Genomic DNA, 72,089 nt, shown 5'->3' on the forward strand with positions numbered 1-72,089 from the left:
GTATATTTGGTAGTAAAAAAATTAGCTAATTTAAATTGTCTACAATTTAATAATTTTGTAACAAAATATTAACTTTTAGCTATGAAATTTATAGCGTAGTTAAAATTTTCGTAGCTAAAAGTTATATTTAGTGAGAAAAATTTTAACTCTACTATTTAATAGTTTCGTAGCAAAATGTTAACATTTTGTTACGAAATTTTCTACGTAGAAAAAAAACTCGTAGCGAAAAGATTGTTTTGTTGTAGTGAGGGTTATTGGGGGTGAGATCAATAGGACTGCAACCAAGGGATAGTAGTGTACGGAGACGCGTTTTAGCTTTAAAGATCCTAGTTAATGATTTGGTAAGGTTTGTAATAATGAGAATTTATTATGTTATGGATATTTGAGCATCTTATTATTTTGTATGGCCATCGAGCTTGGAGTTATGAGATATTGAGAATGTAATTAAATATTATTTAAATTTTCACTACTAGAAGTGAAATGATTTGAGTTCAGTTTTATTCTATATCATCTTTGTAATGACTTTCTTTCGAGTATTCGGAAGCGGGCCATACATTTAGTGACGGTATATTATGTCCCTAAATAAATTTCATTTTATTTTTTTTTTAATTATTTGGTGACGAAATATTTCGTCTGAATAAATTTATTTTTTATTTTAAATTTTTTAATTGTTTAATGACAAATTACCCGTCACTAAATAAATTTAATTTTAATTTTAATTTTTAATTATTTAGCAACGAAACATTTTGTCGCTAAATAAATTTTATTTTTTAAATTATTTAGCGATAAAAAATTTCGTCTCTAAATAAATTTAATTTTATTTAAAAAATTTTAACTATTTAGCGACAGAATATTTTTTCACTAAATAAATTTAATTTAATTTTTTTAAATTATTTAGCGACGGTATATTCCATCATTAAATAAATTTCATTTTTTTAATTATTTAGCGATTGAATGTTTCGTCACTAAATATATTTATTTTTTATTTTTTAATTATTTTCCCATGGAATCCCCGTCGCTAAGTAAATTTAATTTTAATTTTTTTTAAATTATTTAGCGACGGTATATCCAGTTGCTAAATAAATTTTATTTTAATTTTATATTTTTTAATTATTTAGCGATAGAATGTTCCGTCGCTAAATAAATTTATTTTTTTAATTTTTTTATTATTTAGAGATTGAATATTCTGTCGTTAAATTTAAAAATTTAATAAAAAATTTTAAAAATATTTAGTGACGGAATATTTCGTAACTAAATTAAAAAAAATTAAAAATTTGGTGAGGGAATATTCCGTCCCAAATCCGTCGCTAAAATTTAACGATGAAAATTCCGTAACCGAGCCATCTCTAATTAGCGACGAAAAAATTCCGTCACTAAATAATGGATTTTTTTGTAGTGTTAGCTCCCTATCTCTCTGACGTCTTCTTAGCTCTCTCTCTTATTCTTTCTCTATCTCTTTTTGCTGTTACTTGATTCTGAGGATGAGAAAAAAGATGACTCTTCACAATCAACCATGTGTAGACTCTGAGCAACTCTGACTTTGGCCTTTTCCTTCTCGTTCTTCATTTTCAAATCCTTATATTATGCTCTTAGTTGTTTCAATTGTTTAAGTAAGAGTTTTGTAACTTTGCCAAGTAGAAAGAAAGAGCCAAGAAATTGCACTTGGAGAGAGAGTGGGAGAGAGAGAGAGCGAGAGTTAAGGGGATGTTGAAAAGAGAGAAGAGATGTCGAAGGAGATGCAACCAAAGACAAAGAGAGAGTTGAAGAGATGTTGGAAGGAGAAAGGGAGCTAAGGAGATGTTGAAAAACTGCCACAACAATGTATGTTTATATACTTCCTGAACAAGTGTATAAATGAGTGATTTTGTATGATTTAAAGACACATTTGGAATCATAAAATGTTTAAGGTTAAAAAAAAAACATAAAATTGAACAATTTATAGAAGAATGAATTATTTATGACAATTCATCGTCACGGAGAGATTGCTACTGCAAGATGAAAGAACCCAAATATTCATAAATCCACCCACTTGATCACATTTACTAGTGAGTCATATTGTGCTCAACGATATTAAACCACTTTATAGTATAATAACAGGCTATTAGAAATATGAAAAAAATAATAATAAAGCACATTTGTTTAAAGAAGCAATTGTGAATGTATAAAGAAGCAATTCAAGAGTAGAAGAATTGAGATTTCATGTTTTTTAGGCCTAGAAATAATTCCTGGTCTCAGTGGGACCACAAATCACGGTCCCCTTTTGCTTAATAAATTTAGCTCCTGGGGCTCAACCCAATAGAGCTTGTGTAGTAGATAAAATCAGACAAAATCTAATAAAATGTTTGTATATTTTCATTTAGTGCTTCATCTACATTTTAAGTCTGATAATCACTTTCATTTTCTGTACCTCGTATTATATATGGCCCATTTGATAGCCCTACCACATCCATTACCATCTGTTCATACGGATTAAACCGATCTCTAAAATTGTCTTCTCTATAATATTCATTTTCAACAACCGATAGAGGTATTCCGGTCACTTCTTCACCATGATGCGTCCAGTAATAATAACCCTTCATGAATCCATATTTTCAAATATCTATTTTCACTTCATTGACTTATTTGAACATCAGACACTCGCATTTCATACAAGAACACTTTAACTTTTCTTCTAGTCTTATGAAATTTTCTTGGGTAGACGCAAATTGAATAAACTCATTGACACCATCACAAAATTCTCACATGATCCCGCCCTTTCTTGGGTTACACCCCTTATCAATCCACTTACGATATGACAAGATTTCTATTTTAAATGCAATAATATATATGACCAAAAAAACTATTTTGAAAATACACAAAGTCATCTTTGAGTACTACAGACCATAGTCATTGACAAATTTATATTTGAGTAATTAAAAAAAATAAAATAAACTAACTTAGGAAAAAAAATAATATTATATAACCGTGTCGCCGCTAAATCGCTTTCCATTTGTAGGATCTTTTATTATACGTACATTTTAATTTTTAGATTTTCAATAATATTAATTTTTGCATTAAATAAGTTTATTTTTTAAGGCGTGCTAAGAAAAAGTCAAATAGTTTATAATTTACCAAAATCTAATTCATTTTTAAATCATTGTAACAAAAATAATTTTTAATTTATTTTAACTATTGAAGGAAAATAAATATAATTTTTTATTACCCTTTTAGACATACACTTCTTTAAATTTTTTACTGAGTAAATAAAATTTTTAATCAAAAAATATAACATTGTATTTGTATTTCTAATTTTAAAATTGTATTTACTAAATAACTAACTTGACAACAATATTTATAACATTATAATATGAAAATTTTAATTTATTTATAAATAATTACAAAATCCAAATAGTCTATAATCTAGTTAAATCTAATTAATTTTTAAATCGTTGTAAGAAAAATAATTTCTAATTTATTTTTTTAACTATTGAAATGTATAAATTTTATTTTTTATTGCACTTTCAGACATACATAGTTTTAAATTTTTTCCTAAATAAATAATATTTTTATTTAATTTTATAACATTATGCTTATATTTCTATTTTTAAAACTTGTATTTAATAAATAACTAACTCACCAACAATATTTATAACATTATATTTGTACTTCTAATTTTAAAATACAAATGAGAACTAATGAAATACAAATATTAATTTTTTTTATTTAAAATCATTATAATATATTTAATAATAATTTTGTTTTTTTACAAATAAATTGTATATTCATTTTATTTTTTAATATATAATCAATATTTCATTAACAAAAAAAATTGACATAATAATTTTTTATTTCTAGTTTATACTTTTTCTAATGATTCCTTGTTTAAATCATTAATAATATATACACAATACACAATAATAGATATAGAATATACAACTATATAAATAGAAATAAACAATAATATACATACAATAAAAATAAATTACAGAGATATTAAAATTAACAGTTAATCATTAAAAAGTAACTAATAGAGATATTAATCAAGTAACAACTAATTATTATAAATTAATAATTAAAATTAATAGTTAACAATGATACGTTGTGGTCATTTTATTTGTTTAATATATCAGTTAAAATAAAACAATCTATAGTTAACATAGACATTTTTCATCTAAAAAATATTCAAATATGCATTTAAAAGTTAAAATAACAAAATACTAAAAATATAATACACAGAGAAAGAAAAAAAAAAGAAAAAGAAAATACATTACAGATCTTGATGATGCTCGTATCTTCCAAATGAAAACTAGATTGCAACAAAAAAATTGGACAGAACTTTGAGAGTGAGACAGGGAGTGTGGAGGAAAGGAGAGCATGGGGAAGAAAGGGAGTGCAAAGGGGGGAGGGGGCGCAGGCACGGGGAGTGTGGGGGGAATTCAAACAACGACAAACAGCTTCAAATATTTTTTAAAAAAATCTTAAAAAATAAATAACATATATACTCAATAATAAACATAAAATAATATATATAAATAATAAACAAACCCTGAATTTGGAGTATCTTACCTTCACGCAATTCACATGATTCAATAAGCAATCGATATTTCATGATTAAGGGTGTAGTACTCTTTGTAGTTGCGGTTCTTATATATCGTATTAACAATCGAAATATAGTTGAAAGAAAAAAACTCTATTTGATAGGACTTTTTCTTATTCTTATGAATTCCATTAGACCCATAAATGATACATTGGAAGACTGCTTTCAGTTTTTCAATATCAATAGATTAATTGTTTCGCTCCTATATATCTTCCAAAATGAAAAAAGATTTCTGATAGTTGTTTTCTGATTTCGAAAAAGAGTACTTGGGTTCTCCTAATAACTAAAAATTGTAGCATGCTTGAATCTAAATGAAGTTTGCGATGGTGGAAGAATTGGATCGAAAAAAGTGGGATTCTAATTGTAAGATATCTAATGAAGTCGTCATTGGAATTGAGATCTTATTCAAAGCGAAGAATTAATTCATATATAAGTAATATATAAATAATATACTAAATAAAAAATAATAAACCAAAAATACTATATAAATTATATATTTATACTAAATAAACAAATATATATATAAATAATATCTTTAGACTCCAACTTAATGTTATACTAGAGAAAAAAAAAATGATTCACGATTTATATGTTAGAGAAATAAATTTGTAAGTAAATAATTTTAAATATTTGATAAAAAATATTTTCAAAGTCTAACAAATTTTGTAAGTAAATCTAAGTTTATTTGTACTAATAATTTTTGTACAGATAAACAATGATTGAGTGCATTCCATGATATCTGAATATACAAATATATATCTGTGTCTTGTATCCAGATATGTTTTATTATTTGTGTTTTGTATCTGGATATGTTTTATTTGTATTTGTCTTATATATGAATAGGTTTATTTTTGGGTCTTGTATTCGAATATGATATTCTTTGTTTGTCTTGTATTCAAATATAGACCTGAATATTCAGTCGCTAATTCAAATGGATATTAATTTTATTTTATTCCTAATTTAAATGGAAGTTTCATAAATTATTATATTAGCGGCAGAAAATTCTATCCCTATTTTGATTTTAATTTATAATTTCATGCTTTATTAATTTTGCAACTTAACTATGAAATATTTCGTCAATAATTTTGAATTTAATTTGAATTTTTATAAATTTTACATTTAAGAATGAAAATTTTTGTTGTCAAATGAGATTTTAATTTTAATTTAAATATTTTTTGAATTTAATTCCGTCACTAAAAGATTTAAATTTTTATTTAAATTTTCTTCTATTTTAGTGACAATTGTTACGTCATTGAAAATTTTTAAATTTAGTTAATTTTTTGTTACTAAAAACTATTTATATTATAGTGACATAATCATTTTATCGCTAAAACTTAAAATTTAATTTTTAAATTTGTTAATATTAGCGATGGAATTATTTCGTCACTAAAAGATATTAATTTTAATTTATTTTTTTTATTTAACGACGGAATTATTCTTTCGCTAAAAACTTTTAATGAAGTTTTAATTTTATTTTCTTTTAGCAACGGAATTATTCTGTAACTAAAATATTTTAAATTAACTTTTAATTTTATTTTCTTTTAGCAACGGAATTATTCTGTAACTAAAATATTTTAATTTTAATTTAAAACTTTTTTGTCACTCTTTCTTCGCTAAGAAATTTTAAATTAAGTTTCCATCGCTAAATTAAAAAATTTAATAAGAAGTTCAAATTAAAAATTATATTTTAAAATTAAAATTATGAAAATTATTTAGTGACGGGAGTATCCGTCGCTAAATTTTTAAAATATTAAAAATTATTTAGTGATGGGTCTTATTGTCGCTAATTCCATCGCTAAATTAATAAAATATTAAAAAAATTAGCGACGAAATAAATTGTCGCTGAGTTGTTGCTAATTAGTAATAGAAAAATTTCGCTGCTAAATTTCGTCGTTGAAAGGTATTTTTCTTAGAATGACCTATCTCCATCTACTAACAACATCCACATGTTATATAATGCTTAACACATCATCCTCTCATTAATATCCCCATACTGAATGAGGTAATAGTTTCTATGCTAGTCAATACACGAATAATTGGAGTCCCCATACAAAGAATCTAAGAATTATAAATTGTAAGCACCCCCGCCCGGATATCCCAGTCGCCCAGACTATCCGAACGGGAGCACTTACGGAAGGGGAAAAATAATGAGACACAAGACCAGCACCACCCTGGCATGCATACACAAAAATAAGAGCAACGGAAGCGAAGCGAAACACATGCATGCACTACTGGTGCCCCGCTAGCACAGCGGTCACAAGATCAATAAATGAAAACAGACTCCTGTGCTAACATACACGAGACACAAGAAATGACCTGGCACAGTACAAAAATAAGATAATAGACCCTACACAACCATCAGAGTTGACAGAGATTGATGGGACTGCCTGTACACCATACCGACTTTGTTGCTAGACGTTGACTCCCTTGCTCGGACCCACGCTGGCACTACCTGGAATGATGGAAAGCAAAGTGAGTTGAGAGACTCAGCAAGTATAAGGAAAAGAAAGGCTGAGGGCTAAATATAACCGGAAAACTCTCCCCAAAATAAACCCCCAGATACACACAAGTCATGAGACGCTACAACACAATAGTAAAGCATAATAAAAGCACATACCGGTCATTGGGGCCCACATAAGACACACGGCACCCAAGTCCCATACCAACATTCCGCTGCCCTGAAAGGCAACAAATATGTCCACAAACCTGCGCGCGCGATCCCGGGCTGGTACTCCCATCGCCCGTCCCCGTCGGTACTCCCGACAACCGAGTCATAGGCTCCCTCGGAACGGTACTCCCGTCCGAAAACTAATAACTACCAATAGCCATGCAATGCACATAAAAATGCAATGGCGTAGTGAGCATCAACGTGATACACTGGCGCCCATACATCCAGGCATCAGGCCATACTCCGCCCACATAGTAAACCACACGCCATGCATATGCCCACGTTGGATGCAACCTAACCAAGCTAAAATGTCCGTGTCCAAGCATACTCAATAAATGGATCACCCAACATGCATCCCGTACCCATGTGCATATCAAATCATGAACAATAATATAATACATCTATTCATGCAGTAAATCACATACCGGCAGAGCTAGTCAGCAGTGCCCGGCACCGGTCAACGGCAGTGACTAGGAGTGTCTGCCTGACGGTCCACTTCAGGGCCGTACAATAGTCTACCCCAACGTCGCTAAACAGTCGACCACTGCCCCACTGCTCAATAACTCTAACCAAATCATAAGTAAATCCAAGAAAAACCGTAAATAAAACCTGCACGACTAGGAACCTAGTTCCCCAAACTGGGTTCAGCATCATTCCGAAAGGAATGGGGGCGGTACAAACCCCCGTAGGCACTCAACAAATAAAATTATAGAAGCCTCAGATTTAATTTAAATTAAAACAAATGAATAATAATTCAACAAACAAGGCTAGGTGCTGAATTAAAGTAAGGGAGATGATAAAATACAGGAAATCGCGGGATCTTTCACGGGAATTAAAGATCGTGAGAAGAGGGTTAGGAGCTTGCCTTTACACGACCGTTCCTTGCTTTTCTTGCACACCCGCTGCGAAGTAAAACGTTCGCTGGCAATAAATAAAATCGCGGCTTTAATTAAATAAACCTACCGTGTAATATAATTAATTTAGCAGTCTAAAATCCCACGTATGCGCACCACAATTAAAATCTCAATGAGTCTCATATTTATTTTAAATTAAATCACGCTAATAAAATCATCGAAGCCAGCTTAATAGATTAAATTTAAATCAAACGACTCAAAATTTCATAATTAATAAACGGGCCGAAGTAGACGAATGGATGGTATAAAATACGAGAAATCACAGGGTTTCTCACGGGAATTAATGAATACGAGAAAAGAATTAAGAACTTGCTTGAAATCAGCTAATTTCGACCTCACTCGAGCTCCCGATGCAAATTAAATCATTTTCTAGCAAATAACACAACCGGGACTCAAATTAATTAATTTTAATCGTGAAAAATTTATAATTTAAACATAACATGCTTCTACAAATTTTTACCCACGTACCTGATCACTTTCCTTGTAGAAAAATCCCAAAATTCCTTTATTTTCCCCTTATTTTCTTCTTTTCTTCTCTTTTTCTTCTTCTTCTTCCCTTCTTCTCCCGCGCACTGCTCATGCGCGCCTTCTTCTTCTTCTTCTTCTTCTTCTTCTTCTTCTTCTTCTTCTTCTTCCTTCCTTCCTTCTTTCTTCTTCTTCCTTTCTTCCCCGCGGCCGCTGCTTCCCTCTTCTCCCCTGCATCTTCTTCCTCGCCCGAACCAACAGCCACCGTTGCCTTCCATCGGCTGCTACTGCTTCGCTGCCATGGCCGAGCAAAGCTCGGCCAGCCTCCCATGGTCGCCACCTCCTCCTCTCTCCCTCGTTCGATCTCTCTCAAGCCCTCATCTCTCTCTCGCGCGCGCGACTTCTCTTTCCCCCAACCTTTCTCTGTTTCTCGGCCACTGCTCTCAATGTGAGAAAAATATCAGATTTGATGCTTGTTCTCCAAGCGCACTACACAACCACACGTTTTAACAAATTAATTGATTTAACTAATTTAATTTCATTTATTATTATAATTATTTATTGACTCTATTATTATTATTATTATTATCTTAATACCTTAAATTCCCAAACACAGAAATTGATATTTATTATCATTTTCAAAATTTTGGGATATTACATAAATAGTTTAAGGAATTCTATTATTAGAGAATCCTGTCACGTAGTTTCAATACCTTGAGAATAAGATTCTCATATAGAATATCTAGGAACTCATTCATATAATTGATTGGAGAAAATATCAATAAAGAAAACTTTGCCTTTTATTGATTTATATAAGGATAAAATGAATGCATAAATAATAAGCCCGCTAGATATCATTCAAATTTAGCATTATGACACACAATACTAACATCTATACCTTGAGCTATGCTACCTCTAGTGTCTCCTATTTAACATGCCGCATCGAGTGATAGGAAGAACCAGATCAACTTACCCTAATGGGCCTACGCAAACTTCCCAGGACTTTTTTATCCACATTCAACTCAAAAGGTAGCCAACTAGTATCGTTTCCTTCCTTGCTATCCTTGATATATATACTAGCTTCTCTAGAGTTTCTTCTTAGACCTAACCTTAGGTTCTCGATGTATTATATTCTTCCCCCCTTGAGCACATGACATCTTCGTTATGTGACCTTACAACTAGTCACAGATCTTCTCCCATTTGGGGGCTACCATGTTAGAAGCCTGTCAGGAGTTGCTCCTTGTTTAGGCTTTCACACGCCGACGCCACTCCCTGCCCTTATCGGACCTCATTCTCCAAGAGTTAGGTCTAATACCACCTGTAACATCCCACATCGAGTGATAGGAATTACCAGATCAGCTTGTCCTGATGGGTCTAGGTGAACTTCCCAAGGGTCATCCATCCTTGAGTTACGTACCCTAGCTAAAGCACGCTTAATCCAAGAGTTCTTTATCCACATTCAACCCCAAAGATATCCAGCTGGTGTTGTTTCTTTCCTTACTATCCTTGATATATATACTAGCTTCTCTAGAGTCCCTTCTTAGACCTAACCTTAGGCTCTCGGGGTATTACATCCTATCTTTCCAACTTCTCTTGCTCTTTCGGTTGCGTCTCCTCTATCTTTCTTCGGTCTCCCCTCTCTTTGTATCTTTGTTAACCAAGATATAGACAAGAGAAAATGGGATATGAAAAGCATTTCAGATAAAAATATTTTTTATTGTATTTATTAAATTTATTCATCGATCCTTAGAAGAAGTCACGTGACTTCTTATCTGAGTTTTTTTAGATAAATTTAGGCTGCGTTCTCTTGGTTGTTTTTAAGTCATTTTTAGTTTTTGATTTTCTAAAATAATGAAAACGTGTTCTCTTTGTTATTTTCAAAAATGCATTTTTGAAAACAAAAAAAAAAGTGTAAAGAAAATTCAAAACAACAAAAAATTATTTTGAGTGTTTTTATCCAAAACAAATTCTAAACTCAAAACACATTTATTTATTTATTCATATTTTATTATTGTAATGGAAAAAAATATTACACAATCCATTAACTTTAAAATGTATATATATTTTTAATAATATATTAACATTAAAAAATTTTAATTTACTGAATAATCAAATTTATTAAATAAAATATCATTAAAAAATTATTTTCAAAATTTTAAAGAGAGCATTTTCTAATTTTCTGTTTTGAGAAATAGTTTTTCAAAATGATAAAGAGAACACGTTTTCAATTTTCTAAAAATTGAATATCAAAATAAAAAACTAAAAATGAATTCAAAACTCAAAACTAAAAATTTAAAAGTAAAAAGAACACAACTTTATCTTTTCTCTTTAGATAAATTTATCTTGTTCTTTACAAATAAGAAAAAATGACGCATATGTTGTCAAATGCATTTCAAAAATTTTAATAAATAGTTTGATAAAAATATTAAAATGCTTCTCAATCTTATATTAACCATTCTATATTTTGATCCAAAAAGTATTACAATCTTATCTTAATATAATTTTATCTTATGCATTTTAATAAACGCTACTTAAATAAATAAAGTATCAATTTAAAATTGTTAAGAAAAATTTGTTTTTTAGGAAAAATACGTTAGCATTCCACTACAGTCTATAGCACCTAAAAAAATACTTTTAATATGCATGATTGTATGTGTTTAACCAATGATTACAAAAATAACATTTATCAATAATAATAATAATAATAATGTATAAATCTAAATCGTCAAAATTATTATGTTACTCATGTGCCGTAATATAACCCAATTTGTGAGAAGGGGCGTCCGCGTTCATGGGAGTGGTGTGGCCATGTCGAGCGATGCGGGCAACATTTCATTATCTGTCTAAATTGTTTGGTCATAAAGAGGAGCGTGATCGTGACGTGGGGGAAACCATTGTACCTGGACACCGAAGGGAAACAAAACAATCCTTCAATGAACTGAAGATCATACCCCCGTTTTTGAAGTGGCTAACGTGGATACCAGAAATTCTGCGGTAGCACTATTTTGAATTTCTTTCAGTTTAATAAATTAATTTTCATTGAATGTGTGGAGGACATTTAAAATGTGGGTCTCCTCAAATGATTTGATAGCATATGAAAGGTACATTATTGTTGTATTTGTCAAAATTATATTTTTGTTTCTAATTTTTTTATTTTTTTCATGTAAAACTTAAAATTTTTTATAATTTTAAATATATTCTTAAACTGTATAAAATTATTTATTTAAATATTTATCTAATGAGTGATACGTACGCGTGGTGATGTAATAGTTTTTCAGCATCTTCTTAGATCCCCTCTCACACTCTCTTTTGTATTTCCTTAGTTTCCTCTTTTTCGTTAGTGTCTCTTCAGCTTCCTCTCTCTTTCTCTCCAGTTGTGTCTTTTTTGTCTCCAACGTCTCTTGTGTCTCCTTTAGCTACATCTCATCTCTCTCTCAAGCATCTCCTCAACTCTTTCTACTTTTTTAAATTTATGTCACCTTAGATCCATCAACGTCTCCAGTCTCTTTTCTCCCAATCTAACTATATTTCCCCAACTTTATTTCTCTTTTCAATTGCATCACCCTAGATTCGATGGCGTCTCTAATATCCCTTTCTTTATCCGACTACATCTCCTTCCATCCCTATCTCTCCGACATTTCTTTAGCTCTCTCTCCCCCTTTCTCTGTCTATTTTCGCTGTTATTTGATTCTGAGGATGAGGAAAAATATAACTCTTCACAATAAACTATGTGCAAAGTTTGAGCAGCTCTGGCTTTGGCTTTTTCCTTCATTTTCAAATCCTTATCTTATGCTCTTAGTTGTTCCAATTGCCTAAGTAAGAGCTTTGAAACTTTGTCAAGTAGAAAGAGAGAGCCAAGAAAATGTCGTTGGAGAGAGAGAGAGAGTTAAGGGGATGTTGAAAAGAGAGAAAAGATGCCGAAGGAGATGCAACCAAAGACAAAGAGAGAGTTGAGGAGATGTTGGGAAGAGAGAGGGAGCTGAGGAGATGTTGGAAAACTGTCATGACAACATACATGCATATTACTTCTTGAACAAGTGTATAAATGAGTGATTTTGTATGTACTACAAAAAATAGGTTTTTTTGCGGCGATTTTTTAGCGGCGGTTTTGAAAACCGTCGCTAAAATACAAAAAAAAAATTAATAATTAAAAAATAAAAAAAATTAATTTTCGGCGGTTCAAAACTGCCACTAAATTCATTAAATAAAAAAATTAAAATTAAAAAATAAAAAATTAATTAATTTTTGCTATATTATTAATAAAAAATTAAATTAATAAAAAGTAAAAAAATTATAAATTAAAAAATTAAATCTGAACATATATTATGCATAAATTAAATAAAAATTAAATTAAATAATTAAAAATACAAAAAAAATGAAAAACGACTCCAACACGTTAAAATATAAAAAAATTAAATAATTAAAATAAAAATAAAAAATTAAAATGACTCCAACTGAATTCATAAAATTAAATTAATAATAATTAAAAAATTAATAATTAAAAAGTTAAAATAATCTGAATATATATTATACATTAATTAAAAAATAAAAAATAAATCTGAATATATTATATTCAAAAAGAATTTATTTATTTGTATTATTTTTTAACTTTATTAATTCTATTTCTTATTTTATTGCAATAATTTTTTAATTAAAATAGTACAAAAAACGTATATGTTTTTTTTAATTAAATTAATTATATATTATGATATATTTATATTATTTTTATGTAATATATAAATATAATATTTATTATTTATCATATATCATATATTTATTTATTACATATAAACATATATATATAATGTATATTATAATTATATTGTATAATATAATATAAATATATATGGCTTGTTTACTATAAATATTATTTGCGCGAGTATATGTTGAAAAAGCTTGCTGGATCGAGTGGTTACGCGCGCGCAGGAGCATCCTGGCCACCCGGGTTCGAAACTCAGGAGCAACAGAGTTCAGAATTAATTCGCGCACCCAGTGGGTGCACCAGCGTGCGCTTGCAGGGGCCCGCGCGCTGGCGCCAGCGCGCGCACGGTTGTAGCAGCGCACGCGGCTGCGCCCGCGCGCTGGTGCGGTCAGCCAAAATTAAATTTGTTTTCTAGTTTTAAAATAGCGACGATTTTAAAACCGTCGCTAAAATATTTGTATTTTTTATTTAATTAAAATATGATTTAGCGGCGGTTTTAAAATCACCGCTAAAATCAAAATATTTTATAAAAAAAATAAAAAATATTAAAATTTAAAACCGCTGCTAAGTTTAACAAAACCGTCGCGAAATTATGCATTTAGCGGCGGTTTTAAAATCGCCGCAAAAAATTTCATTTTGCGGCGGTTATTCCAGCGGTTGCTAAAAACCGCCGCTAAATGACAAAAAAACCGCTGCTAAAACCCAATTTTTTTGTAGTGATGGTTTAAACACATTTGAATCACAAAATGTTTAAGGTTTAAAAAAAAAACGTAAAATTGAACAATTTATAGAATAATGAATTATTTATGACAATTCCTCGTCGTGGAGGGATTGCTACTGCAAGATGCAAGAACCCAAATATTCATAAGTCCACCCACTTGATCACATTTACTAGTGAGTCATATTGTGCTCAACGACATTAAACCACTTTATAGTGTAATAGCGGACTATTAGAAATATGAAAAAATAATAATAAAGCACATTTGTTTAAAGAAGCAATTGTGGGTGCATAAAGAAGCAATTCAAGAGTAGGAGAATTGAGATTTCATATTTTTTAGGCCCACAAATAATTCCTGGTCTCAGTGGGGACCAGAAAATCACGGTCCCCTTATGCTTAATAAATTTAGCCCCTGGGGCTCAACCCAACCACGAAAGGCCTAGCTCATTGGATCTTTAATGTAGCGAGACCGCCCGTTACATGGCCCATTTGGTGGGGAGAGCCCATCGCCCATCCCATTCCAGGCCCAATTCTACCCACTGCAATAACCCGAATAACACACAATATCCGCAGATGTTCAATACAGACAAATAATAATGAAAACATTATTCATAATATATATGTGAATACATTGCATATGAATTTGGAGTTTATGTAAATACATAATTTACTGTATTTATTAGATGTCAATAGAAATATATATTGTCTGAGAGGGTGAATTTGGTGGAAATATTGTCTCCATTTTCAGGTTTTGTATTCCTGCCAATTGTATTTGACAGGCACAAGATTAAGAGGCAAGGAGTACTTGTGGCCAGCCTCGTCTTCAAGGTTGTTAAACTTCTGATTTTACGAGTACGATTTTATGATTTTTTGTACCGAAAATCCTTATGATCTTATAATTTTAAATTTGAATCGCACGTGATTTTACAATTTTACATGTCGAAGACCCTCTTTTAATTTTACGATTTTAACAACCTTGCTTGTCTTCCAAGCTAATGTCTCGCGGCTTCACCCCTCTCGGCAGCTCCCAGTCAAAACAGTGCAATAGATTTGCCAGTGTCAACTCTATTGTCGCCACAGCCATTCTTGAGCCCGAGCAACTCCTCCACCTAAAATCAAATGGAAGTAACTCAAAACTTTGGCCTTTGAAATTGATGGACCATGGACCAAACTAGTCCTATTGGACTCGGGCCAACGGTAAGCCCATACCTTGATACTGGGCCCGGTTCCAAGGGCCCATCCCATTAGAGATGGCAAATGGATAAGAAGGCCGGTCTCTCGCTTGGCCCACCCATTTGGTGGGTCGGCTCGAATTTGGAGGCAGGCCGAGCCGGGCAATGGGAATTAGGGCCCGACATGGTCGTGTGGCCCTTAATATATGGGCCAAGGCGGGCCGACTCGACCCTTGGGCCTAGCTGTCTGGGCTGGGCCATTGATTTTTAATTTTTTAAACATATTTTTTTAAATATATTTTTTTAATTTTTTTCTCAAATATAACAATTTTTTAAAAAATATGTGTATAAGTAATTATAACCGATTGTTGATTTTATATTTTTCAATGTCCCTCTCCTTGAAGGGTGTCCAACTCCTTCATATACTAAATTTACTTGCAAAAAACTACCCTCGAGGGCAACCACGAAGGTACTATAATGTTTAAGTTAGTATGATTTTAATAACAAACATATATTAAGATGTAAATGAATAATAGGTTATTAAATGACATTAAAAAAATAAACTGATATTTAAGTGTTGTCCAACCTCTTTGAATTCTTCAAAAGGTATAAGTACCTGCAAAGAATTGCCCTCAGGATTGCTCTCGAGGGCACTCCAATGCTTAAGTTAATATGGTTTGAAAAAAAAATAATAAAATCTAAAATACGAGAAAATAATTGACTATTAAAATACATAAAAAAGCTCAAGTCAACAGTTGTGGGGCGTATTCCCTTTAAGAGGAAATATCACTATGCTGTGGATACCACTGCATTGTCATTATGTTCTGATTCGCTAGATTCATCGTACAAATCTATCCCTTGTTCGTCAAATTTAACATCCAACCAATCCTTAAAGCATAAACACATTTCTAGTGTCGTATGTTGCAACCTTGATATCTTTGGGTTGAGCACCCTATTTCCTGTAGAAAAAGCTGACTTCGATGACACTATGGACACTAGGGGGATCAGTAGATCTCAGGCCATGGCGGCCGACACTAGATAAGTGTGTTGATTTTGATGCCATTATGCCAAAATATCAAATGTATTAATTTGGTCATTAGAAAATGAAGATCTCCTATTTAAATAGAATTCAAGTTCATTAAACCCATTAGATGTTTGTGGATTGCCCTTCGGTTTTTTTGACTTGAGGTATGTAGACCACCATCATTTTAAAAATCCCTTAGATTTTTTTTTGTGAAGAAAAATTTTCACTACTTGGTTTATTATCAAAACGAGACTCATATAAATTATACATTTCAAAAATTAAATTTTGAACTTTTATTTTTATTTCTTGTGTGTCAACCTCCATAGTCTTTTCGTAAAACTCCAAAAAATATTCAACACCTTCTCACTTTTGTGTGGGATATAATACAATTGCCATAAGATATAATAGTGGTATATTAGTTCAATATTTTTTAAATTTTTTTTATGGAGGCTATAAATTGTCCATATATATTTGAATCCTTATGTTTTGTAAAACAACTAACAACAAAAAATATTTCACGAATAAAAATGTGTGGTGAGATATTTACAACCAGAGAATATTTTTGTTGCACTATAAAATGTTTCTAATATATATATAATAACATCTAGTTGTTCCCAATCACTATCCCTTAGTTGATATGCTTCTACTATTTTCCTATTCCAAAATAATTCAAATTGTTGTCTATATGTTTTTTGTAACAACAAATAAGTTGAATTCCACCTAGTTTGAACATATGTTAGAAATCTTCTATATGATAAGTCAAATCCATTAACAAGTTGTTTCTACTCTCGGGAACGAGATTCACTACTTCAAATTAAAGTCAAAACACCCCTTATTTCAGCTAATACCTCATTATATATTTGTAGACCATCCTGTAAACATAAGTTTAAAATATGACATGCACATCTACTGTGAAACAATTGTCTATCTAAAATTTTGGAAGTTCACATTTTAGTCGTTCAATGATAGAGCTATTGTTACTCGCATTATTAAAAAAGATTGCCATTATTTTATCACTAATATTGTAATTATAACTGGTATCTCAAATTTTATTTGCAATTAAATTACCTCTGTATTAATTGTTCTACTAATTCTATGAATCCAATTATTCTTTTTTGAATTGTCCATTCTTCATCAATCCAATATATAGTGACGTGCATATAGTGGTTATTTGTCATAACATTGACCAAATATTTGACGTTAATGACACTATTCCATTAAATACATTAAATGTATTTCTCAATTGTTCTAAATATTTTAGATATAACCTCACCGCTTCATTTTTTATAGTTTTTCATGAAAAACCCATAACTGCAGGTTGTTCTGCATTTTTACAATACCATTTAAAAATTGCATCCTCCCCAAATAAAAAAGAAGATTCAGTTTTAATTATTAGTTTTGCTAAGCTAGATTTATCAAGTTCTTTATTATATCGAAAAATCAAACCCTTACCTTGTTGCAATTGTGTCTGTGTTGTATCTAGGCCGTCATTATCATGTTTCAAGGCATTTTTCATCAAATGTCTAGTGCCACCCCCAGGTTGGCATGAGTAGTCTTTTTTGTAAAATTTACATAGAGCTCTTTGACCTTTCCCAACTATATTAATGATCTCGAACACTTGCCAGACATTACTAGTTCTTTGTCACTTGAAGTTGTGTTGTGAGCTGGACGACTTCTTATTTGGTTCTTTTAAGTAGGTCTAACCCTTATTTGGTGAGGGTTGCTTAGTTGGTAGAGGTGGAAGGTTACCAAACATTTGCATATCAAGATCTTGTGATTCAGGAGGTTGTGTTTCTGATTCAGTAAATGATAGGTGTGACCATCCCCATTGACTGCCACTCCAATCGTTAAAAAAATCATAGGGGAGTGGTCCTATTGGGGATAGAATAGAAGACCGTTGGGGGTTTGCAGAAGATGTACTGGCTCGAGGGGGCTTCATGGAAGAAGCACTGCGAGGATTATTTCTGCGAGTAGTGAGGGAGTGACGAAGGGAAGACATGGTTGTAAATGTAGAGTAATGAAATCAATCAAAGATATTGAGACACTAGAAAGTATAGTAATTAGCAAGATAGTAACAGAGCAGGACAACTTATAAAATAGTATATCAGCAAGATAGTAAGATAATGAAATCAATTTTTGTGATTGAACAACTTTAACAATCGCTTATATATAGACACAACCATTTGAATGTTCCCACGAGTTGCAATGAAATTTCAAATTTTGAATTTCAAAGTGATCAGAATCATGGGAGCTTAGAAAAATATTGAAAATTTGATGCCATGGTTATAATATCCCGAAATTTGAAAATGATTAATAATTATTAATTCTTGTGTTTGTGGAGATTAGCAAATATTTGTGGGTTTAAATGAAATATTGATTTAATTTTTATTTCGGTGATTATTGAGTATTTATTATTTCAAGGAAATAATTATTTGTTGTGGAGTTTAAAGGAAATATTAAATTATTTAGAAAGTTAAGGAAAAAAATAAATTATGTTGTTTTGAGGAAATAGGAAATTGAGAGAAATTAATTAAATTATTTGGGGATATATATGCAATTAATGAAAGAATAAAATAAATTAATTTTGGGAAATTTTCGAAAACTTTGGGCGTTAGTGGAATAAGAGGAAATGCAAGTTGGGCGTGTGGATAATTAATAGAAGTTGTGAACGTTTAAATGCAATTTACGGAAGTAGCTATTTTTTATTTTAAATCTAATAAGTTGTGTAGAAATGTAAAGAAAAAGTGGCTGGATCAAGTGGTTGGTGCGCGCGAGGATTAAGAGGCGGTCGCGGGATCGAGCGGAGGCAGGGGCACGCGATTGGGGGAGGGGGAAATTTAATTTTTGCAGCAAGGGGCGCCCAAAACGACACCGTTTTGGGGCGCCAGTGCCAGCCCACTGCGCAGCCAGGTGGCGCACGCTGGCGCGCCCAGCAGCTGCCTCTTCCACGCCTCTGCCTTGCATGCAATTTAAGGCCAATTTGGCCAAGTATTTGACCGATTTTTCTTGGGTATTGGCTGGTAATTTTGCTGCTATAAATGCTTCTAATTGAAACTAAAATGGGGTTAAAACAGTGAGCGAACATAGGGCTTCCGGAAGAAGAAGAAGGCGCTTTGAGGCTGAAAATTAGGAGAAATTTTTGTGGTTTAATTAGCTGGGTAAGTAAGTTATTATGTATTAATAATTTCGTATGGTTAGATTTTAGTTATAAGTGTGATTTTGTTAATTTGGGTGATTATGCTGTGTTGGGTGTATTAATTTGGTGTGCAAGTATATATATATATATATATACTGGAGTACTGTGTGCGTGAGAGTGTATATTGTTTTGATTGTGAGAATTGCGTTACAGTGAGTGTGCCAATTATATATCTATGTGTGCGTAAATACAGTATATGGGGCGTGAATGTCCCTGTGTGTGAGTGCAATGAAATTAAGGTGATAGAAAAGAAAAGGAATGCCTGGCGGTGTATACATATTAGTGAGTTGTTGTTATATATTAATTAATTATATACATTAAGGATGTTATTGGAGTAATATAATTTAAATTAAATATAGGGCTCATCGGGGTTTTATTTACGGTGTGCCTATATGGGATTTTAGATGGTTAAATTATTTAAATTACACGGTTAGATTTAATTAGTGTGAGCCACGGGTTTTATTAATAGTTATTAAACGTTTTACTTCGCAGCAGGAGTGCAAGGAAGAGAAGAAACGGTCGTGTAAAGGTAAGCTCCTAACCCTCTCCTCGTGTTCTTTAATTCCCGTAAGAAACCCCGTGATTTCATGTATTTTATCACCTCCCTTACTTTAATTCGGCACCTACCCTTATTTGTTGAATTATTATTCATTTGTTCTAATTTAAATTAAATCCGAGACTTTTAGAATTTTATTCATTGAGTGCCTACGGGGGTTTGTATCGCCCCTACTCCTTTTGGGAATGATGCTGAACTAGCCTAGAAACTAGATTCCTAGACGTGCGGGTTTATTTACGATTTTATCGGATTTATTTATAGTTTTTCTTGGATTTATTTATGGTTCGATTAGAGCTATCGAGTAGTAGGGCAGGGGTCGGTTGTTGGTGATATTGGGGTAGACTATTGTACGGCCCTGAAGTGGACCGTCGGGTGGACACGCATAGTCATTAGCCGTTGACCGGTGCCGGGCACTGCTGACTAGCTCTACCAGTATGTGATTTACTACACGTTTAGATTTATTATATTACTATTCATGATTTGATATGCACATGGGCGCGAGTTGCATGTTGGGGTATTCATTTATTGAGTATGCTTGGACACGGACATTCTAGTTTGGTTAGGTTGCATTTGGCACGGGCATATGCATCGCGTGTGGTTTATTATGTGGGCGGAGCATAGCCTGATGCCTAGATGTATGGGCGTCGGTGTATCATGTTGATGCTCACTACGCCATTACATTTTTATATGCATTGCATGGCTACTGGTAGTATATAGTTCTCGGATGGGAGTACCGTTCCGATGGAGCCTCTGGTTCAGTTGTCGGGAGTACCGACAGGGATACGGACGTCGGGAGTACCGACCTGGGATGGCGCGCATAGATTTGCTAGAGGTATTTATTACTGTCCAGGGCAGCGACAGGTTGGTTTGGGACTTGGGTGCCAGGTGTCTTATGTGGGCCCCAATGACCGGTATGTGCTTTTATTATGTTATGCTATTGTGTTGTAGTGTCTCATGGCTTGTGTGTACTTGGAGGTTTATTCTGGGGAGAGTTTTCTAGTTTTGTGCAGCCTTCAGCCTTTCTTCTCTTATGCTTGCTGAGTCTTTCGACTCATTTTGTTTTTCCATCATTCCAAGTAGTGGCAGCGTGGGCCATGGCAAGGGAGTTAGCTTTTGGTGGCAGAGTCGGTATGGTGTACAGGCAGTCTCGTCAATCCCTATCAACTCTGATTGTTGAGTAGGGTTTACTCTATCATTTTTACTGTGCCAAGTCGTTTCTCGAGTCTCGTGTATGTTGGCACAGGAGTCGGTGTTTATTTATTTATTATGTGACCGCTGTGATAGCGGGGTACCCGTAGTGCATACATGTGTTTAGCTTCGCTTCCGCTGTTCTCATTTTTGTGTAAGCATGCTATGATGGTTTTTGGTCTTGTGTCTCATTCTTTCTCCTTCCGTAAGCTCTCCCGTTCGAATAGTCCGAGTGGTTGGGATATTCGGGCGAAGATACTTACAATGGTTCCCTGAATCCTTGCCATTTTCCCTGGCATCAATAATCATGGGGGCTTAGAAAACTTTTGACAATTGATCACATGCTATTAAAATTGAAACATTGAATTTCAAAGAGAATCACTACAAAACCCATAATTCCCTGCGTAGAACAATTCTACATTTTACATAAATGAATAAGAGCTAAAAAGAATAGAGAAGATGAATTTTGAATTGCATCTAAAGTCCAGATTGCTTTTTACATGGCAAGGGCTTGGAAAGATTACACAAACTAGGTCGATTATCACAGAGTTGGAAAAGCCTTGCTGCAACAAATGGCCTTAAAGGGGTAAGTACACCCTATTAATAGTGCTTGTTGATGCTATCTTCCATCTGTGATAGTCACTTTGCAGTGCTTGCTTGTCATGACCCAACTTTGGAGCCTATTCCTGGCACTGAATGAGTATTTCCATCTGGTAAGGTAGGCAATAGCAATGCAAGGTTCCCCTCAAGACCATTACCAAACTCTTCTATGTATGGTCTATAATAAACACCGCCACCAACAGTCATCAACAAACCACCGCCATGGGGGTTAACATACACACTCATGGCCCTTAAATCCAACAAAATCCAATTAATGCAAAAAGTTATTGAAAAATAATGATCAACTTCTATGGCATATGAAAAATTTAAGCCACATTCCTAAATTTTAAGGATGAAAAATATCTCATTTTCTATTTCATCTATAGTGTAACACCTCACATCGCCGGGCGTGTCACTATAAGGGTATTTTCGAGAATCTTTTTTTTTTCCAAGTTCATTATCACGCGCGGTACTTCATGAACAACCTTCACATGCACACACAGGATCCCGAAAACCCCAATCTTGCCCGTTTAACTTAACAAAATCAATAATCGTAACAACTAAACGAGACATATCATAATGCAACGGATACATTAGCATTAAACACCGTGATTCTTACATAATATTTCCATAACAAAATACGTAATACAGATAACCCAAATGATAACAACGTTATCGTACAACTATTCATACGCAAGCTGGAATACATACTAAAACCCCAAAAGGTTACAATGACTATCAATCTAAGCACCATTGACCTTCAATCGGCCCATTTCCTTGCCCTCGCAACAGTCCCTGGCTGGAACATTGAACGTTCTAGGGGCATAACCCAGGTTAGATGACAAAACATCTAAGTGACGGCATGAAACAGTTTACAAAATGCATGAAAGACATACGAGCATGGCATACACAGATAAAACGACACATGTAAACACGTCTATCTTGAGAAATCTCCCTGACATATTCAACCTCCCGTGGAAAACACCTTCCACACACCGTTAGGGTTGATCTTACCGCGACATACTTAATCTCTCGAGTGCCCTACCGTGTCACTCGTTTACCAGGATTAACCTTGTCTCATTCTCAAGAAGACCCCATCTTGTCCCATACGGACCCAATAACGACACGAAAATCAATACCTCGATATATGAAAATCACACGCCATGCACCGACTCTTTTGCAAGTAAAAAAAAAACAGTTGATGCAATATACCATATGATCAATATGCAAATGATGCCATATATACATGAATAAAACTCATAAGCATAGCATCCCGAGTTCTGGTCTCGAGTGCCCTACCGTGTCACTTGTTCACCTAAACTCACTACACTCACACCAAGACATATCCAAAACAAAGGTAAAACTAGAGTCAAACTACTCACCTTAAAAGAAACTCAGAACACCTCAAATCTTGTGTCAAATCTCGATTTTCATGCAACTCCTCAAGTATTTTGACCAAACCACCTCCTTACACGGCCTCACGCGCTGCCCAAGTGCTCTGCGCGTGTGATGCTTCGCGTATGCTTAAAAAGCCCTCTATCCACTAAACCCGAAGCATTCTTGTCTAGCACGAACTTCTCACAATTTTGAATGAGAAACTTTTGGCCATGAACCCCTATTTATAGGTTTTGGAAACTTAGCCACCAAGAAACACATATTCTGCAATCATTTCAAATCTTCCAAAATCTTTTCCAATCATTCCAAATCTTCTAAGATCTTTTGCAATCATTGTAAATTTTCCAAGATATTATATAATCATTACCAAATCTTCTAAGATATTCTGTAATCATTCTAAATTTTCTATAATCATTTCTAAATCTTTTAAGATTTTTGCAATCATTGTAAATCTTCCAAGATATTATATAATCATTACCAAATTTTCTAAGATATTCTGCAATCATTCTAAATCTTCTAAGATTTTATATAATTATTGTTATTCGAATCAAATCTTATTCAAATCAAATCTTTATCCAAATCAAATCATATCCAACAAAATCTTATCCAATCAAATCTTATCCAAATCTTATCTTATCTAATCAAATCTTATCCAAATTTTATCCTTAAAGTCATCATGAGCCTTCATCACATTTCTAACGTCATCATGAGACTTTATCCTTATCTCTAAAGTCATTACGAGACTTTTCTTGAATCTTCCAAATGCCCCTAGTAAAAAGGTTTCAAGAATTACACTTTGACCCGAACTTTTGGGTAATTGCACTTAGACCCTTTTCAACATGGTCCCAGACTAATTTTTAATTGTATTTTAGTCCCTGAAGAATGGGTTAATTACATTAATAGCCCTAATTTTTAGGTAAATTACATTTTTACCCTAGCCTCAAAAGTTACGATTTTGCCCCTAGCTCAAAAATTGAACTTTTGTCTCCTAACATCCACAATCTCTTAAAATATCCTATTTCCTCAAGTATCTGAATCCAAAAATCTCAAGTATTACATCCCTTATGATCATTCAGTTTTCTCAACCTGGTAGATAGGTGTACCGAAAACTGTTCCCGATCCAACTTATTTTGATGCTTAAAATCATAACTCGTATTACTCGTCATTACCATATTATTTTTCTTAAAAATCTAGGGTCCAGGGTACTCCCCTCCGATCGTTTCGGTCACTTTAAGACTGTGATAGTGTGTGCTATAACCCTATTCTTTTGATAATTCCTTTTATACCCTTCATAAAATACCATTTATAGTCTCAAGAGATTCCTAGTTATTACATATAGTCCTAAAGTCATGGGACCATTCGGGCATAAGAGATATGATTATGACTTTATGGTACCAATAATATCAGCAAATGAGTGCGAGTATCCGAGCTAGAGCCGTTATTTTTTTTCCTCTTGTGCAATAGCAAACTCAACTAATTGATATACTTTTCAATTCTTACGGTAATTATTTTGCTCCGTGTTATAGTTTATGGGTTCTAATCAAAATATTTTCTTTTTCTTTTTTTTATTGAAGGATTTGCAAGCTTATATATAGTAAATTAAAAGAATTCATAAAGCTTTATCAATTAAAAATCTAATAAAAAATAAATAATGTCTTAAGGTAATAAAATTTTAATAAATAAAATAAAAATTGAGATTAGGCTCAGTTTTACCATTTAGATAATATTTTATTTTATTTTTTATTTTTTCATTGAAAGAAATTCTTATTAAATCATATTCAAGCGATTAAATGATAAAAATAAATGTATAGGGCTTGAAAAAACTTTAAGGAGTTTTTAAAGTTTTATAAGTTTATAAATGATTTAAATGACTTTAAAAGAATAAATAAAATGGGTTTTGAAAAAGCATATTGATTTACATTACTAGCTAATTTAATAAGTTACATTAAAATTAATAAAATGAAATTTTCTTTAATTTTATCATTTTAATTATCAAATAAATTTATTGTTCTCAAATATTATAATAAATTGAAAAGAATTTTAGTTTTGTAATTAAAATGTATTGTTTACACTGGTCTGGTTTGGACCCAAAAAATCAGTAGCTCCAAAGTCTACGTACATCCATGGCGATGACCAGTTTGTTGATGCCGACCGACCCCATCCTGCCATATGCTTGAACGAACCACAACGCTTGGATCTGAACCAATGGAGGGGATCCCAAATCTCCGTAGCAAGCTTGCTTAATTAGGCCTCATCATCCGCTGGAATACTAGATTCAGCCTCCAAAGATCGATCTAACACTTTTGTGACAAATCTGGGTTTCGTTAACTCCCAAATGCATGCAGATCAAGCGCCATGTATAGATACATATATATAGATAGACAGATAAATAGATAGCTTGTATGCGAAAACGAGAAACCCTAATATGAACCTTGTTGAATATTGATTCAAAGTTGTTGATTTAGTGGGTTGATTGGATCAAAATTCTGTTTACTGATTTAGTGGGTTGATTGGGTCAAATTCTGTTTACTGATTTAGTGGGTTAAGATAATTTCGTTTTTTTAAATTTAAGTCTAGTAATAAATCCTATTTTTTTGTTATTCAGTTGACATGTATTGCCTATTTAAAGGCATGATGATATGAATAAAAATAATGAGATTATAGCCTTTCACATTCATGTCTTTTTTCAACTTTTTTTCATTAACTTCATAGCTACCAATGTCTTTAAAATTCCAACAGTGGTATCAGAGCATTCAATGATCTTAAGAGGCCTGTGAGAGAGAACCCATCAACGCCTTCTTTATTTCTATGGCTTCCACCAACACATCATCTCTTTCACCACCAGTTTTTGATGGAGAAAATTATCAAGTATGGGCTGTCAAAATGAAAGCTCATTTGAGAGGTCTCAGTTTATGGCAGTGGGTCGAAAGTGAAAGGGAGATACCTCCGCTTGGCAACAATCCTACGCTCAATCAAATTAGAGCTCATAAAGAAGCAGAAGCTAAAGCACCGAGAGCTTTATCTCAAATACACGCTGTTGTCTCTGAATCAATTTTCTTAATAATCATGGCGTGTGAAACGGCTAAGGAAGCATGAGATGTATTGAAAGAGCTATATCAAGGGAATGCTAGAACGAAGAGAATACAAGTGTTGAATCTCAAAAGAAAATTTGAGATCCTTAGAATGAATGAAAATGATACAATCCAAGAGTTCTCTGAAAAACTAATGATGGTGGTAAATAAAATCAGACTTATGGGAGAAGAGCTACCTGACAGCAGGATCGTAGAGAAAGTCTTGATAAGTCTACCTGAGAGGTTTGAGGCAAAAATCTCCTCCCTTGAAGATTCAAGGGATATTAGCCAAATTACATTAGCAGAATTAATCGGAGCATTGCAAGCTCAGGAGCAAAGAAGGATTATGAGAAATTAAGAAAGTGAAAAGACGGTGGAAGGAGCTTATCTTGCCAAGAGTTCATCGTCAAAGAAGAAAGAAAAAATTTCAGAATGTGACCATTGCAAAAAACTTGGTCATGAAGAGAAAGATTGTTGGCACAAGAGGAAGCCTCAATGCTTCCAGTGTAAAAGATTTGGACATTTGAAAAAGGATTGCAGATTTAACTTGAAAGAACAAGCAAGTACAGTGAAGGCGATTGAAGGGGCAATTGAAGAGGAAACGCTTTTTTAGTTGGTGAGAAGTGCATCAAGAAGAATTTTTTGGAGAGAAATGCTCCATGAAATTGAATTGTTTTTTTTTTTTTAACATTTGAAGGAAGTATTGATTGTGATGAAAAGTGCATCAAGAAGTGAAGAGAAGTGCTTCACAATTGGAAAGAAATTTGGAGAGAAATGCTCCATAAAAAGTTGAAGTTTTGCAACTTTGAATCAAGAGTAATGTTGAATATTGATTCAAAGTTGCTGATTTCGTGAGTTAATTGGGTCAAAATTCTGTTTACTGATTTAGTTGGTTAAGATAATTTCGTTTTTTTAAATTTAAGTCTAGCAATAAATCCTATTTTTTTGTTATTCAGTTGACATGTATTACCTATTTAAAGGTATGATGATATGAATAAAAATAATGAGATTACAGCCTTTCACATTTATATTTTTTTTTAATTTTTTTCATTAACTTCATAGCTAACAATGTCTCTAAAATTCCAACAAACTTAAGTATTACCATACTATTTCAACATATCAGATTGGAAAGGGTATTAATCTATATATGCTCTTCAATCATCATATATATGGGTCGAAACATCTCAGTCACAAGTGAAGAACATTATATAACAATATGACTGCAAATCTTCTCTGTTTGTGTGTGCGTGTGTGCATATATATATATATATATATATATATTAGATTTAAGCCTATTTCAATGGCGCCTAAAACCTACTTAATTAAATCTGTATCCTGAAACCCCTTGAAGTAGTACTGGGTTTCCCTGGACTCGGCAACAAGGGCTTCACGAGCAGAAACTATTCCATGAGCAGGCAAGAAAGCAAAGAAGGAACAAGAATCGATCCAGTCCTTGAGCAGCTCCTCCTTCCCCCATCTCTCCGGCACCGACACGCTTCCTCCCACTTCTCTCCGGTGCCTTTCCAGCTTCTCACGCCCCGAACCCCCCGGTTCGAATTCGGCATCGGATGCCTCCTGGCAATGGGGTTTCGGGGCCTGCCTCTCTGGACCCGCAGCCGAGATGGGGTGGCCGGAGCTTGCATGTTTCCGGTTGCTGTGGTCTGCGTCTGCCTCCATGTAGTTAAGCTGGAAGAGAAATGGGAGTAGCTAGGCTGTGGAACACTCTCTCTTTCTCACTCTATATGATGCGCACGCACGCGCGCACACACACACATGTATATATGCATGTGATCGATGTGAGTACGGAAAGGGGCTCATAAATGTGGTAGCCATTTGCACACGTATAGGAATGTGGGGTTTGTATGGCGGGTGAAATGTTACGTGTTCTGGTTCTGTTTTTTGGATCTCAGAACCAGAGAGAGAGAGAGAGACGTACGTAAGAAACAAGATGAGATGTGGATGTGAAACGTGACTTGAAAAGCGGGATCTTTATATGTTCGCAAATATTGATAGTTTTTATATTTAAATAATTTTTAAATATAATAATACATTAATAATAAAAAAATACACTTAAATCCCTATATTAAAAAAAAATACATTATTCATTATGATGGATCTATTTTAATGCAGTTTAACAGTGTTTTAATTTCATTAACAACCTCAACTTTATTTTAATTAAAAAAAAATTATATCATCGCAAATGTCCAACTTTAATATTAAAACCCTATACAATCACAATCACCTTACAACACAAGGATTCTAAATTGCAATTACGAATCCTCTTCTATCTAGTGTAATTAGAATATAATTTTAGGTATAATTTTTTATTTAAAATTTGATTGAAAATAGAATTAATATTATTAATAGAATTAAAATATTAATAAATAATATTAAAATAACATCTACTATAATAACTAACGAGATGATTACTGAAAATACAAAAACTTATTTAATCAATTTTAAAATATAACAATTAATTGATTTGACTCTAATCAAAATATAATAATTTATTTAACACATCACCCAAAAATTTAATATTAAAGCAAAATCAAAATAATGTACTTATGATAATAAAATTATATTTATGACTTACCATTTTCAGTTTTTGATCATTGTCCATATATCATATCAATTTATATATAAAAGAAATGACATAACAAAAAATAATTAACAAAATAAGACCAACCTTGCACTCTTATCATTTTATTGCGAACATAATTATGATTTATAATTACAAAAGAGTAAATTTTACAGTCCTCAAGAATACCAGTATTTGAGGGTACTTTTTACAACATAAAAGATGTATTATACAACACGAAAACTTAATATATAATACAAAATATGTATTATATAAAAACTTCAAGCATTATAAATACACAAAATATGTTATACAAAAGATCCTCGACGGCAAATTGATAGAATTATCCTAACAAAAGTATTTTCAAGTATTAACACATAATAATTATTTGTGATCTCATTGACTTCAGCTCTACCCAGTTCAGTAAAAGAGAAACACTAAAATGGAATCATTGTCGCTGATCATTCATTCCATCAATCTGTCTTGAACAGGGTAATCTCAAGATGCTACAAAACTTGATTGTTGGCAATCCAATAGAAAATAGACATCAGCCCAAATGCATAAACTTCACTCATTCGTTCTTAACAGCCCGGTATATGTGACGAACAAACAACAAAGAAGCCCAGAAAGAAATTGTACCAAGGATCAGGAAGAATGCATAGCACAAGCAAGCATTGTACCCAAAGAAGAAGGATAGCTGCAGAAGACCCCTCATGTTTGATTTGGCATAGAAGTAGATGGAATAGCCAAACATGAATATGGCGATGGCGCCCCCACGCAAAATTGATCTGCAGGAAGGAGGCAAGTAATCGATAAGCGTCAGAAAGAAAGAACAAAAAGATAGTGCGAAACCTCACTTTGCAAGAGTTGTATTAATGTAGAGCTTTGCCCTTACTTTACAAGGGGGCTGGTTCCACAACACAAACTAGAAAGCCCTATACATCTTCGGCAACCAGTCCTTTTTGTCCACGTAGTCTGAGATTTCAGATCATTCTAGAGGCCAAATTTAGGATCTTGCCAGTGATCGTTATAGGTAAACGAAACTACGGATTTTTCACAAGCTATCCCATAAATAGCAAGAGCCTAGGAAGTGGTTAGAAGTATAAAAAGGGTGTCCTTAGTGAATAGGTTGCGAGGATTGGAGGGTTGCTTTGCAAAAAGCTTGTTGTCACCAAGGCTAGCCCTCAAAAGTATCTGAAATGAAAAGAAAGCACCAGCATACGTGCAGGCATATGCACGTTATGCCTACTGAGATATAGAAAATACCTCCACCACCATTCATGATCTTCCAGAGTCAACTGAATGTATGTCAAACCAACGCTCAAAATTGCAACGAGTATGAGTAGGATCACGAACATCACAAGCAGAACCCTGGAATGAGTGAAGATCTTGTAGCCCCACATGCTTGCATACAGGTTGTGCAGCTCGAGGACAATTGCACTGAAGGGTAAAAAACCCCCAAGAAACATTTGACAAGGTGTTTTCCTGTACCAAGTTGATGGTGGAATCTCCCTTGCAAATCCCTTTGCTGCAGCAGGTGCATGCAGTTCAGGTTGAAAACGGTGCCCAATTACGCCGCCTAAGGCAAGTAAGGGGATGTTAACAACCGTGAATACAAGAAAAATCACCACTATAGTCCCAAATGGAAATGCCGCGGTGGCCCTATAAATTATTGCAATTGTGTTGAGGATAGACACCACTAGAAACAATGGACCCAGGTAGAGAATCCCAGCTAGAAGGACACTTCTTTCCTGGAAGTAAAGTAGTCATTGTTAGTAATAAGTTCAATATATTGAAGGGCATAAAAGAATATTAAGGATATAGTCCAAAAGTACCCATCCAGTTTCTGTAAACTGACAGCAAAATGATGCTGAGATGTAGCCAGAAATTGTAGACGTAAGAGTATATATCACCACAAGAGAAGTCAATAGAGCTCCACGGCTGTAGGGATAGAGGACGCCAAGAAATGCCATAGCAAATAAAATGACAACCCTGAGTGGAAAAGAACAAAAAATAAATGATTACAGAAAACTACTAGCTAAATCATCAATCCAACCATCCTAAATAGCTCCTGGCTGGAGGTGGATGTATAATGAGGCACAACTGTAACTTGCAGGATTCAATCCCGCTGGGGATAGAAGTTTGTTGTGGCTAGTTACTCCCTAAAAGCCAGAGCCCAGAGGCCATATGGAGAATGATTATTGTTGTCTGTTTCACATGAAATACAGAATAATTGAAAATGGGGAGAATAGCAAGAAAATGGGTAAAAATTTAAACGGCTGTTCTTTTTTATGATAATTGTGCCTGAGTGTGATAAGAGTTTCCAGGATGCAAAGCATTCCTTTCTGTGAACACCACCACTCATAAATCCTAAATATTACTTCCTCATTTCTTCAAGGAAGAGTAAAAATCACTTTAACTGTAACAAGAAGGTTAGTCCATCAGCTTCAGCAAAAACACCTCCGCAGACATGTCCCCTCAGAGATTGAACTATTATGACACGAAGTAAAGGACAGTAATTGAATTGCAGCTGGCAAATAGGTATGATCAAAGTGAAATTCCTTGGAATAGCTTACAGTGTCAACAACTGGGTTCCAGTGCCCAGAATAGCACAAAATAAGGGCATTTGTGGAGGACATCTGAATACGTCATTGTGAATGTACTTCCAGCCAACCTCCTTATCTTCTTCGTCTCCATTAATAAACCTGCAGTACAGATGAAAGTACTGCCGTGAAGTATAGAACTGCATTAGAGTCCACAGGAATAATGATATAAAACAAATAGTATTATGATGAAAGAACAGCAGGAAAAATCATAACACATTAACACTGTATTACTTCTTTAAATCATTATTGATATGCCGAATAAAAAGCACCATGAGCAATCCCATTAATAGCACAATGATCACAACTGAGTTAATGAATGAAAACCAATGTATCCGCCGGTGTGTTGGCAGTAAGGAAGCCCTTGAATATCTGTACATTCTGTTCTCAAACGGCATGGAGGTTGCATTCCAGAAGACAGAATAAGTGAACTTAACACTAGTCTCCATGTCTTCAGTTATATCAACAACATGACTTGGATCGCTAAAAGCACTTATTTCTATAATTTGGTCACCATCATAGAGAGCATTGAACTGAACATGAGTAAAAAGATAGTATTTGGGACCCTTTTCATGGAATGCCCAGCTTTCATCTTCAGCCTTCCCAATGAAACCCCATAAGGGAAGATCATCGCAGTACATCTGGAAATAATACTCATTAATGATAGCATGCCTGAATTTAGCAATATTATCTCTTTCAAGTTTCTTGTGGCACAAAATCTCCCCAACTTTTTCCTCCCTGAATTTCAAGTCATATAAAGCATTGGTTAAGCGGTCACCACTTAAAACTTCCCCAAGCGATTCCTTCTTTCTGACCAAGTAATCTACAAAATAAAAAAGAATATTTAGACCAGCCAATTTGAATTGATTATGAGATTAAGAAATTATCATAATTGATGGTGTGAATTAAATTGAAATGACAAAAGCTCTGATTAAGTGACTTCATTAAATAACTGGTCACATAGGGCACATCATGAATAAAAAACTAAAGAGGAAAACCTTTGATTTACTTTGCCAGATTCTCTTTATCTTTAGAGCCAAAAACTAACCACTTCAGGGTATTGGAAAGAAGTTAATATAAATTGACAAGGATCAACATTCAATTGCTTGAAACATTGAGACGGGGCTCGTCAATAGCACCAGAACTTTGTTATGTGCGTACTTACTTGATGACTAATAGACCTCTAATATAATCGAATGACACAGCACTCAAGTCTCTTCTTCAGATAATTATTAGATAACGAAAAAGTTCCTGTGAACCTAAAAGCTAACCTGAGCAGCAGAAAGGCAAGTCAAAGTATTCGTAGGTTTCACTGCAAGAAAATGACAATTAAGCATCATCAAGATTAAAAGAGAAACAATAATATCTAAAAAACAGTATTTAGACAGACATGATTTTGAAATCTTGTTATCTTGAAGTCAACCTTCCATAATTATACTTATCTTCAGAATTACTCAATATTGAAATTTCACATTCCATCCACAAAAGTGAAAATGACTTTTTGTGTTCATATCATATGTGTAGCCTGTACAGTATCAACATGTGGAAGTATGAGTATAACAAAGACGAGAATGTTAAAGTGGATCTGTAGCCATTCAAGAAAAGATAAAAATTAGAAATGAAGGAAAGTGGCAAAAAAGATGCACCAAACATGGTTAAAATAGTTTGGTCATGCGGGAGGAAGACCAACATAGGCTTCTGTGAGAAGAGTGTATGGAATAGAATAAGTTTTTAACAAAAGAGGTAGAGGAAAATCTAGAAAAACTTGGTGGGAGATTCTGCACCATGATTTAAGTTATAAAAACCTTACAAAAGATATGACCATTGATGGAAATACGCAGGGGTGTCAAACGGTGTGAGTAGGTTGGAGAACTGAACAAAATGTTCAATCCTAGGTCCAATTTTATGGTGCGATTGAAATTGGTTCAATTCTAGGTCTACGTCTTTGGGTCTATAAACCTGACCAAAATTGATTGTGTATAAAAAAATAAATTGAAATATTATATACGAACCAATAAAAGATAGGTGTGATTTTGGCTTTCAGATAGAAGTATTCATTAAGGTTTTGTTTTTATTTGCTAAAGCGAGGTGCATTTTTTTTCTTGTTCATGGCGTGATATTCACTTCAATCTTTGGGTTTTTCTTGGCATTTGTTTCTCTTGTGTTGTTTTGTTGGTTTTACATAGTATGTGGGTTGGTTTGGAGTTGAGTTGTGGTTTTAATTTTGTATTTATGAATTGTTTTTTTATCTTTGCTTCTTATTCAATAAAATTAATCATTTATTTTGAAAAAAAAAAAACATATTAAGCTGTTATCCCACTATATAAAGCCGGCAACATGAATTCTAGATTTCCATTCATTTCTATCCATTGTCTTATTTGCTATAAGGCCCATATATTTAATTTCAAATCTAAGTGTTTCCCACCAATTTTTTTGCTCCTCATAGGAGCCTCTATTGATCTTCTTCTTACATGACCAAATCATTTTAATTGTGTCGCCTACATCTTATCTTCAATAACAACCACTTTGACCTTATTATGAATAACATCATTCCAATTTTATCTTTTCTTATATGGTCGCACATTCATCTTAGCATCCTCATCTCTGTTGTGCTATCATTTTCCACATTTTGGTGCTTTACTACCTAACATTTTGTGCCATACAAAGAAGTAGGTCTTATAGCTATCTTATAATATTTTCCTTTAGCTTTAATGGATACTAGAAGAATTTTTCCATTTTAACCAACCCACCTAAATTTTATGAGTAACATCCTCATTAATATCTCCATGTTTTTGGATGATGGATTTAAGATATCTAAATTGATCTTTTTCTTGATATGATTTCATCTTTCAATTTTATCATACCACCAACCCCACTTATGCTCTTATTAAACTTAGGCATGGCCCATTTTTGTTTCAATCAATTAGTTTTTTTCTGTACGTATCTTGGAACTGAGACAAATCCTGAACCAACTTGACTTCTATTTGGTTGGGTAGGGTTCGATTGGTTCAGTTTTACTTTGTGATTGGATTGGTTCTGGGTTTAATTTTACGAACTTGATCAAAATAGGTTTAGATCCAGGTTAAAATCAAACTCAAACCAACCTGACCCATGGACACCCCTAGAAATAAGTGACAAGCTAGAATTCATGTAGTTGACCTCACCTAGTGGGATTAAGTTTTGCTATATTGTTGTTGTATTATATATGCATATTCCATTATTGCATAGATGTAAACTATCTAGAAAGATCAAGTAGAAGGGAAAATCGTTCTTCTAAAATAATAAATAATAGAAACATTGATCCTCCTAGCATGATTAAGCATGATTAGGGCTTATGATTATTGTTGTGCCAGAATCATTGATCGAATCTGATAAAACTAAGTCCCAATAAAGATTGTGCAGATTTAATCCATAAGCAAAAACCAAAGAAAACAATAATACTATTCCTTTTCCTCAAACAACATAATCAAGTCCTGTCTCTCTTCCATTTGTTCAAACATATGCTCCCTTAGAAATTTTCACGTCTTTAAAACATTTACAATCTCAACCATGCTACATATTTTCATCATTCAATCTGCCTTATCAAACCATCCTAAATAACTTTGCCATTTTGTAATCTCATTTGGGGGGATCACTGCTTCATGCATACGCAGTCATTTCTTGCTATAGTATCTTCTTGTATAGACAGTTAGACACCCATCCAGATGAAGACATAATTTAGATTTTCTGGTTCTTCTACATGTTTAGAATTGGAGGCCTAATATCCTACAGAAAGAAGCTAGGTTGGTCTTAACAATAAAATTATTCTTTACTAAAAAAGAACAATGCACAATTCCAAAAGCACTTCAATCATTATCCTATTAAGCATACGGAACCAAAGAAACTTCTTCCTAAAACTCACTTTACCTATGATCTTCAATTTTCCCATCCTAAGGATTAGCACTCAAAATCATCCAAAGGCACAAGGGAATGAATGAACTACTGATTATTTCTCTCCAATTACAAGCTATTGCAGTAAAGAACGAGAAGACTGATTCCTCTGCATCAAAGGGTCATAATCTAGTGCAGCCATTCTGTGATCAAGCACCGTCTTTTGTGGTTCCATGACGTATGAAATTCAGATGACTAAAAGATAAGCTACAGATGCAACTCAAGAACCCCCCGCCCCTTGTTTTGAATAGATGAGTATAATTAGGTTTAATGCAAACCGAAACTACGAAAACAGCAATTTCAAGAAACCTATTATTTCACTTGCATAAGCTTGAAGAGGAAATAGTCTAATGATCCAATCAATAGAGAGAACAAAAACAAGACTCAGGACAAGCAGCTGTGCAATCGTAATATCAGGCCATAGACTAACTTTAGTACATGTTCTGCTCCAAACCAAAATAAAATTATGCAATTAAAGCGAACCAGAACAAGATAAGCATTGAGAATACAGTCTAAGCTTTTGATGCACACAAATAAAGGAGGAATCAGAAATGGGTTTCGAAGAAAGCACCTGGGATTGTTCAAAGGACCCACTTTGTTGACGAATAAGGGGACGCGATCCCCCACATTGTAGCGATGATCGTTCCGAGAAGCGGCGGCGGAGGGGGGAACCGATGATAAGGCGGCTGCTACAAGTACCCAGAAAAGAACGATTCGAGTCATAATTGATGCCGGAGGGAGAGAAGGCGGCGTAGGAGGAAGATCAAACGGCGGTGAAGGGTGGGTTGGCCGCCGGATTCAAATTTCCACGAATGGCTTTGGATGTTGCTGGCGATCCAAACTCGGGCTAGTCAACTCGCAGAGTAGAACTCCTTGGGCGGTCAGAGTCAGACCATGTGCAAATATATATTTCCATATAATAACAAATATTTTTAATAAAGTATTTTTCTTTCCATAAAAATCATCTGTTTAACATCTTTTTTCGATGCATACAAGATAAATTTATTATAATTTTTTAATATTAAAAATATATTATAATTATAATAAAAAATTAATTTGTTGCCCGGATCGAGCAACAGATCAATTGCTTGCCCGACATGAACAATCAGGGACAGAGGTAGACATGGATGGAACCGATGGAAGGTAAGACCCAAACCCAATTGCTCCACCTCCCGCTAGTTAAAAAATTAAAACTATAGTAATAATTATTTAATTATTACTGTGTTATAACGATATTTTACTCTCTACGTTGTAATATATAAGGTGAAGGGTCAAATAATAAATAAATGAGAGGGAGATTGTTGTGGCCATTTGAAATTAGTGTTGGATTAATAAATTGAAGATTGAGACGATTTTGGTTGGGGCTTGGGGGCAGGCTGTTTTGAAATGTGAAGCCGTTGCCTATTTTGCCTTCTCTGGGCTGGGCGGATCTCGCTCCCGAAGTTCCGCTGTGATCGAGCTTTGGCTTGACCCTCTCCTTTCTTCATCATCAATCGTCCAAACGAACCAATCAACAATCATTTCCCACTTTCTGCCCTTTCCCCCCGAAAAGTTGTCTCATCTTGGAGGCAGCCTGCAGACCCCTCTTTTCTGATCGCTCTTCCACGTATTTGCCTGTCAATCAATCAATCAATCGGCTCTACTCGTGATTTTCATCTGGGTACGTCTGAATCTCACATTTTCATCTGGGTTGGTCTATCTGTAGCATATGTGTTGTATGTATTCGTGTTGTGCGAATTCGATCGGTATTTGGGTTGGTTTTATCCAGTAATTGGGTTTCGATATCGATCTGTTTGTCGGTAGATTTTGTAATATCTGGGCTTTCTTGGGGATTTCCATTGTGTATGTAGAAAGGTTTTGTATTCTAATTTCTTCTCGAACCTTGTGAGTTTGCCATGATTGCTCATTGGTGCGAGGTTCCAAAGCAAAGAAATTCTTGTAGTCCAGTTTTCTAGCCTTACATGGTGAATTTTATTTTTTTTATGCGAATTGGGTGAGTCTTTCATATTGAAAGCTTGGTTCCAATCTGAGTAATCTGAATCTGATTGGGAAACCCAAAGTTGTGGAGTTGGGAATCTTGGTTTGCTTTTCCATGGAGAACCTTCCTGTTGAAGTAATTGGGAACATATTGTCCCGGCTTGGAGCAGCCCGCGATGTGGTGATTGCTTCTGCAACGTGTAGGAAATGGCGAGAAGCTTGCCGTAGACACCTTCAGACACTTTCATTTAGTTCGGATGATTGGCCTGTTTATCGCGATCTCACAACTAGTCGGCTTGAAATACTGATTACTCAAACTATATTTCAGACAACAGGATTGCAGGGTTTATATATTTTTATGGATGATGTTGACGAGTTCTCTGCTGCCACAGTTATTGCTTGGCTCATGTATACAAGGGAAACTTTACGCCAGTTGATTTACAATGTCCGGACTACCCCAAATGTGAACATTCTCGACATATGTGGGCGGCAGAAACTGGAAATATTGGTCTTGGCTCATAATTCAATCACAGGGGTTGAACCTAATTACCAGAGATTCCCTTGCCTGAAATCCCTCTCTTTGAGTTATGTCAGTATCTCAGCATTGGATCTGAATATGTTGCTCAGTGCTTGTCCAAAAATTGAGAACTTGGCTCTTGCCAACCCTGAAATAGCAATGTCTGATGCTCAGGTTACAGTAGAACTGAATAGTCTGACATTGAAGAACATCTATGTTGAAGCAATAAGTTTGGACAAGTTTATATTGGAGGCTGATAGCCTTGAGACTTTGCATTTGAAAGACTGTGCCCTTGAACTTTTTGAACTTGTTGGAAAGGGGACCTTGAAGCATTTCAAGATTGATGATGTTAGTGTTATACACCTTGATATTGGTGAGGCTGTTGAAAATCTAGAGATTGTAGATATTAGCAATTTTACTATTATCTGGTCAAAGTTCTATCAGATGATCTCCAAATCATCCAAATTGAGAAGGCTTCGGCTTTGGGATGTGGTCTTTGATGACGAGGATGAGATTGTTGATTTGGAGACAATTGCTCTTTGTTTCCCACAACTAAGCCATCTTGCATTGAGTTATGACTTAAGAGATGGACTGCTTCACTATGGTCTGCAAGGTTCATCCCATTTGGAGAACGTGGTTCTATTGGAGCTTGGATGGACAGTATTTAACAATCTTTTCACACATTGGGTTTCAGATCTGCTTGAACGATGTCCAAATCTTAAGAAATTGGTTATTCATGGTCTTGTTTCTGAGGCCAAAACTCATGAAGAATGCCAAATGTTGGCCAACTTTACTTCATCCATTGTGCAGCTTATGAGGAAATATATGCATGTAGATGTGCATTTTGAATATGAATAGATATCCTGGTAAATGCCTCAGTGGAATTATGAGATGAAATTTTGCTTTCCTGTTAATTGTAAAAGCACTTTGTTAGGTAAAGTTCTCTTCAGGTGACAGTGAGCTTTGTCTTTTGTTCATACGGCATCTGAAATTACTGTTTCCTGTGTTAGTCATGATACAAAAGGAAAATTTTTCAGTTCAAGTACTTTCGTGATTTATAGCCTGTGGCTTATATGTCATTTATGGATTAAATTGCCTTTCTGTGAACTCTGTCCCCGTCTCTCACTCATCCACCCTTCCACATGAAAATCTACTAATTTTCCCTCTTCTTTGTGTTGCATCCTATTTCTTAGGCTTATTTAGGCTTTTTTCTACACTTCTTTGTTGCTCTGATTTCCAGTAGTAAGATCATTTTTTTGTCAAGCATTATTGTTTTTATTGTTAGTACATGTATTGAGATTTTACTTTGCCAATTGCCAAAAATAATAAGTTGGGCCCAGTGAATAACCAAGCCGAAGTAACAACATTTAGTCATGATAGATGATTTGTTGCATGTTACTGTATGCTTATGAAGTTTTAGTAGTTGCTGAGATTGTCTTGAAAAAGGAAAATGAAAAATGAGGGAAACTTTGTAATGTAGAGCTTGTAGGAATCGAGAAAACATATAATATTAAAAAAATCATAACCACATAAAAAATGATGGGTAAATTGCACCTAGACCCCCTGTGGTTTGGGTCATTTGCATAGAGATCCCCTGTGCTTTCAAAGTGATTTTAGAGGTCCCTATGGTTTAGTTTTTTTGGCATAGACACCCCTTGTGTTATTTACTCCAATAATTAAACCCTAATTAAATTAAATTAAAACCTAAGGAAATCAAAATAAATGAAAAATAAAAAAATATTACCTGCTGGCCGCCGGTAGCCATTGGCGGCTGGCATCGCGAATGGGTTCCAGAGGGGAGTTCCCACCCTTCGCCAGTCGGCGATGGTGCTCCCCTCTGGAACTCATTTGTGAAGGGTTCTGGAGGGAACCTGTCGCTGGTCGGTGATGGGTTCCCTTTGTAACCCATCACCCGAACACTCACACAGAGGGAGGGAGGGATCTCATCAGATAGAAGTAAAGAATCCCATTAGATAAATCTAATGGTTATCCTGTTGATCCCAATTATCTTCAATGCAATACTTTGTGTGGCTTTCTACGTTAACATTACCTTATTTGGTTGCTGCTAATAGATTAATTGACTTTTGGGGATATATGAAATTGCTGCTATACACACCCTTTATTTATATAGAGCCTCTAATTATGGGTTTGTGGAAAAGAGAGATGGGAGATAAAGTAACAAGACTAAGAAGGGTGAGAGGCAGAATATTAGGGCTTCAATGTTCATACTGGATCATATCCCTCATCCTCATGGGGTTAAAACACTCAAATGCATAGAGGATAATAATCTATTCCTCCTAAAATCTGGTTCCTGGAAAGGATAAGAATTGCCCCAACCAATTTTAAATTATCTAGAGATAGGTCTTTTCTTTTAGAATCCATTCCTAACAGGATTAAAACAAAAATCGCTCTCCCAAGTCCAGTTAGCACAAAACTTACTGTTCAGTTAACATGCCAAAGTGAGCCTTTTTCTCAAGCCACCAGGTCATGTAGCCCCAAAGTTTTTGCTTTATCCCTAATCATTCAATGTCTGTTTTCTCCCAGTTTTCAGACCTCCCCTAAATTGTGTTAATCAATTAATGGTCCATTTATGTTCCTGACAGTTATAGGCCCACCTTTGTTGCATGGCTTAGAATGTTGAACTGTTAAGTGTTAAGATGTGCAAAGTATGAGTGCAGTTGATATGAGAATGTTATGGCAGATATATAGCCATAATAGAAAAAACAAAATAAGAAATGAGATCATTATATAATAAGCTGAGTGGTGTGTACTAAGGTAAGCTGTGGGAATCATGATTAAAATGGTTGAGACAAGTGAGAAGAAAGCCAATACATAATAAGCTTAGAGTGGATGAAATGGAGGAAGTGTGTAAGAAAAGAAACGAGATCAATACATAATAAGCTTAGAGTGGTGTGTATTGAAGATAAAATGTGGAGTCATGATTAAGATGGTATAGACAAGTGAGAAGAAAGCCAATAGATGCATGTGTGAGGTGGCTGGAGGAAGTGTGTTAACAGAAGAGGAAGACCAAAGAAGACTTGGTGGGAGACCCTTAACCATAACACAAGGTATAATGGCCTTATACATGATATGGCCATGAATAGAGATAGTTGGAGGTCTAGAATTCAGCCAGTACGATTAAGGCTTGTGATTTTTGGTGTTATATTTGTTGTGATTGTTGTTTATGTTCCTGAACAGAATGCTAACACATTTGGTCCGAGCATTTCACATGCCATTCATGTGATGATATAAACTCTAGCTTACAGCCTTCCAGATGTGTGCAGTATGTAACAATCTTCCAGATGGTATGAAGCTGGTTGACTATTTGAGCAAGGTCCTTAAAAAATGAGCACTGATTAATAGTTAGGTATCCTTTTCTGATATGAAATTTTAGTTATTTCATTATGTTATGATTTACTGCAGCGAAGACAAGAAGAGTTAAAAAGTGGCTCTTATGTTTTAGTTTTTTCATCCCAAAAGACACTTGATCCATAGTCTGCTTAGCCTTCACCTTTATTCTTCTACAAGAAGAGCTAGCAGCAGGATGTACACGTGTGGACCTAGTGATAACAATGAAGAAAAGAACAGACTTTGATGTCTATCAAATGGAGAAACACCAGAGCAAGACCATTCTTAAGAAAATCATTGTGTTGATTTTCCTTTTTATTATTCTACTTCTATTTATCATGGGATTTTACTTTATGATGGTATTTATCCTCATGATTGAGACTCTAGATGCAACAGTTAATGAATGTATTATTATCCATTGGTAACTGGAAGAGGCTTTCAATGATTGGAAATAATGGTTGCCAAATTCCTTCTTGAACATGGATATGTGCCAATTTTGTATTTTGATCTTTCTGTTAAAGAATGTCTACCGGTTAGAAAAAGTGGAAAGTATTGAAGAATTCTGGCACAAGTGACAACAACTGAACAACACACCCTAATTCTACTATGTGGGGTAGGCTACATGAATTCTAGATTGCTTTTATCTCTATGATATTTTTGGTTGTGATGAGTAATATCTGCAACAGGTGCTATGAGGATTACTCAATCCACCGTTAGATATTGGAGCAAGGAGCAGTGAGAACCAACAAAAGAGTCACTGATCTTACTGACTTTTATATAATAGTTATTGTGTGTATATATAGACACATATGTGCAGAAGTGCATATAGATGTCACATAAGCTTTATTGTTGTTGTTCTTTCTTTAAAAGAACTCACAGTTCGTACTGACATTCATCCCATATGTATTATCTGCAGATGTAGTTGGCGAAGTTAAAGTAATTAGTACTAAGATTTTGGAAGCTAAAATGACTTTTGAATCAAAAAACACAAGTAAAAAGTTATTCTCTCTCTCACATACACACAGGCACAACATGCATCCAAGCAAGACTTTTGATCATGAAATGTTTTAGATATTGAAATTCATTTTGGTCTGATGTATCTTTATTGGAATTGGATTTGTAACGGGCGATCTTCTAAACCTGTTTGGGTTTAGCTGCTTTATCTGCTCTGCAGTTCTGTCCAACATATGGGACAATGGCCACTGGATCCTGCCTGGATGGTATTTTTGGCGTCTCACAAAACTTTTATAGGATAGGATCTAGTATTATTGGGCCTAGTCTAAAAAGGATAAAATTATACGTTGCAAAGACATGCCTCAAATCTTTGCTTTATTCTAGTGAAGAAGAAAGAAGGGGAAAATATCAGCACTACCCGATGCAATTTCCTGATTTTTTGCACTTTGAATGCCCACCTGTGATAAGAATTTTATTCAGAATTGCCTTAATTGCATTGTTTTAACCATGTAGAGAGTTGTTTCATTGGTGACAAGTGATTATCAGGAAGGCAACCTTTTCTTTATATATATGTTTGAACAGGCTATTGAGTCATTTGTAGATTGCTATGTATGCAGTCATATTCTCTCTGTGTTCTTCCTGTTATTATCTTATTGGTAGAAAATTTGTAATTACGCAAATTGATAAACATCTGATATTTTTCTTTGAGCAATTTTACAAGATACAAGAATGGTTTATGGAAGATGGCCATTACTGGAATAGGAAAACAGTGCAGAAAGATGACAAACTGATGTAGCAGCAACCATTATCCTCTGTGTTGCATCATATTCGTTCGTTGAAATCCTCTGTTTGAAGGCCCGAGCAAAAGAAACATTTGAAAGCTATCTTACATACATCATCTGATGCACTGCTTAACTTGTTTTTGATTTCTCTCGAGTTGTAGCAATGGTTCTCTCTTATCTGTTACTAGGAAGGAAATTGTTTGAAACCTCAGTTAAGCAACTCTATGTGTGAAACCCAGCTGCTTGTTATTAATCTGGCATGGTGTTGGCTTGGAGTTTTGGGAATTGAGTTTCTACAAGCAATGAAACTATGAAGGATTGTGGGGAAAGCAAGATCCTCGGAAGTCCTTAAGATGTGCATCAGTTTTCCATACGAAGAAAGAGGTCAAGCATAAATGACATGGGTATTATAGGATCTCTTCAAATTCAAAATTATATCGAGATAAAATCTTTAAAATTTGAGTCATATATCGAGTAATGATAGGGATATGAAGCGTAATCTCACCTAGCTAGTTGTTTATAAATAGACCCCCTTAGAATAAGGTTGTGATAATTAAGAGTTAGTAACTAAGATTATCTGTAAGTCTTGTGAGTTGTGGGAGTTTACAATTTTATTTGTTAAAAAGCTATATTATTAGTGATTGAGTGGATTATCTATCCCTTTTTTTAATTCAAAGGCCCAAATTAATTAAGAGATTGAATTGCGTTAAATTTGTGTTTGTTTTTCTCTATTTTTCTGTATATATAATTTGTGTAACCCAATCATAGATGCATATATCCCTACAGGAAGAACAAGTTCTCTGGTAGGCCAATCATTGGTATTGTGAAGGAATAATTGGTAAGGGACATTTTACCTACAAAGGTGGTTGATGAAAACAACTTAAAATATTTGTGTCCAACTCTTTAAGGCAGAGATTATGGGCCATTACCTAAAAGCCCCATGTCTATACACACAAACACACAATATATATATATATATATATATTTTAATAATGGTGGCCAGGGATTGGATGTGTTGATTTTTGGCTCTATCTACCATAGACAGACATGTATTTTCATTTTGGAATATTTTTAATTTTTGCTTGAAAATAAACACCCTTGTGTACATTAACTCTAAATTCAATAATATTAAGAAGTGATTATCAGCCTGCCAGGTAGAAACCCTTTAATTATAATTTAGTATTTCTTAAATACCCTTAAATTGAAAATTGCAGCCGCCACATCCATATTACTTTTTCGTTATTACAAGAAGAGCGTTCTTAGAGTATAAGACTTCAACTTTTGAGAAAATTGGAGGAGAGTTGGATTTGTATGTAATTCATATATATATATATATTTGTAAACAAATTACTATTTTTACAACTTGAATTTATCTTTCTACAACATAAAGGCCAAAATTCTAATATGACTGTGAAAGTGATAAAGGGACAGTGATTAGGTGAGCTTAAAGAACCCTTTATCCCTAAAAGAATAAGCTTTAAGACATGAGAAACTTACAGATCATGTCTAATTAATGATGTTGGAATAATGGCAGGGGATAAAGAGAAGTGGATTATGGAATTTCTATTAATGGAAGAGAATCTTAATGTGGCATGGTTTTAGGTGAAGACAAGGAATGGATGCTGACCCATCGACAAGAGGGATAACACCAAACCAAGCATTGAATTGAAAATACAACTTGGCCTTCTTATTGCTCACTATTATAATGTTTTTGATAAGAAATGATAGATTTAAATGTGTAGACTTGGACCATGTAACACTCTGATTACCTTAAATCTTTAAATCTGCGTTTCAACTTCAAGTGGTCAGTTCAATGATCACTTGCCCTAATGTCAAAGAATCAGCTCTTTACCAAAATTTCTTGTTGAAATATTCAAAATCAATTTAAAATAATTATTAAAACTGTAACAGTTTGGCTTAGTTGGATTCAGAAAAAAGGATCAAGATCATGCATGCATATAATTAAACTGGTATTTTTTTAATTACAAAAACTCAAATAAATCATTTTTGTTTTCATTTTTATCCAAAAATACTAAATAAACATTAAGTTATAAAGATTTTAAGATAAATTATCAGTCCAAGAAATAGGGTCTATCATGTTGCTAACAGAACCAAGAAGTAAACTAATGAATTGATATCTTGACCAATTCAAATATTTTCTTTATAATTTCACTATATAAGATGGAAGGATTTTAACTTTTGAACCCATTTAGAGTTTACAGTGAAAGATTGAACAATTTTTTCAAAATAAACAAAAAATAAGCTAAGGGAAAGCATAGGTTGGTACTTGAAGCTCTGAGGAGATCCATGAAAAGGCCAATGGGAAAGCACAGACGGTTAGGGAGAGAGACAGAGTGGAGTAGGAGTCAGTGATTCTATTCTAGTGGATTCATGCAAGAGACCCCACCTTCCTTTGCATAGAAAAGGCAACCAAAAGTGAAATCATATTATTTTAAAATTTTAAAATAATTATCATGAATTTTTAATTTTCCACAAGATAAAATAAAATACACAAATGATTTAAGAATAATTATGTTTAGTCCAAATTACACCAAGAAAGGTAAATCTAAAGAAAGTGAAATCTCTATCCAACCTTTGCTTTTCATGGTCCATCATTTAAGTTTGTTTTGATATAAATATTCTATTTGGATATAATATAATGTTAATTAAACTAAAATTGTAAGGTAGGATGGAGTTTAATATTTTAGTTTAAGCATTTTTGGGCTTCGAAAACCAGAGGCCTGACACAGGTTTGTGCAAGGACAAGATTTTCTGTACCCTGGGATGAGTTTCAAATCAGATAATAATTGCCAGAGAAGGCCATAAAGCAATCCCAACAGAATACTCAACACCTTTCTTCACAGAGGAGGGAGGGAAATGAAAAGAAAAGAAAAGAAAGAAGATAGAGACAGAGACCCATGAAAGATATACAAATTCAAAGCAAGCAAGTGTCCTAGCAGAGGGTCGGGGAAGAGAGAGAGAGAGAGAGAGATTTGTCTTTGAGAAAAGGAGACTGGGCTCTCTTGTGTTGGCTACTTGGATACATGGTTTGACTGGAAACCCAAAGCTTCCATCCTTTTCTTGTTCTGCATACGATTTTCTCAGCCAAGAATTCCAGGGACAGAGACAGCAAATTCCACTTGTAGTTTTCCTGTTCCCCTGATCTTCATCTTCAACCATCGTTTGTTTGTTTGTTTTTTTAGTTTTCACTTAACCTGTGGAATGATTTTCAATATTTCACCATTTTTGTAGCAGATTATTGATCTTTCTGGAGAAGCTTGAGAATGGTTTGAAGTCTAGAAGTTTGCTGCATGGCTGGTTTATCAGGCTCAGGACCTTCAAACCATCATCTCCCATTTGCAGTTTTCCATGGGATCAATAATCCCCCTCCTATAAGCTTCATGTATATCCATTTTGTTTCCAATTTTTTTTTATCTCTTTAAAAGTATGGGTTCCTTTTTCTTTCTTTGCTCAGATCGTTTGTTTGACGCAGTAATCAAGAAGGATCCGGTCTTGATTTCGGAGAGCTGGAGCAAGCTATTGTTCTGCAAGGAATCAAGATCAACAGTAATAACAATGAAACTAAATCACGTAAGCCTCCTCCCCTTCCTCCTTTTCTGACGTACTTTCAGAGAGAGAGAGAGGGTTTTGGGTTTTCCATTTCCATTTGCAGTAGAGTGATGAAACTGGAGAAGCAAGTTGAATGGCGTGGGGTTTCAAACAAGGAAACTAGGCCAGCCTGCATGATTTACTGACTCCATAACTACTGCAGATGGAAGAAAGAAAAAAGGGGGATTAGGTTCCCTCCTTTTGATATATATATAAAGCTTTGTCTTTCCTGTTCCTCAAGAGATTTCAATTTACTTTTGCGATTCTGTCTATGCAGCAGCTTTATTTACAGCCAGCACCAGGTCTACAGCAGCTACTCTGGACATGTTCCCCTCCTGGCCTATCAGATTCCATCATCCCCCAAGAGTATTGAGTTTTTTTTGTTTTTCATATTAAACTTGAAAACCCATTAGAAAAATAGGGTTGAAGATGGCCATTAGGACAAAATTTTAGTGGGTTTTTAATGCAGGGAAGCTCAAAATCAGGAGGGGAGAGTACAGACTCAGGTTCAGCAGTGAATAACAACACTTTATCAACTAAGCCTGAGGTTCATGTAGAGCCAGAATCTCCCATGAGTAGTAGAAAGGCATCTTCTTCTTCAGATCATCATCACCATCATCATCACCATCACCAAGCTCATCAACAGCTTGAGATGGCAAGTGATCATGGAAGATTATCAAATACTCAACCAGCTGCAGGTCCTGCCATACAGGCCCTAGAAAAGGTTCTTCACCTCCTCTCTGCTGTAGTACTCAAAAGAATTGGAATCTTTGTTGTTATCTCTCTCTCTCTACTCAAAGCTCAGATCCCCACAACTTTCAGAAGATCAATCAGGCAGTGATTTCTGGGTGATTTTCTGACATGAAGACAGACTAGTAGAGAGAGACGTACCTTCATCTATTTTTCCCATAGGAAAATTAAAGGGAGTATCTTTACAGTAGTTGGCACTGTTTTCCCACCAGATTATTATGATAATGACCTCCTTTACCCATTCCCCAAAACTTCAGTTCAAGTCCTTGTGGGCTTCATTATTTGTTTATTTTTAGTTTTGGGAATTGGAAACTCAAATCAGATTATGTGTTAATGGACCCAAAATCCACTGGCAGGTAATGATATAAACTAGCCCTTGTAATGATCAATCATCTGACTCAGAAGAATCAGCATTCACATCAGCATCAGATGATGAGACGTGCTTGCTTATCCAGGAAAGTGGAGATTCAATGGATCTCTCTTTCTAAGCATTAAATATTTTTTGGAAGAAAAATTATAAAGATCTCCAAGTAGATCCTCCTATCTTTTAAACTTAAAAAAACAGAAAAACAGAAAAACTATCTTTGAAATGAGGTTTTCTTTGTTAAATCAAACAAGTAAACTGTTGCTTCCCTTTGCGTGTTGCAGAGGAAAGGACCTGGTTCATCTTCAACAAAAGTACTTGATGCTAAGGTAATGATATGCACATTAATTATTTTCCTTTTCTTTTTTTTTTTTCTGAGATCAAATGCTGCTTGAACTTCAATTAACGTGTTGCAGACATTGAGACGGTTGGCTCAGAACAGAGAAGCAGCCAGGAAAAGCAGACTAAGAAAGAAGGTATATGGCATGGGGGGTCTCTTTCCTACTTATAGAATCCAGCCCGAAACGTCTCATATTCTTACAATTTTTTGGCTTATAATTCTGAAACCTCACCTACCAGCTCTCTCTCTCTCTCTCTCTCTCTATATATATATATATATCTATATATATGGAGCAGGCCTATGTGCAGCAGCTAGAGTCAAGTAGGATAAAGCTGGCTCAGTTGGAGCAGGACCTTCAGCGAGCTAGAGCTCAGGTTCTCATATTGTTTTGAAGTCTGTGTATTAGTGTACATATATCGAATGCAAAGCTTATTATCTCATAAACTTTTTGCTAATCACAGTTGTTTTTTCCCTTTATTTCAATCTGTGTTTGTGGGGGTGGGGGGCTTTAGCAGGGATTGTTGATAGGTGGTGGTGGAGCTGGTGGAAATATCAGTTCTGGTGAGTCCCTTTTTGTAATTTAAATTTGTGTGTTAATTTTTACCTAAAATAGCCTTACTTAGAGCCAAAGGATCCAGAGAGGAAGTGCCTATCTTGTCTCCTGGGTTTTTGGTATTTGCCTTAGATTGTTGGCTTTTTGACTGGACAATACTTGAGCTTAGTTTTTCTTTTTATTCATGTTTGTTGTTTTCACGACAAATACAATTGGAAATTTTGTAAACTAGTTTTTTATATGGCTTGAATCCATATAATATATTTTTATAAGGGGTCATGGTATATAAATTAAATAATTATCTATACAGTCATCTTATACAGGATTTGCTATGTTTGCGGTTAATTTGTGCATTTAGATAGTAATTCGTATTGCAAGCTTGGCTTTGTTTGAAACCACCCAGTTGAAGGTTGTTAAGAGCAAAATCTTTAGCACATTATTGTGTACTTAATTACTTGGTACTAGTAATTTTATTTATTCAGTGACACTCAGGAAGTGTTACGGCTACGGGTTTTCGACCATAACAAAAAGGAAAGAGATTAGACAGCTGCTCTTGTTGATTTCACTGTTGGAATTATGTTGCAGGAGCTGCAATATTTGACATGGAATATTCAAGATGGTTGGAGGATGATCACAGGCACATTTCGGAGCTCCGGACGGGGCTGCAAGCTCATTTACCGGACGGCGATCTGAGGAGAGTTGTAGATGGATACATTGCTCATTACGATGAAATTTTCCAGCTGAAAGGAGCCGCCGCCAGGTCCGATGTCTTCCACCTCATCACCGGAATGTGGACTACTCCCGCGGAACGTTGCTTCCTCTGGATGGGTGGTTTTAAGCCCTCCGAGCTCATCAAGGTTTTAATCAATCATCCTCATCACTTGTGTTGTGCTGCTTTATAGCGGAAAATAAGGAACTTGAAAACTGAAAAAAGGGTCATTTTCATAAGTTGTGAGGAGTTGTCATGGCATCAACATATTTGCATTTCCTTTTCATATCATGTCAATGATCCCATAACTGGCCAACCACCCTATATTCCAAGTTTTTTTTTTCTTTTTTGTTTTCCTATTCCAATTACTTGCAGTTAAAATTACTTGATTGAATTAATATTTTCCATCTCTTTGACTAATTATGGGCTGCTTTGGATGTTGGTCAGATGTTAATCAATCAGTTAGACCCATTAACAGAGCAACAAATTATGGGCATTTGCAGCCTCCAACACTCTTCACAACAGGCTGAAGAAGCCCTTTCCCAGGGACTAGATCAGCTGCAACAGTCACTGATTGACACCATTGCAAGTGTTTCCATCGACGATGGCATGCATCATATGGCTATTGCTCTCGGCAAGATTGCCAATCTTGAGGGTTTCGTTCGACAGGTAGTTAATCCATTCCAATCAGTAATACTAATTTTTGCGCTCTTAGTTAGACAAACGACACAATTTTAAGACTTGTTGCTGTTGTTTTACGACTATTTGCATAGAGGTTCTCCATGTGCCTTCTCTCTTTCCCAGGGAACTGAACGTCGTCTCCCACTTAATTGGAAGGAGAGTGCCTCATGGTTAGTGTTAGGGTTATGGACCCATTTATGCCTTTGGTGGGAATGTTTCGTTGTGAAGCACTCCCTGGCTTTATATTGCTCCTTGAAAGTAATCATGTGTTGAGTTTGAATATGTACAATTGGTTGCAAGTTATCACTGTGTGAAATAATTTCTAAAAAGATACTTATAATGAAGTTCTAAACATTGATTTACTTGTTGCCAAGGCAAAATCACCGCATCAAAGGATAGGTCAATATTTTGGCAAAATTAATCAAGCATCAATGGTTTTTGTGATAATTTTACTAATTCTTTTTGTATAAAAAACATGGCTTGAATAATGTGACAGTAATTTTTATAGTAAATGATATATCTTACTGTGTTTTAGCTTCTTACGGAAGCTTGATTTGAGATTTCGACGTTTGACTTTTGTTGCCGCAAATGCTCACAAAGAGATTTCATTTTTCAACAATATATGTGCTTGCACACATGTCAACTATATATAGAGGCAGATCTCAGCATTTGATGAGTTTTATACTTTGATGATGATCAAACAAAAACATTTGTGGATTAAACTTCCTCCCAGCCCCTTTAAGGTCAACTTTGAGCCTTGATATTGTGTCTACTTTCATACAAGTTGAAATATTCTTGTTCTTGATAGTTTTTCATTGAACTTGTTTCTATCAAAGCAGGTTTGAAAGTGACAACTGTTGAATTGCAAACCCTTGATAGACCAACCCATCAGGAAGTTTATAAAATAGCTTCCCACATCTTAATCATATGAATAAATTATTTGAGCACTGATCAATCATACTTTTTCTTTCTTCTCTAATTTATTGTTTATATTGCTAGAGTAAATTAATTCACTCTTTGATAATCCAAAGAATTATAAATCCTGCTTATTCAAGGCAACAACCAAACTCTTCATTTCAACTTGTATACGATTATGGCATTAAGTTTAATTTAATGTTTACATCTCAATAATTGTACTTGTTAATTTCCTTTTTTATTGTTTAGATGGTAGACCAAGTTAATCCATATGCTTTTATGATAAAAAATTGTAGGCTGATAATTTAAGACAACAGACTCTTCATCAACTGTGTCGGACACTGACGGTTCGACAAGCAGCGCGATGTTTCTTGGTGATTGGCGAGTACTATGGTCGACTACGAGCCCTAAGTTCCCTTTGGACATCTCGCCCTCGCGAGTAAGATCTAAATCCTAATATCATGCACATGCATGTATATATTTTGTGTAAAAAAAATTGGTCCTAAATGAAGAATCAAGGCTGCTGTAGTTTAATGCATACTTAATTAGCCGAAGGAAGAAAAAATGAAGAAGCAAGGTGAAAATTGTAGCCTATGTCCACTTTATATGACTTAAAGGTTTGATATGTTTAGTCAAAACATTTAACGAAGAGTACCCTAAATCCTGATACCATCTACATCATCATAACAAGCTAATAATTAAGCTCTATTGTTAGAAAAGAAGGCATCTTGTTTTTGCCATTTAGATTCATCACTATTAGGGTTTTTGGATATATTTTGTGGGGTAATCTCTCTCCTTTTTTTTTTTTTTTTTTTTAAGTGGAGTAATCTTAGGGTTGACATGTTTCAGGACCATGATAGTTGATGACCACCCGTCTTCCCAAGCAGCCATGGAATTACAAATGATGCAATCAGCAGCTCAGAACCACTTCTCCAGCTTTTGATCAAGATCACATTATATATATATATATATATATAAGCCAAAGAAGCCGTGATGACGATGAATTCTCCTAGCTTTTGGCAGACTTGGCGTTGGATTTCTTTAATTAAGCTATTTTAATTAGGTGGGATATATAATATAGGGCCTTCTTTTTATATTTAACTTGTTTTATTTTTCAATATCTTCATATTTTATGTAACCTTGTAAATTGAATATCAGATCAGGAAGCTTGAGTAAACAAAGAGATCAAACAATATTGAAAAGTTGTCGTGTATGTGTGTGTGTGTGTGTGTGTGTATTTATTTATAGATAGATAGATAGAGGGATAATATAAACTGAGTAGCTTGTCTTAATTAATGTGGAGACTTCTTCTTAATAATTGATAGACAGAGCTGTGCGGACATTGTCTTCTTGTAGAGCATAATGCAGAATAAGGGGATTAGAAACATTAAAGTGGTTGTTGGTGAGGGAAAGGTGGGTTTGTTGCTCTGCATGCATTATCATTTAAATGAGTTGTAGTGGAGAAGAAGATCGATTATTCTAAATGCATACACAGAGAGCGAGAGAGAGAGAGAGAGGGGGGGTCTTGAGTTGTGGAATTAATGGACACGAACAAAATGTGGGGAGAAGGGGGTGTTCATTCTAATGCCTTTTAGTGAACAAGGAGAGGTCACTCATGAAGCTGTACGGTTTATTCTAAGTCGTTGCTCTTCGGGGCATGAAGAGGCCATGAAGACTGATTAGAGAGAGAGAGAGAATAAAAGACAAACTAAAAAAGAAAGAAAATTAAAAATTTATTTTTATTTTTTATAAAAATGACATAAGAATGATACAAAATAAATGATTTCTCTTTTCCTCACAATCATTAATGAATTATTTTATTTCGTAAAAATTTAATATAAACTTAAGACTGAAAGATAAAAAATAAACTATAACTATCAAACACTGTTCAATAAATTTTTATTTAAATTACCTAAGTACGACCACTTCAACACTTCAGTATTTGTAACATTTTCGAAAGGGCAATGAAGGCAATATTTTAACTAAATTTTTATTTTATTTTTCTTTTTGATTTCTTTGAGAAATAATACTGTTGGTTTTTCTCATTATTTCTTTGTTTTTTTTTTTTTTGGTTTGAATATATGGTGAGGAATTTATTAAGAATAGAGCAAAATGGCACGCGGCTTTGACAGCTCCACAGCAACCAGTATCCATCGCCTCAACAGATGACCAAACAACAGCCCCAAACCAACCTACCCTAATCCAAGGGGAAGAAGATAAATAATTTGTAAGTAAATAAAATAAGGAACTTGCTATTTGGATAGAATCTATCCATATAAAATTGTCTTTTTTTTTGTCATTTTAATTATTGATGTTAGGATAATTATGTCATTTAACATTTTATTTACCAACAATACCCTCTCTATTTATAATTCAAAATTTCATTCTCTCTCTTTTTTATTAAATTTAAATTTTAGTCTCTCACCTCATTTAATAAATTTTTAGAATTCCAAGAGTCACAATGGCTTTAAATACGGATTATTCTACTTTGCTCGAATTGAATTGATTTACGCACGAAATCACTAAAGATATCAAATAACAAAAATATCAATAATGAAACCCACCCAATAATTCAGGTAAGTCCCAATTTCTGGCAGACTGCATCTAAATGCAATCCGCCAGATGCAGTGCTGGTAGATGCAGTCCGCCAGATAGCGAACTTCATGAATGAAATAAAATAAAAATTTGTAATACAAAGAGAATAAAAGTTTGTAATACAACATAGATGAAGTTCGCCTGTTCAATTCAAGGTAATGCGACAATTTTAAGATGATAATATTTTTATCATTTGATGTCTTTGTCATCTCGTGCGTCAATCAATTTGGACAAAATAAAATAATCTATGAATGAAATAAAATAGAAGGAGAATGCAAAGATAATACATTGATTACAGCCAATGGTGTGCTGCTACCTAAGTGTCATGATTGTCATTATTCATTTTCATAATTAATTTTGTTTGCTTTGAAAATTTGCAGCTTTAATGTGTTGGCAGTAGTTTTAGGCGAGAGTTTTAGGTAGGAAAACATACGAGTGAAGAGTTAGAATTTTTATAAGGTTAAAATTGTCTTTCTGTTTTGTTTAATATAATTAAAATATTATAAAATAATATAAAACAAGCATTAAATGTTATTTGGATAGATTCTATCCAAATAGATTTATCGATAAAATAAATACTTACCTATTTATAGATATAAAATAAATAAATAAATAGATTGACATACAATATCAACGCAACCTCAACCTCATAATTCAGCTAATACATTAATTAATTAATTAATTAATTCAGCTTCCTGTTCTCATCATCCTGTCAAGGGTGCATTAGCATGCAGTTCTTAATAATTAATTGCCCCAATCAAACAGCTCATCAACCATCATAATTGATAATTAATAATGAGATGAATATATAGTTAATTTAGCTTTTCTTATGATAGTAAATTAAAAAAACACAAGTAATTAAATTTTTCTATATACATGGTGTGCCCAATTAATTAAGTTAGGGAGAAGAATTATATATAATCAACCGCCCATAAATAGATTTAACAACCGACCGACCTCCGGTTTAATTGACGTGTCAGTCAAAGCTCACCACGAAATTAGTTAAACACTGTAAATTAAAATTTTCTATTGATGAAGAGATCATGTTGTTCTCAATCACTATATATATAGCAATTTCCATATGCAGCTTAAACTATGGTAATTAGTGTGGCTTTATCTTTTTTCTCTATTAACTATAGACTGTTAATTAAGATTTATATATATGTATATAAAGGAGAAGACAACGACAGCAGCTAATTATATGCACACCTGTAGTTTGTTGGCCTCATCTTTTCGACCCTAGATTCGTTAATCAAAATCATGGAAAGGTTATGTATGTTAATCTAATTAATTAGCTTTACGGGGGGGGTGTCGACTTTTGGTTCCATTATGAGCATTACAAATTAAACTATACTATAAGAGTTTGGCAGTATCCTTCATTATCAGCATGCTTTTGCAAATCGCATTAGATTATTGGATTAATTACACGACCTTATTATCTTCCTTTATTTTACTCAATATTATGTTGTTTTAACAGGTTAGGTTAGGTTTATGATCGAAGAGTACCAATGCTGCTTTTTCCATTAATTACTTTATTGAGCAGAAAAGGCGAAGGGGTTTTTAAAATGCCACATATATGTGGAGGGATAGGGTGATCAGTTCCAAACCACTCAAATGTCCTACTTGGCCATGAATTTATTTTTAAAACTACCATGTATTGAATCATATTTTACCATGATTTGCATGTGTGGATGATTGTAAGAACAATATATATATATATATATATATCATGTAGCTAGGCCATGATATAGGAAGACTTTCTTTTGATATATGTTGGCTCGTAGAAATTGAATAGTTTATGTTCCTTCCGGTCCAAAAAAAAGGTGGTCGAACGTAGGCTCGCAATGGTAAGAAACAGATTTCAAGGTTGGCTGTCACTTGCAAGCACTCCTACGCTCAAATTAATGAGTAAGAGAGTAAATTAGCAGAGTGTTGGTAGGCTAGAAGAAAACATACATTGACTCTTGGTAGAGTTAGTTTATAAAAAGGGATAAGAGGTCCTCCTACATATATGTTTGCATCGAGTGTTGCATGGTGATGAGACTGGTTATTCGGCATTGACGGAGCTCCTTGACGATGGCATGGTGCCAATGGGATCTTTATTAAATGATGATGAGATTTGCCATTAATGAGGATGAGATCTTAGAGTAAGCGCAAGAGAGTTTAACGTGCGACGGTAATGATGTTATTGCAAATTAGTACAGGGCCAAGATCAGGTCAATTGTTGGGCTGAGATTGGGCTAGGATCGGACCGTGGGTTAGGGTCAAAATTGGGCCAAGATCAGGTTGCGGGCCGAGGGTCGCAATTGAGCCAATACGATCCAGTTTCATACATATATAAACACACATATAGGGGTTAATTATGAAAAGAATTGAACTTTATTATTTATTTTTAGATAGAATTTTAACGTTTCAATAGTGGTGTTAAAATATGAAGTGATAAGCTTATGCATATTGAGTTAGATGTTTAGGTGGCAAAAGTATCCACCTCACCATGTAGAATACTTAAAAACTGATCTAAATTGAATAACAATGTGTGAAAAAATAGAGATAAAAGCCAAAAAAAAAATGAACCTAATATATATCAAGCAAAAAAAAACCCTAAAATTGTCCAACTTATTGAGCATGAACTTTTTTTTTTTTTTTCATAAATGAGAACTTTATTTATTATTTGAAAGACCATTACATACTATTCAACAATGAATAGATGACTAAAAAGTTAAACTAGCTACAAATACTCTTACCACTTCTTTAATAATGATAAAATCTAAAACTATAAAAACTTTACCAAAAATTAACAAAGAACGTGATGGATTTTAAGTACCCACATAACACTAAACTAGCATTACATTAACTGAAGACAACAATAGAAGAATGCCATATTTTGTTGTTATTATGCATTAACTTGTCATGCCATATTTTACATCTAATAGGGACGACAGTCCATAATTAGAACTAAATGAAAGTAAAATGCTGTAGTTGAAAACAAAATTAAAAGTTTAATCTAAAATTTAAAACTTAAGGTAATCCTAATAGGTTAGTTGGGTGTGCCACCAGAGGGACAAAGTCTCTAGCTGTTGTGGCCGAGGTGATTGCCAAGCCCAAGATCAAAATGTCCCCTTTTTATCCCTTTTCTCTACCATGTTCTTCTTCTTAGGCGATGAATTGAAAAAATGTGAAGCTGCCATGGCCCTATTCACTTTCAACATAGAGTAGGATGTCCACTTACCCTCACCCACTTTCGTTGTGGCCTCCTCTTTGTTGCTAATGGCTGGATGCCCACTGTTTCTGTATGCGAATAAAGGTTCAACCACGTGCACGTTTTCGGCCATGCTCCAGATTCCACTAGCGTTACACCACCTAGTCTAGATATCTTCCACAACTATAGGTATCCTTGACAAACAAAAAATCTCCTCCTCCATTGATTCTTTAAAGCTCTAGAACCATTCCACCGAAAATCCTTCTGCTTTCATTGCACATAGACCATCTCTATGCTCCAACACCCTATCGATGGGTCTACCTTATCAATTCAAACCAAACCCTAATGTCTCTCGAACCTTACCCTAAAATTTGTCTAATGTCCAATGTCCCTAAACCAATGCTTGAATCCCAACACAAATCTTTCATGTTAATCATTGTCCTTATCTAATTTAGGTCCCCAAACCTATGCAGATCTATATGTATCCAAGCTATCACCAAGCATTTGGTCCTGCTTTGCGCAGTGAGGCAGATAAAATTTCTGGTGCCACCAGAAGTCGGTTGCTCATTATATGCACAACCACCAAGCCTCTTATGAAAATGGATCCCCAAGTGATTTCCAACCATGAAAATCCCATTCGTTTGCTCCCTTTGGCTCACAAAAACAATCTCATTTTAGTACCGAGACCACGGGATTGGAGGATTCAAGAAGGTGATGGCAAAGCTGGTTGTAAAAGATTGATTCTTAGCCAATAAGTCTTGGTCTTTGAAGGAATGATGATTGCTCCCTTAGATAATAGTTGGTTTCCAGCAGCCAACACCTTGCGTGTGGTTCTATAGCTTTTGATTTTCAGTCTCAGCTCATTGCATTGTATGCTTGATTTTGGCTTTTCTTTATCTTTTTGTGGTTTTCTTGTTGGTGGTTTTGGTTTTAGTTGATTTGGTGCTTGTGTACGTGTTGGTCACCATGTTTTCCGGTCATCTCCCCACACTCCATTAGGAGGCAAGAGCTAATCTATTAATCTTTTTGCCCTACGATGGCCATGTGCCTTTGCTAGTCTCAGCCGGACTCATCCAGCTTAAGATAGTTACTTCAGATTTTAGTTCTGGTTGTTGCAGGCTTGCAGCTGGACTTGTCTGCTATTGCTGTGACACACTTTGCTTTGACCGGTTGTGTTCCTTTCTTGTTCTTGTTTGTAGGCTTTTGCCAAAATATTTCCATCTAGCGCCCCCCCCCCCCCCCCCCCCCCCCAAAAAAAAAAAACTTGGGTAAAATTTAATCTGTTTATGATAACGCGCTGTACATAAGTGTGAACCCTATAGCTTGCTTAAACCAGTAGGAGAGCTCTTACAGCCAAGCTGCAATGGCCGAGCAGGTTATGGTTTTTGAAATGGTTAATTAACAAACTGCATCAATTATGTACCAGAATAGAAAAATATATTTTGTTTACAGGGCAGAATGCTATACCTAGTTGTCATGTTTGGACTGAAGTTGCACCAGAATGTCCCACAATATTCTTTGGGGCCTGAGTTCATCAGTTTCTTAATTGGTCCCTTTCAAACACACCCAGCTAATTAACTAATTTAAATTTGATAACCTAATTCTTTTGTTTTATGTAACGTGTTATTTAAACATTTACTTATAACATTTTTAGTAATATTGTGAATTAATTATTATATATTAACATATTACGAAATACAACACATTAATACACTAATGTCACAATTGAGCATCTAAACAACAATTCCACTAATATGTAAGTGTTTTCTATCACCAGCTTCAAGTTTCAATCTACAAATTTGTTCAGACACGGTCCCCTTTTTTCTTGTTTTTGGTTTCATTTTCTTGATTTTGGCCACTATTTGCAAGTGACCAATGGTGAAGATTAGAGCAATTGGCATGGGGACTGCAGTCATTAATGTCGATAGGTGATAACTGATCAGGTAATTAATTAATCTAATTGGACCAAGGATAAGTTTAGAACAGTACAGAATAGTGTTATTATTTTTAAAGAACAACTCTTTTTGGCATTGACTAGCTTGATTACAACAGCTTACCTGACCCTAATTTGATTTGGAAGAAGGCAATGCAGAAGAACCAAATCCATTGATTTGGAGTAGTCTTCAGAATCTTTCAGAAAATAAATTCATGATTTTGATTTGTCTATACTATAACTCATAGTCAACGGCGTAGTTACCCACAAAAATTTTAGCTTTGTCGGCCCATCATGTAATGTAGATACGCATTTTTTGGGTTAATATATAATTAGAGTTCATTGAAAGCAATTAACTTAATTATATATAGATCTCAAGGATGATCCATGGATTAGGGGCTATAAAGGTTTTTTAGGATTTAAATTTTAGAGACGAGTTTATATATAAATTCTTATATATTTGTTCAATGTGTATGGTTTGTAAGTTGTTTTACATTGTGTAGAACAAAGAAGGAAGAATAAAGAATCAAGTTTGGTAGAAACATAGAGATTTATAATATATAGGCCTAATTAACTACTTCTTAATTAGATGTGTTTATATTGTTGCTTAAAGCACATGTGCAGTGACTCTATTTCTATATTGAAATACACTATTTATATTGAAAGGGCAGATGCGTAAATTCACTTCTCAATTTTTATTTTTATCTTTTGTTGTGGTACCTTTAATTTTATTTGATTCTAAGTACACATTTGAATCAATTAATAAGACCTAAATTCATCGCTCAACTTTCACATTTTGTTAGTGCAGCACCTTTAACTTTATTTGGTCCCAATTGCATTCCTAAACTAATTAATTTTACATTAATAATAAAAAAATAAAAATTAAGGGTGAATTTACGCAATATTGTCTAGTTCAAGGGGGCAATTGGAAAAAAATAAAATTGAAGATACCTTAATAAAAAAAATAAAAATTAAAGGGGTACATTTATGCATTTGGCCGTTTAGAAATTATCATGGTGACACGTTTAACGGTGATGGCATTCATATTTTCTCTACCTATTTTTGGTTTTCTTTCATTGATGATGGATAAGAGTAGCCAGTCAACTTGAATTTCATCAACACTATAAAAAAAACAAGATTTTAGCGATGAAATTTTCTGTTACTAAAATATCAAAATCTGTTGCTGATTTTAGTGACAAGCAAGTGCCCATTGCTGAATAATAGCGACAGGCAATGTCCATCGCTGATTTGTCAGAATAAATTTTTATTTTTAAAATTAATATATTATTTTTTAAATAAATATATATTTTTTAACTACTTTAAAATATAATTGATTTATAGATATTTAATTTTACAACATTAAACTAATTAGGAAATTTTTTTTACAGTAAAGAGAGAAGAAAAAATAAAATAAATAAATAACAATAAATCATTAAAAGTATTTAAATAACAATGATTGAAAAATAAATAAAATATTTTTTAATATTTTTTAAATTTATTATTGATTTTAAAATAAGAGATACAAATTGATTTTTTATTTTTTAAATGATTAATAATTTTTATGTTATAAATAATAATAATTATATAAAATATTTTACTAATTAATTTATAGTTTTAAACTATATATATTCTTTAAACTAAAAATGATAAGTTTTTTAAGAGGAAACTAAAATCAACAATCATATGCGATGAGTAATCACCCATCGCAGATAGAGAATTAGCGTTAGGTGATTGTTTGTCACTGAATAATAAAATTTTAAAAATTAATATATTTTTTTAACTATTAAAAGTAATATATTTCTTCTATAGATATTTGATTTTACCACTTCAAATTAATTAGAAAAAATAAGTATAAGAGATAAAGAAAGAAGGAAAAAATTAAAAAAAAAATAATAGAAATAAAACACTAAGAGTACTTGAAGAACAATGACTGAAGAAGGAAACAAATTATTTTTTATTTAAAATATTTTTCAATAGTATGCAAGGTTATTCTTAATTATAAAATAGGAGGTCAAGATTAATCTTTTATTTTTTAAATGATTAATAGTTTTTATGTTATAAATAATAATAATTATATAAATTATTTGACTAATTAATTTTTAGTTTTAAATTATATATATTCTTTAAATTAAAATTTATTTTTAACAAGTGCATTTAATGGAGCTCAACTGTCCCTAACAGCTCAACCGTTAAATATAAATACTTAGTTAGTGCAATATTTATGGCGTTAGAGAACATTCATTATAAGTGTCCAAATATTTTAACTTATAAATGCTCATATTTTATCTCTCATGCTTTAAATTGACACAATTTTTCTCAATGTTATTGTTGCATTCATTGTTATTATTTATTTTCTAAGCTTAGCTTATATCAATTGAGAGATATTGTAACTAATAAATTTAATTCACATGTTCTCTCTTTTGATTGAAACAATTTTTTTCGTATTACTTAGCAAGGGCTACAGGACCTACAAGTATTGTAGGAAATTGTATCATCTAGCAATATTCTTGCTAGAAAGCCTATTTTGTGGATAAGATAAGTCTCTTAAGAGGAAAATAAAATGCACAATCATCTATTTAAAAGTGTTATTTGAGATAAAGTTGAAGATCCTTTTATTGATTAAAGAATAAAATTTTATATTATTGTTCAAATGAATAAAACAATATAGATATACTATAGTAGTAAGAAAGACTTCGTAGTCTTACTTTTATATTTTTCACTAAAAATACTGAAAATATTATCAAAAATTATTATTTATCTCAATTATACAATTAATTGGAGTGTAGTATAGTACAAAATTTAGTTACCTAATTAAATATAAAATTTTGAGTATCATATTACAATTAAAAATATGTATCTGCTAATTGACACTTCCTACTCCATTATTAATAAAAATATGTATCTACTCCCGAAATTATTTTCCTAACAAGCGAGTCATTCTTGTCTTTTCTAAGGATTGAACCTTGGACTTCACAACCTCCAAAAATTTACATGCACATGCATGACTAGTTGGTTTGAATGTCTCCTTGATTTATTATGCTCATAAAATATTTTTATTGTATTTTTGTTTAAACTTTTTAGAATTATATTTGTACCGCAATATTTTTCAAACTTATTTTCAAAATATGTTTGAAAACTCATTTTGAATTTAATTTGTAATTTCATGTTTTTTTAATTTGCAACTTTAAAACGAAATATTCCGTCACTAATTTTGAATTTAATTGGAATTTTTATAAATTCTATATTTAACTATGAAAATTTTCATTTTCAAATCAAATTTTAAATTTAATTTAAATATTTTATGAATTTCACATTAAATTTTTATAAATGTTTTGTTAAAGGTTAATTTAAGTAACATTACTAAGTTCCTATATAAACTCCTGAATTATATAGCGTGACATCATATAATTAATGATAAAATTTAAACCAAGTGAAACGTATCATCTGAATATTGTGGATATCATTTTTATTCTAGTTATTTATATATTATTCAATTAAAAATATGAGTATCCGATAAAGGATAACATATTACTCAATAATGAAAATTAATATTTTTAAAAAATGTATGCATATATGGGGCACATCTAGATTTTTATTTATGTACTATTACGTTTTTTTTTTTGTACAGTCATTTGAATTTTTTGATTTTTTAATTACACTTATTTATTTATATTTTTAAGTTAAATTTATTTTATATCTATATTTTTAATTCAATTTAACCACTTTATTTTTATAATCAAAATAACAAAAAGTTTAAATTGTCATAATTAATTAAATTGAGTCAAAAATGTAAATTTAGACTAAAATGTGAAATTAAAGTATGAATTTCACATTTTATAAATTTAGTTTTAAAATAGAATTTTTTTTTAGTGACGGATTTGTTCCGTCGCTAAAGTTTAATTTTTTTTTTTTTTTGCGACAGATTTATTTTGTAGCTAAAGTTTTATTTTTTTTAATTTAATTTTTAGCGACTAATTTATTCTGTCGCTAATTTTTTTAATTTATTGTTTTTCCTTTTTTAAGCTACAGATTTATTCTGTCGCCAAAATTTTAAATTTTTATTTTATTTTTTTTACTTTTTTAACGACTACCATTTTCCATCGTAAAAGTTTTTAAAATTAATTTTATCTTTTTCATTTTTTAGTGACAGACATTTTCCATTGCTAAAGTTTTTAGTTTTTATTTTATTTTTTCCCATTTTTTAGCGACAGACGTTTTCTGTCGCTAAAGTTTTAAGTTTTTATTTTATTTTTTTCCATTTTTTAGCGATGAACATTTTCAGTAGCTAAATATTTAAATTTTTTATTTTATTTTTTAATTTTTTAGTTTGCTAATTTTTTTATTTTTTAAAATTAATTTTTTTTTCTTTTTTTTGACGGGTATCCCGTCGCTAAATTCAAAAAAATTTAGAGACAAAAATTCATCGCTAATTCTGTCGCTGAATAGTGTATTTCTTGTAGTGTTAGTAGTGGTATATATGTTACAGTGATTATGGTTCTTTTATCTTCTCCAATGACCAATGCCTTTCAGATACATGCAATAGTAATCCCTTTTTAAGTGATGACATTAGACTGACAAGCTAGTTTCATCGATCTTGAGCGGCAACAAAGCGCAGTTGGCAAGAGGGCTTTGGTATCTTGTGGTTCACCCATCACTATACTGGAGAGGTTCTGCAACCATTGCTGCTGAATAAAGGAAAGGGGGAGAGAAGAGAGGTAAAAGAGATCGAGATGATTGGGTTCAATCATCTTTATTTCTATTTGAACTTAACAATGCTCAATTATCTTCAACCCAGTGATGATTGGGTTCAATCTTTAAACCTAAATATCACTGGCTTCAAATTGTTGAACCCAAACATCACTAGGTTCAAACAACCTCTCTGTTATTTTTTAATCTCTCTTTAGCTGAACCTTACTAAAACATTGGTGGTGGCTGACTGCAATTCATAGCCACTACTAGTAGTTGGCTTATTAGGGTTTAATGAGAGAGAGTTTAAAAAAACAGGGGTAAAATAATCCGTGCCATCATTTTTTCATAGTAAAGGTGCTCAGCGTAATTTTTTAAAAATGCGTGGTGGTCTATATGAACTAGCTAAACCTTAGGAATATAATATGTGATTTACTCTTTTATAATTTTTAGGGTAAATTACTTAAAAAATATTGAATTTTTAGATTTATTTCAATTTTATAATGAATTTGTGTTTAATGTTAATTTTGTAATGAACTTTTAATTTTCTCATAATACACCAAATTTTATATTTAATTTCAATTTTGTAATATGATAAATTGCTCTCAAACCTTTATGGTTTAGACCTTTTGGCCATACATTGCACCTGATTTGATTTTAGTCAAAGAGGTATTTGTATTTTCTCTTTATTGCCAGAGTGCCCTTTGTAAAGTTTTGACACTAATAGTGTTAATTAAATTATAATAAAAATAAAACTAATCAAAATTTTCCTAATTATCAGTGTTTTAAAACGTGGCCTAGAGCAACTGCCTAGGCGTTTCAGAGGCATCAAGTGGCCCCTAGTTGCCGTGATTAAGTGCAAATCAACATTTTTAGGTGCCAAACCTAATTAACGAGCCTAATTGGTGCCTAGGTGGCCCAAACAACACCTAGCTTTATGGGTTACGCGCCACTTGGGCCTCCTAGTCGCTTGGAATGATATTTCTCCTTTCCTTTTATCTTTCCCTTTCGGTATTTCTCCTTTTCTTTTCTTTCTCTCATCATTTCACTTTCTTGTCGCTTTCCTATTATCTCTCTCATTGCGTGCTACCTGGGTCGTCTCTCGTGGACTTATCGCTGTTGATCTCATCATTTCTCCTTCTCTCATTGCCACCGCCAATCGTCTCTTCGTTGTTATCTCCCTACCAGTTCTCACTCTTCTTCTTCCAGTACATATGGCCATCATTTGGGTTCCGAATTCTTCTTCTTCTGGTATATAAAAATTGCTACTTGTTGCATCTGCTGCAGCAAAAAGTAAGCATCAAGCATTGTTGTAGCAGTTGTTTGTTGTTGTTGCAACAGCAAAAAGTAACTGTGCATTAACATGCTGTTGCTGATGCTAGATTTTCTTGGTTAAGGCTTAAATATTGCTCTTGTTCATCTTTCTTATTTGTTTGGATTTCTTGTTTGATTCTATTGTTTGTAACACCTATAAGTTGTGTTTTACAAAGTCTAAACCCTAAACATAATAATCTATGTTAATATTTCATAAAGTCGTTGCCTAATTGTCTATTTTAATTCAATGTCAATTACTCAAGAAAAAAAAAAAGAAAAAAGAAAGTCAAATGATATCGGATGAGAGTATGAATATTAATTGATCCAAAGAATATAGATAAAGTTAAATATAAGTTGTGCGGTAAGGTTATGTCTAGAGGTGTTTACAGAGTAAAAGAACCTATCAACCACATTTTTGGAAATGTTTCTGCACGTCCAAAATCTTTTTCAGATAATCAAGCCAAATGTAATAATGCTACTGTCGAGGCAAAGAGTAAGAAGAAGAATGAGGAAGATTTAACGAGATCCTTTGTTAATATCTCTGAAAGGGGGAAAGATGATGATGAAAACGAATTGCAAGAGTCAAGGAGTAGAAAAACGCCTCGTATTCTTGGTTCTATGGATAAGTTTGCAAGCTCCATCAATCCTAAAACTTGTTTGAGTGTAGGAATGACGCAAAAACAACAAAATATTAGCGAAACACTCTTTAAAAAGAGAACATGGTCGGTTCGTGAATATTGTGCTAGATGGATGTACAAAACTGGTAAACGTTTCAATGCTATTGATTATGATAGCTTCAAATTATTTATTAAGGTGGTTGGTTAATTTGGGTCGGACTTCAAACCTCCTAGTCAATACTAGTTGAGAGAACCATTATTAAATGGAGAAGTTGACAGAACGAAAGAGTTACTGAAGAAATATGAAGAAGAGTGGGCATGAAATGTGTGCTTCCTTATTACATATGCTTGGACAGACAAAAAAATGAGGAGCATCATGAACCTGTGTGTTAATTCTAATGCAGGTACTACTTTTCTTTCTTCTAGAGAGTCTTTTGATGGAGCACATATAAGTGAACTCATCTTTGAGTATGTGGACAAGTGCATTGAGCAAGTTGGGCCACAAAATGTCATTCAAATAGTAACTGATAATGCTGCCAACAATATGGGAGCGACAAAATTGTTGAAGGTGAAGAGACAAAATATCTTTTGGACCTCATGTGCTACTCACACCAGTAATTTGATGCTTGAAAGTATTGGAAAACTGTTGAGGTATAAGAAATTCATTAATCAGGCCAAAAGTTTGACAATCTTCATTTATGTACACCATAAGATGACCTTGTCCTTAATGATGTCATTTATGAAGAAAATGGATATAGTGAGATCGAGAGTCACTAGATTCGCTTATACTTTCCTTACTCTGCAGAGTTTGATGGAGAAAAAGACCCAAATAAGGATAATGTTTACCAACTTTGAATGAGAGGAGTGCAAATGGTCGAAGATTGTTAAAGCGAAAATAGTCTTATGCTACTACGATGAGCATTGCTTTTTGGAATGGTGTGACTGTATGCCTTAAGGTTTTTGCCTATTTGGTGAAGGTGTTTCAAATTGTACGTTGATGCAAATAGAAAGCCTTCTATGGGCTTTTTATGTGGAGAGATTAAGCACGCAAATGAAGATATTAAAGATACCCTAAATAATCCTGAGAAGAACTATCAGCATATTATGGAGATTATTGAAGGAAGGGTGAAAGATAGACTAGATAATTCATTGCATTTTGTGGTTACCTTTTGAATCCCTACTACTTTTTCAAGGATATGGATATACAACTTGATCATGAAGTGATGGATGTGTTTTTAACTGTGTGGAGATGTTTTATGATGATGAATTGCAAAACCATGTTGATAGAACGGGAGGTGCTATGGCACACACCAAGAACGGGGGTGAATTGGATATTTTAAAAATCTTGATAGAACTTGAAAACTTTTTGACCCAATTGAGGTTTTAGTGATTTAAAACATATAACATATAAAATGACAAATGTAAAGCAAGAAGAATAAATGAGACAAAGGATTTATAGTGGTTCAGCTTAAACTAAGCCTAATCCACTACCTTAGCTCCCACTAAGGATTTTAAACCAATTCACTAAAACCTCCTACTTACACAAGTAGGCCCTCTAGTTACACAAGCTAGGAAATACAACCTCCTACTTAAACCAAGTAGGCCTTCTAGCTACACAAGTTAGGAAAAACAAGAAGTATACAATTGGAGAGAATCTAAGAGATGAATCTCTTAGTTACAATGTCTCTAAAAAATGATACAAGGCTTGAAATGAATAATTACAAGTGAAGATCAAAGCCTTGAAGAGAGAAAATTAAAGCACAGTCAATATAAATACAAATGTGTATACGATGTAAGCTCAAATAATTTCCTTTCCATCCATTAGTCTTCTCGTGATCATCCATGACTTATATTTATAGGCTTCCCAAAAGATTGAAGATAAATGTAGTCGTTTGTGACCGTTGGAGTTGAAAAACTAGTCGTTGGAAGCTTTCTGTAAAAGATATAGTCGACAAAAGAAAATGCATAGTTAACTATTTTTACAAATAAAACAAAACATAGTCGACAGACAAAAACGCATAGTCGACTATCTTATAACACAAAAATCTCATAGTCGACAGATACATATGCACAGTCGACTATTGCAAAAATGTAAAGAAAATTTTGAATTTTATGAACAAAAATAGTCGACAGATGAAAAGCCATAGTCGACTATCCTTACTTGATAGTCGACAGATGCCTCACATAGTCGACAGATCAAACCAGTATAGTCGACTATCCTTATACATAGTCGACTATCCTTAACAGCATAGTCGACTATTCTAAGGCATAGTCAATAGAATGAAACACATAGTCGACTATCCTTTTGAAAGTATAGAAAACTTTAACAAATCCTCATTTTGATCTTTTTGAAAGCAAGTTGAGATTATCAAAAGTATATTTTGAAACAAAACCTCACTCAACCATACTCAATATTTCTTCCATAGGATTTCATACCTTGCTTCAAAAATCATATATTACAAATTTGTTTTCTCATTCATATACTCCATAGAGATTGATTTTCATATAGTCATTATCAAAACTATTTTATTATCAAGAGTAAAATATCACATGTTATAAATGTTGAGTTACTAAAATATACTTGTAAAGAGGAAGCTTTTAAAAAATCGTGGGCAGCTCAATGTGCAAAAAATGATGACAATTATAATTCAAGTATAAAATTCCTTTAATTCTTTCAATTGTGTATTAGTGTATAAATTTGTTTACTTTATACTTGTTTGATCTATGTAGTTACATGGTGGATGACTTATGGAAATTAAACTCAAAACTTGTAACAAATGGCGAGAAGGATTATCTCGTTAACCACTAGTTCATCTGGTTATGAAAGAAATTGGAGCACTTTTGAAAGGGTTAGTGTATATTTTAAAACGTTTTTAATATTTTAATTTCATTATCTCTATGAATTATATTTATTTAATATCAATTAGTTATCCTTATCCACTTATCATTCATATTGATATTTCTTTTATTTTATTTATATAGATGTACATATGAAGAAAAGAAATAGATTGGATGTAAATCGATTGAACAATCTAGTCTATGTCCAATTTAATGCGAAATTGATGAATAAGCAAAAAAGATGAGAAAGAAGGAATGTTGATGTGCTACTTGCTAGTGATGCTAGTAATGCACAATTAAGGACAACTCGTTGTTGGAGGAGATGATAAAGAAGTTGAGCTTGGTATGGGGCTCACTTGGGAAGCGGTTGGTGAAGCATCCGGAGCAGACGAGGATGCTTCAAACCTCGAAGAAGCTCTAGGGTGAGAGTTTCATAAAGATAATTTTCAATTAGAAGAAGATAATGAGCATGAAATCAATGAATTTGATTTTGAGTTCAATAAAGATTGTGTGTTGGAAGAATATGGAGAGGAAGAAATCCAATTAGATAGTTAGATTATTCGAATATGGTTTATATTGCATTATTGCTACTTTTGCCTTTTTGAACCTAGAACTAATCTAACAGTTTGTTTTCTTAAACTTAATTTCATTATTTCACTTGTTTTTCTAATTTTGATTTATTTGAAGATAACATCAAATTATATCAAAAAGTTAAAAAAATAATATTTTTCTAGTCCCCACCTAGGTGCTAGGCTCCAGTTTGGCACCTGACTAGCACCTAAAGCGTTTTAGAACACTGCTAATTATTCTATTTAAAAAATTACAATAATCACCTTTTGAAATTTGACGAAATTGTAAGAATCACCCCCACATTTGGGAAATAACAATAATCTCTCATACTATTAAACCAAAAGATAAAATGACCATTTTACTCTCTATTCTCTCTAATCTTTTTTCTTTTTTTCTTTTTTTTTTTGTTCCTTCTCATTTCTCATTTGATTTTGTAAAAAATTTTTGCTAACAACAATTGTTGTAGCCAGGTGAACCAAATTATTGAACTCAGATAAATTTGAATTTGATTTTGAAGAAAGAGAAAGAATTTGGGGTTCACTAAGAGATGAAACCATTTGGCTTTATCACTCAATAAAGCTCTTCATAGGTAATGAACCTAAATCTTGTTATGTTCTTTAGCAAAGCCCCAATTTCTCTTATTTGACTTGTCACTTGGATCTCTCTCATTCCCCCTTAATCTTGTGACCCACTTCCATCACATTTACTCTTTTCTTTCTAACTCATCTCTCTCAATCCTTTGTTCAAAAGAATTCCTTGAGGTTGAAAGCCATCTTGTCCTTATAAGAACTTGTCAACACCTTTGATGTCGTATACTCTTACATCCATAAAAAAATATTGTACGACTCACACTAACTCCTCCAATTTTTTCACCTACCTTTTCAATTTCATTTTGTTTTTTTTTTTCTCCAATTTTCTTTTCTTTAGTTACCCCTTATATATATGCTTGTGCAATGAAACCCATCTAGGCTTATCCTTTGTGAAAACCTAGATGGATTCATCATCTTTGTGATAATGACAGACTTAGATTTTTTTTTTTTTAAGAGAGAAAAAAGATTGAGAAATTATTTCTATGCTATTGTAGTTGCCAAAGAAGAGCCGTTGCTGCCGCCATTATTGTCTTTTATTAGTAATCAAGAGAGAATGAGAAGAAAAAAAAAAACGTGAGAGAGAAGGAAAATGACTTTAAATTATAGGAATATTTTGGTTATTTTCAATGTTTATGTAAGGACCCATCAGTGGGTCTAGATGTCGAGTGGTATTTTCTTTCGAGCATTAAAATTTTTGGTCTTTATTGAATTAAGTGTTGGAAATATTATATGTGTTGGTAATGGGGTAAATTAATGAAAATAATATTTTGTGAGAAAATAAATGTAAGTGGACCAATGTCTTTGGGTGTATAAATGAAATGTGTTGAAAAGTCTCAAAGTTGTGGGCTAAATGGGTTTGGGCTTTATTTCAATTATGTCATTTATAAGTATTTAAATATTAAGTATAAATGAATTGGGTTGAGTCCAAATTTCAAAAAAAGTCTATTGGGCCTTAGTTGGATTGGGCCATATATTTGGACTTGGGTTTGGGTTATGAGCATAGAGAGAGCTATCTTAATTAAAAATGAAACAATTAAGAAAATGAAAAAAATTTCCTAAAGGGTATGAAATATTTGAATTATGTGTGTGTTAAGTGAGGGGCAAATTAGGGAAGCCAAAAGAGGGGTTTGATTAAAGAGAGTTGTCCATTTCCTCATTCTTTTCTTCTTTCTTCTTTTCTTGCTCCCTCTCCCGATTGTCTTCTTCTTTTCCTCATTCTTTCTTCTTCTTCCTCCATTGTTAACCTTCATTGGAGCTTCAAGCAAAGGGATTTTCAAGAGTTTCATCAAGTTCTTCTTTGGGTTTCATCTTCTAAGGCAAGTTCTCTTTGCATCTCTCTTGTTATGCAAGATTACCTCTCCTTATTTTGATATACAAGTTTCTTGTTTAATCCTTTTCATTTTGAGTAGATCTTACTTCTCCATGGAAAAAACCACCACTTTTGTTTTAAAATGTGTCTTTCTTTTTATGTACAAATATTTTGTAAAAATTCTTCAAACTTAATGGGTCTTGTTGGATCTTCATCTGGGGCTTGATTTACCCCAAAATCCTTCAAAGAATGATATATTTTTGGTTAGATTAGAGCAAAACAATTATTTGTTGGCTTGTTTTGCATTATGTCCGTATGTTTATTTTTAGCTTGTGGCAGCTTGCACATATTCTATTATTTTGGGCATAACTTGTAGTAGAAATATCCAATTTGAGATCCGTTTATTGCGTTGTAAACCAGACTCAGTGATCTTCGATTTGATAAGGGTTTGAATTTTTTGGCTTCAATTTGAAACCCCAGTGGCCTTGTTGATTTCTACTAAAACAATTCGTAACTTACTGCTCTATGTAATTCGACATTACTTATGTTTTTGTGGTATAACTTTTTGTGGTTATATCCGATTTATAATCCGTTTGTTTCTATGTAAACTAGACATCGTGGGCTTTGTTTCAGTATAGAATTTGAAATTTTTTGTCATCATTTGAATCCATAAAAGCCTTATTAAATTCTGTCCAGAATGTTGTAATTTTACTATAACAATATGCCTTTCTTCGGTTTTTGGGAAATAACTCATTGTGATTATTTCTGATTCTAAATCCAATTATTGTTTCAGAAACTAGAGATCTGAGGCTTCGATTTGATATATTTCTCAATAAATTTGACTTAGAAACGAGCCCAAAATAGGCTTTTGAAGTTACCCTTTGAAATCTAGAAATTTCCTAAAAAAATTGTCTAATTAATCCTTTTTGTGTGGTATTTTTCTTAATCATTGATGATTGATATGAAATTGGGATATGCTTATGTGATGCATGATTATATTGATTTGCGCACCTATTATTTTGTGCGGCAACTATGTTCGCGGGTGAGAAGGATATCTTATGAGCGCCTGACGCGGTGAGATGGCCATCAACCCGGTAGGCGAGGCTGAAATTGTTATTTGCTTGTTGATGTATTTTTATGATGAGTATACATTCATGTATGGATATATTGGCCACGAGCCTTGGAAATTATGTGAAATATTCCTTATTATTGGTGTATATGCATGAGCATGGAAATGACTACGTACACTACAAAAAAATTGGCATTTAGCGGTGATTTTTTTTACATTTAGCTGCAGTTTTCAAAACCGCTGTAGATACAGTCGTCGCGCAGCATTTAGCGGCGATTTTTAGGCACCGCTGGTATAACTGCCGCTAATGATATTTTTAGCGGTGGTTTTAAAACCAACTGCCACCAAAATTAATTGAATTTAATATTAAATTATTTAATTTAATATTAAATTTAATTATAAAAAATAATTTAACGTCGATTTTAGTTTGCGGCGGTTTTGAAACTGCCACTATTTCCCGCACGCGGGCAAAAATAGTGCGCGCACGCGAGGCCCGCCCCTGCGTTCCCACGCG

The 72,089-nt window shown here is 33.4% G+C and overlaps 3 protein-coding genes across 7 annotated transcripts; 2 read left to right on the forward strand and 1 right to left on the reverse strand.

Moving 5' to 3' along the window:
- Positions 1–29,133: 29,133 nt before the first annotated feature.
- LOC127791965 (transmembrane 9 superfamily member 5) lies at positions 29,134–36,237 on the reverse strand. The gene is made up of 7 exons (XM_052322211.1): positions 35,928–36,237; positions 32,698–32,738; positions 31,661–32,249; positions 31,400–31,528; positions 30,659–30,815; positions 30,090–30,574; positions 29,134–29,611 (listed from the first exon to the last, which is right to left on the reverse strand). The coding sequence occupies exons 1-7, from the start codon at positions 36,077–36,079 to the stop codon at positions 29,395–29,397; spliced, it is 1,770 nt and encodes a 589-aa protein (XP_052178171.1). The 5' UTR covers positions 36,080–36,237; the 3' UTR covers positions 29,134–29,394.
- Positions 36,238–36,495: 258 nt separating this feature from the next.
- Positions 36,496–43,653, forward strand: LOC127792504 (F-box/LRR-repeat protein At1g67190-like). Its single transcript, XM_052323015.1, has 2 exons — positions 36,496–41,811; positions 41,885–43,653. The coding sequence occupies exon 1, from the start codon at positions 37,449–37,451 to the stop codon at positions 38,706–38,708; it is 1,260 nt and encodes a 419-aa protein (XP_052178975.1). The 5' UTR covers positions 36,496–37,448; the 3' UTR covers positions 38,709–41,811; positions 41,885–43,653.
- Positions 43,654–45,728: 2,075 nt separating this feature from the next.
- On the forward strand, positions 45,729–52,109 carry LOC127792134 (transcription factor TGA9-like). Of its 5 annotated transcripts, none has more exons than XM_052322534.1 (13): positions 45,729–46,076; positions 46,190–46,337; positions 46,428–46,525; positions 46,824–46,909; positions 47,013–47,267; positions 47,942–47,986; positions 48,074–48,133; positions 48,294–48,371; positions 48,510–48,558; positions 49,136–49,407; positions 49,707–49,928; positions 51,152–51,294; positions 51,705–52,109. In XM_052322534.1, exons 2-13 carry the CDS (start codon positions 46,246–46,248, stop codon positions 51,796–51,798), a joined length of 1,494 nt encoding a protein of 497 aa, XP_052178494.1. In that variant the 5' UTR covers positions 45,729–46,076; positions 46,190–46,245; the 3' UTR covers positions 51,799–52,109. The 5 variants fall into 5 exon arrangements, with proteins under 5 accessions (XP_052178494.1, XP_052178475.1, XP_052178466.1 ...); XM_052322515.1 differs by having other exon boundaries at positions 45,730–46,076; positions 46,187–46,337; positions 46,821–46,909; XM_052322506.1 differs by having other exon boundaries at positions 45,731–46,076; positions 46,821–46,909; positions 51,705–52,108.
- The last annotated feature ends 19,980 nt before the right edge of the window (positions 52,110–72,089 follow it).

Source organism: Diospyros lotus, chromosome 1 (genome assembly GCF_014633365.1).
Source record: "Diospyros lotus cultivar Yz01 chromosome 1, ASM1463336v1, whole genome shotgun sequence".
In the NCBI taxonomy this organism is placed as follows: domain Eukaryota; kingdom Viridiplantae; phylum Streptophyta; class Magnoliopsida; order Ericales; family Ebenaceae; genus Diospyros; species Diospyros lotus.

Bases quoted from the DNA above. Each gene is read 5' to 3' on its own strand.
- LOC127791965 (XM_052322211.1), bottom strand. From the start codon at position 36,079: ATGACTCGAATCGTTCTTTTCTGGGTACTTGTAGCAGCCGCCTTATCA. The intron at 32,739-35,927 runs GTGCTTTCTTCG...ATTTTCTTGCAG, and splicing joins GGTCCTTTGAACAATCCCAG to TGAAACCTACGAATACTTTG. The intron at 30,575-30,658 runs GTACTTTTGGAC...CTTTACTTCCAG, and splicing joins AGTTTACAGAAACTGGATGG to GAAAGAAGTGTCCTTCTAGC.
- LOC127792134 (XM_052322515.1), top strand. From the start codon at position 46,246: ATGGCTGGTTTATCAGGCTCAGGACCTTCAAACCATCATCTCCCATTT. The intron at 46,526-46,820 runs GTAAGCCTCCTC...CTGTCTATGCAG, and splicing joins TAACAATGAAACTAAATCAC to CAGCTTTATTTACAGCCAGC. The intron at 47,268-47,941 runs GTTCTTCACCTC...TGCGTGTTGCAG, and splicing joins CCATACAGGCCCTAGAAAAG to AGGAAAGGACCTGGTTCATC.
- LOC127792504 (XM_052323015.1), top strand. From the start codon at position 37,449: ATGGAGAACCTTCCTGTTGAAGTAATTGGGAACATATTGTCCCGGCTT.